Raw genomic sequence first — 72,089 nt, 5'->3', positions numbered from 1 at the left:
TTAATTTTTTTACAATAACAACAACAACAAAACCCTATTTCCATATGTAATGAGGTAAGGGGAGGTAGGGTAGTTGGTTGCCCCCAATGCCAGGTTGAGAGCAACTTCCGTGGAAGACCTCCGGCAGTCAGAAAATTAAAAATAAAGATAAAATGCAATGCATGTATAAATAAATAAATGAATAAATAAATACATAGTAGGACACTCTTCATATGAAGTCTTCGTATGCGCGTCTGTAATGAGAAGTAATCCCTGAAAATAAATCTCTGCGTAAAAATATCTGCATATAGTCAGAAACGTAAGACCCGACTAAATTTAAAAAGAGGAAACATGAAGAGCATGATACACAGAAGTCAACGATAGCAAACTACGAGAAAAGAATTAAGTCAAAAGGGTTAAAACTTAAATTAAGGCAACACTACTCCGCTACCCTAATTCTAAGCCTTCATAAATTCCAATGACAAAAAATGTATAAAAAGTAGAGATCATGTAAATTACTACAAAGACATTAAAAGAAGACAGAGATGATACACCCTATGGATGTGGCCATCACTACTCGGCTACACTGGTCTTAAGTCTCTATACTTTCCTATCAGAAGTCATGTCCTCGGTAAGGACTAAATCCTTCAAAACAGATATCAAACTAAACCCTTCAAAAATTTTAATTTAAACTTCTGAAAATTTTAAAGTTTTAAGTTGCCACCAAACTTTATCACCAAATTCCATTCTAAATATGTTGACTTTCAAAGGTAAGGTGGTATCCAATTGTTCGTTATGGGTTTGTTTAGGGCCACAACATTTCCAAAATACCAAGTTTGCTTTGCAATTTGCATTGTGATGCGGTGACTCACTTGTGATGATGAATTTCTTTTGAGTTCTATTTGAAATTTAATAATATAATTTTGGAAATTGCATAATAAAAACCTTTGTAATGAAGAAGTCAAAAAAATGAATGGACCGGTCAGTATTTCGATAGAAACTGGGCAATGAAAGATCAATCCTATTTTGGAAAGATTGTTGGTGTGACAAGATAGCTCTATGTTACATCTTCCCAAGGTTATACAGCATAGTCTCGTGTAAAGGGGTTGTGGTGGTTGACATTACAAAAAAACTCAAATTTGCATGAGATTATTTGCAGTGTCATGTTTAATAGAAAATTACTAGAAAGGGAGTTGGAAGTTGTAGAAAAGATTAAAATGATGCTGCAAAGGGAATCGATAAGGTTGGAATTATCTGATAGATTTATATGGATTCATGATCAATTAGGTAGGTTCAATGTAAGTAAATTGTCTAACCTTTTGGTGGATACAAATATAGATTTGCCTCTTTTTAATTTTGAAAAAAATCTGGAAATTGAAAGTCCCTCCAAATGTAAGATCCTTTATGTGGATGTTGAAATTGGATATAAATCGAACAAAAGAATTCTTTAAGGGAAGTGGTGTACAAATAAATGTTTTAAGCACTAATTGTTAAATTTAATGTTGATGGAGCTTTAAAGGAGAAGGTGGCTTGGTGTGAGGGTGAATTACGGACAACAAATGGAGAAATAAAAGCTTTCAAGTTTGAAAAATTGTTTAAGTAAATTATATTAGAGTGATAAAAGATGCGAAATAATGTATTTGATTGACACTAGTTCTTTTAGGGTCTATTTGTTTTGTTGTAATTGAATTTTTTTTTTTAATTTTTGGTGTTTGATTTAAGTAAAATGATTGATCAACGTAAAATCAATTACAAATAAAAAAATACGCTAAGTTATGTAAAATGACTTACCATATTTTTTCGACGAGTCATTTTCCCAACCCGTTCACTATTATTCTCAATATATATTAATGTAAATATGTTTAAGGGAAATAATACTTGTTTACATCATTGTAAATAATACCACTTAAATTATTGTCATATTTTGAAAATATGAATAATTTCTGAAAAACTATTAAACAATAGAAAATGATTTATATAATATCATTCAAACGAAACAAACGAGTCGACATATATTTTTTAATGAAACAAACAAACTCTAAACTAGTTTCTGTTTAAGATAAATATATTAGATTAATGTTAAATAAGATAAATTGACGGATATAATTCGAGTCAGAATAATAACACATTGAAAATTATGAAGGTTAATGGAGTAACTTGATAAAACAATGACAACAATTGAGCTCTTGGACCATTGAAGTATCATTATTTATGGGAAACGCTTGACTTCAGAGATGAGTGTAATTTCTGCTTCAACAATTAAGGTATCAGAGACAATGTAACCCTTGGATGGGTCATGAAGAAGCTTCAGCTGCATGAACTGCGGGTAACCCCAGTTAACACTTGTTGCACTGAACCAACGTTCAACTGCTTGCAAATAAGAGAAAACGATGTGTTTTGTTGTTTATTGTATTTTTTTTCTTAAAATATAAAGAAAATAAAAAGGATTTACCTGAAAATTCCATGTGATTATCGTTGATTTGGTTCCTTACTCGTAGCTTGTACTCTGCATATACTTTCCTCTTAGGAGGAAGCTTATCAGCCTCAACCAGCTCTAGGAACACAGACAGACCTTTGCCCTTGAACTTCACATTTCCCTTTGGATACACATTCAATTTCCTGTATGTTATACGTATTAACAGTTTTTCACTGACGATTATACAACGTCGGTACATCAAATATAAATCCGATATACCATTTCGAGTCCCCGATCGTATGAACCGAAGATTCATAATACTTCTTGTCTAGTTTGGAGAACTTTTCCATCTTGAAAATGATGGTATTGTCGTCAGGCTGTTTAACCATGGAAAGGCACTCCCATCTACAATTCCGTTCCATCACGAACACCTCGGCCCCGAATACGCAGCAATCATCGATGAGGTAACCGTTAGCCGTGTCACTAAATGTCTCGATGGAGATCAGTTGAGCGAACCCCCATTCGGTCTTCATCCAATGAAACCTCTTCACTGCCCCATTGGCGTCTACAAAAGTTTAAGCTGATTAAATTTGGACCGACATAAACTTTTATCATTATCGACGATGATGGATAATAATACGTATGATAGTGAAAAGAATAGGGACCTTCGATGGTTAAGTACTTGTCACGAATTTGGTCGAGCACAAATAACCTGAAGCTGACATGGACTTCCCAGGTGAGAGGTAAATTTTCTGTTTCTTCAATCACCAAGTAAAGGGAGATGAACCCACTTCCATTGCTTTTACCGTCTCCGTTTTGATATAACGATAATCTCCTAATTTAAAGAAATAAAAATAAATATTTACGAAAAATTCGAGATTTAATTCGATTGATTAATTCGATATTTTCGCATACCATTTTTTACCAGAAGCTTCAAAAACATCAGAATCATACTTCTCAACGCCTGTCTTGGCCAAGAAAGAGAAGCCTTCTACTTTAAACAAGAAATGAGCTGGTGGGAAGTCTCGCGTAGTTCTTCTGATTCCTACAAAACAACGTTAGGGTCGAGATAAAACTATAAATTTTGTATTAAAAATATGGGTAAATTTTATGTTTAGTATCTTAACTATCACTTTTGTTCTGTTTTGGTCACCCAACTATTATTTTTTTTTCAAAATCTCACCTAATGTTACGTTTTGGTTTCATTTTGATCATCCACCCTTAAAAAATTAATAGAACTGTTGGCTTAACATTTTTAAATTTTTTCGATGATGAGGTTGTATTAACTTATGATGACACTTCAACATCATCGTTAATCATTTAATGGTGGGTGACCAAAATGAAACAAAAAACATAATGTTAGGTATATTTTTTAAAATAATAGTTTGGCGACCAAAACGAAACGAAAATGATAATTGAGGTATTAAACGTATAGTTTATCCTAAAAAGATTTACATTAAATTATTAATTTTTAAAATAAATAAATAAATGAAAGATGAGAACCAAACCAAGTTGTTTGGAGTTATCCTCCATCAGAAAAATAACAATTTTTTTTCTATTTATCTAAATGGAAGATGAAGAAATTGTATATCGTCCAATATATATATATATATATATATATATATATATATATATATATATATATATATATAATATATATATATATATATATATATATATATATATATATATATATATATATATATATATATATATATATATATATATGCTTGTCTTGCAAAACATTAGAAGACTTGTCTTGTAAACTTTGGCAATGGCGATGGATATGCCTTTCGTTGGTTAGGGGGACACGAAATGTTTTGCTGATAACTACGACTGTGTTTGATTCTTACAACATCTGCAAGAAAACCTAAATCCCATATCCAACATTAAACACAACTTGCACAAGTTTCGTAGTACGTGGATCGAGTTTAAATTGGTTGACGTCATCATTGGTATATTATAAATCGGTTGACCTAATTTTATTGGGTCAGATTTTTAAAAAAAATCAAGTTTGAGTTGGGTTAGGTCATGTTTTTTTAGAGGTTAGGTTAGGTCGGTTTGGGTCGAGTTCAGGTTTAGGATAGAAAATATCTGACCCGACCCGAAAAATATAATTTTACCTTATATATTTAAGGATTATTGCAATAACACACTCTATATATATTGTAAACACTCTTTTTCGCCCGGATATTTTATTATTATTATTATTATTATTATTATTAATTATTACTATTATTTTTTTATTACAAGTCTTGCAAGTCTAAATTGGGCCCTATTACAAGGGGTCAATCGACCCAAACAGTAGGCCCAAGCCCATTGAGATTAGGGTTTGTTGAAACCCTAGCTTTTTTAGACTCTTACCGCCGCCTTCGTCACTAGAGCTCCTCCCGTCGTCGCCGCCAGAGCACTCATTGCTGACGACACTGTTGCCGAAGTCATCCAACTGCTACATCTCTTCATCAACAATAAAAAAAAGTGGGAAAGTTAGCAAACCTAAGTCTAACTAGTACCAGAAAATCTGGGACATTAAATGTCCTGATTTTCCCCACTGACCAAATATGAGCCTCACCAAATCTCACCAAAATAAAAATGTGGAAATGTAACATGCAAGGGATATTTTTAAAAGGGGGTTCAGCTAAAAAAACGAAAAAAGAAAAGGAAAGGATAGAACACTAGAATCAACACACAAAAAAGAAGTAAAAAAGAATAAAAGAGTTTTACCTCTCAAGATCTTCGTGTTACCGGAGCCAAGTAAATTTCAAACTAACGAAGGTAGTTTTTGCTTCGGGTTTCTTTTTGTTTTAAGAGAATATTAAGGTTTCGAGTTAGTTTGTTTAAGGTTTTGAAAAAAATGAGGTTTTGGGGGTCACTGGCCCCTCGTCGAGGCCGTTCGGGTGGTGGTCGAAGGGTTTTTTGCAAGGAAAATAAAAAAAAAAAAAAATAGAGAAAGGGGAGAGAGGAAGAGTGAAAACAACATGTAGTTAAAATGGGAGCTAGGTTTTCCCAAAACCTATAGTAGGGTATATATAATACATCCAAAATGACAACAATTATAGAGGTCTTAGGGTTTATGTGTGTAGCGCCTGGTCAAATCACGAGAAGGGTTATCCTGGTTCTAAAAAATTTCATTTCAGTCACTAAATATGAGTTTTCAAGTTTATGTTTTGAACTTTTTATTTTGTTACATTTACATTTTAGTTACCACATGTCTAATGATTACGATTTGGGAGAAATTGATCCCCATGACCATCAGTTCATAAATTAATGCAATTTAGTCCTCGTTTTGAAGCTTTATGTGTTTTGATTTTGTCCCCCTTATTTTATGTGCATTTTATTTTGGAACTTTGTGCATGTTTGCCTCTATTTTACATTCCTTTCATATTTGACTTCTTATTTTGTTATATTTCATTTTAGTCCTGACTATTTATGATTTTGTTACGATTCTGGTGCTCATATTATATGATTTTTTGTTTCATGCCATGATATTTGTTTTATTTATATTTATGACCTAAAATTTACTATTTTTTTATTATTTTTGGCCACTATGCTATACTTCTTTCGTGCATGAATGTGTCCACGTATATATATTACTCCATTCTATATTATTAAGCATATTTTATACATATTATATTATATTTATTTTTATATATTATTATATTACTTTAGCTTTCCACGATACTTAAGATGTTATATGCGCATTATATATATATATATACATACAATGCAACACGTTTTGCACTTTTTATATATATATTAGATTATATGTAATATATATGTATATGTAATATGTTGCGTGTGTATATGTTTACATATTATGGTTTTAATTATTTTTTTGTACTTTTATATAATACATGTATGGATAATGGATCATTTGTTAATTAATTTGGTACATGTTTATAAGTTCTTTTAGAATGTGTAGGTTAGTATGAATGCTTAGTTACATGGCATCATTTTTGCATAATATATGATACCCTCACAAGAATAACTCGATTTAATTTAAATAATTGGTTTAAAGGGTAATACTTTTTTATTTTAAGGTTGTTGCGAAGTGATTGTCTTAACGTATAAGAAAATCGCTTCCGATAATTTTAAAATGAAAGTGTATATTAAGTGAAACCCTAAAAATTGACTACACATAAAATTTAGGAACGAGAGAAAAAGAAATGTTCGTCTATTTAAATTTATTGAGAAAATATCGTTAGAACTTATTAAAGGTCCGATCTCGATGTTTTTAAATAATCGAATATCGTTCTTCTTCTTAAAAGGATTGATAATTCGTATTAAATTAATTTTTATTTTTATCATCATTCATGCATTCAAATTAACAATGAGTTTTAGAATGAAGTAGTAATATTTCTTTATTTATTTTGGAGTAAGAAATGACTATTTTAAGGCATGAGAGATATTTTCTTCTTGATAGGAAATAATTAAATATTATCATTTTTTGTCCTAAAATTTAAGGAATTTGTTTTAAAAAAATCTTAAATTTAATTTGTTTTACTTTATTTTATTGCTATTTACACATTTGAATTTGGAATTAATAATGAACTTTAGAATTAAATTGTAACATTTCTTTATTTCAATTGGAGTATGAATTGACTGCTTTAAGGCATGAGATGTCGTATCTTCTCTATAGGAAATCATTAAATATTATTGTGTCTTGTCATAAAATTCAAAGAATATTAATTGCATGGATTTTGAATTAAATTAAACTTGAATTTATAAGTTTCATTGCAAAGACAACTAATTAATCGACTAGGTATCGATTGTAGGGCGCTGTGGGATTGTTAATCCTTTCCCACGCGTAACCGACTCCCGAACTCAAATTTTGGTAAGTAGATCATAAAATTTTTATTTTAATAAAAATTAACATTTTATTAAAATGATAAATATTTTTGGGTGCCCAATCACACCCTAATCAAATATTGATGGCGATTCCTCGAACCGTTTTTTTACTTTAAAAGGAAACTCCAAATTTATCGAGACTAGATTTTTCTTAAATCACTTAAAAATTAAATTTGTTTTTAAGAAATCGTTTCGATGTATATATATTTCTAATTAAATCCCTATTTTTTATTAAATAAAAATTTTCTAAATATATTATTTCGGGTCGGGTCGGGTTCATATTTTATCTCAAAAAGACGGATTAGGTGAAAGGTGTATATTTTTCGGGTTAGGTAAATGATGTATATTTTTCGGGTTGGGTGGAGAGTGTATAATTTTCGGGTTAGGTTAAATTGACCGGAAACCCAACCCAACCCATGTCCATCCCTATTTAAATGTTAAAATCTTCTCAAGTCGTTAATAAAAGGCATAATGCCAAAATTAGGCCCCAATGTTTAATAAAATGATTATTTGCCCCATATTTTTTTAGAATATTTTGGCCCATAACGTTCATTTTAAGGTAAAACAAGTCCTTAATGTTTGACTGAATAGTCACTTTGATCCTTTTTTTTGAGGTTTTCACTCCTAATGTTTTACTTTAACATAAAAAACCCCAATTTTAGAGCGTTAATCATTTGTTAACTAACGATTTCCATCCACATAAAGCCTTTTTTTACCCCAAAATAAAATGTTAAGGGAATATGCTCTAAAAGAAAATAAAGATCAAAATGACCATTTTGATGGAAGTTGGGAGATTAATTTTAATATTATATGTTAATCAAAATACTTTAACTTAAATCAGAGTAATTCTCTACATATAATAAAACCTGAACACCAACCGTGGCTATAGCCATAGCTTGCATATTGCATACTTCATCATGAACTACATGATCTATCTAAATTTTGGAATTGATTGTTAACTTACATCATCCATGAAATCAGAAAAAAGAAAGAAAGATAATAGTCCTTTTCAAGAGCATTATCATTCACTGAGCTGACAAACTCGGATACTATAATATCATGAAAACCATATTTGGACCTCATACTATTTATAGTATATTGTAATTATAATTCAAGCTATGATAATGACTGAGTTGACAGCAGAATGAATTACAAGTGAAGCTCATATATCATCATATGAATCATCAAAGCACAGTTTGATAAAATTAGATGTAAACCTTAAGAGGCTGCAGAGTTAACTCAGTGTCTTTCATCACCGACAAATTGTAACTCAGAAACTCTTTGTATCGAAAAGGTCTGTATAATAGAGACTCGGCTGCACGGGTAGTTCGGCGGCGCGACGCCTAAAAAACGGCTAATATACGGCGTGACCGGTTAAACAAGTGACCGGTTAAAATTTAGATCGGTTATGTTATATTATTTAACCGGAAATATTATAAAGTACAATAACATACTAGGTAGCGCTTATATAATGTAATAGGTAGCGCTTATATTTACCTATTTTATAAGTAAACCGGTATATTTATACCGATAGCATTGCAAATTTACCTATTACATTATAATATGTTGAAAGTGTCCATACTTTTTATAAAAAGGATCGATATTTTGTTTAAAGTTATGTAATTTATGTTTCAATTTTTTTTAATAGTATTTCATGTTTTCCACCTACAATATTAATTTAATAATTTCATTTGCAAAAAAAATTATTTGATTGTTTTGATATTTTATAAAATAATATTTAGAATTTTTTAATAATAATATATATCGTAACGTAAAAAATAAATCATTAGACGCCTATAATTACTAAATTAATATCTTAAAACTCACTCAAAAGATAGCCTTAAATTAATGTTTTCCACAGTGAAAAAAGTATAGACACTTTTATAAAAAAGATAGATACTTTACAATAACCACTACCTATTACATTATATAAACGATACCTATTACATTATATAAGCGCTACCTATTATCGATACTAATTTATGTTTCAATTTTTTTAATAGTGTTTCATGTTTTCCACCTACAATATTAATTTAATAATTTCATTTACACAAAAAATTATTTGATTGTTTTGATATTTTATAAAATAATATTTAGAATTTAAATTTAACAATAATATATATCGTAACGTAAAAAATAAATCATTAGACGCCTATAATTACTAAATTAATATCTTAAAACTCACTCAAAAGATAACCTTAAATTAATGTTTTCCACAGTGAAAAAAGTATAGACACTTTTATAAAAAGGATAGATACTTTACAATATAACCACTACCTATTACATTATATAAACAATACCTATTACATTATATAATCGCTACCTATTACATCATATTTTTACCTATTATATTGAAAGTGTCCATACTTTTTATAAAAATGATCGATACTTTGTTTAAAGTTATGTAATTTATGTTTCAATTTTTTTAATAGTGTTTCATGTTTTCCACCTACAATATTAATTTAATAATTTCATTTACACAAAAAATTATTTGATTGTTTGATATTTATAAAATAATATTTAGAATTTAAATTTAACAATAATATATATCGTAACGTAAAAAATAAATTATTAGACGCATATAATTACTAAATTAATATCTTAAAACTCACTCAAAAGATAACCTTAAATTAATGTTTTCCACATTGAAAAAAGTATAGACACTTTTATAAAAAGGATATATACTTTACAATATAACCACTACCTATTACATTATATAAACGATACCTATTACATATAAGCGCTATCTATTACATCATATTTTACCTATTATATTGAAAGTGTCCATACTTTTTATAAAAAGATCGATACTTTGTTTAAAGTTATGTAATTTATGTTTCAATTTTTTTTAATAGTGTTTCATGTTTTCCACCTACAATATTAATTTAATAATTTCATTTACACAAAAAATTATTTGATTGTTTTGATATTTTATAAAATAATATTTAGAATTTAAATTTAACAACATTAACCAAAGATAATAATAAATATGTAATATATATGTGTATTGTTTTTAATTTAATAATAATATATACCGTAACGTAAAAAATAAATCATTAGACGCCTATAATTACTAAATTAATATCTTAAAACTCACTCAAAAGATGTATATACCTAAATATGTAGTTATTGTACATACCTAAATTTAATGATAATATATACTTGTAGTTATTGTACATACCTAAATATGTACTGCGAATTTAATGTTGTACCCACCCTTTAACTACCACTACCAATGCCACATCCTATTGAAAGCAGCACGACTGAAACATGTTTTTGAACCTTTGCTTACATCTCCATCAACTCCTGGAGCACTGAACTTGCACAACAAAATTTTTGCCATGGATAATACTGATGTAGACAATGTTAAGCCAACTGAGGAATGCCATGAAGTACATAATGTTGATGAATCTGACAGATTGGTTGGTCAGCTATTCTGTTCACGTGATCAAGCTTGGTACTTTTACAAGGGATTCGTACGGGAACATGGGTTTAGTGCACGTAAGGGAACAACACGGCTTGACGTGGAAGGGAATGTGAAGACACAAGAATTTTGTTGTTCCAAAGAAGGGTTTCGAGTATCAAAAGTCAACACTGTTGATCGTCAACGTGCTCATACGCCAGTCACAAGAACAGGATGTAAGGCTAGAGTCGTAGTTACAGCAACAAATACAAACGATCAGTGGGTTATAAGTAAGTCTGATCAGAAACATAATCATGCATTGTGCACACCTGCTATGACACCATTTATGCGTTCTAATAGAGCTGTAAGTAAGGCTGATATCGATGAGGCAACAACATTGAAAGAGGTCGGTGTTGGCACGTCACAAGTAATGAACTATTTAACGCAGCAGGCAGGGGGCTATCATAATGTTGGATTTACACATAAAGACCTCTACAATGCACTTCAAAGAGGTAAAGCAAAGGAAATCGTCGATGGGGATGTGAATGCGCTTATTGCCTACTTTGATTATAAGAAACATGATGATCCCGGGTTTTTTATGACATACTCGGTAGACGAATCGGGGGCATTGTATAATCTTATTTGGTCGGATTCTACATCGAGATCGGATTACACATGCTTCGGTGATGTAATTGCGTTCGACACAACGTACAAAGATAATTTGTATGGTCGACCAATTATGCCTATTGTTGGTGTCAATCATCACCATAACACAATTGTGTTTGCCACTGCCATAATCGCTGACGAGACGTCTCAATCTTTCGAGTGGGTGCTACAGGATTTTTTAGAAGCCATGATGAATAAATCACCTATTTCCGTTGTAACCGATGGGGATAGGGCAATGCAGAGGGCTATCAAATCTGTTATCCCTTATGCTAAGCACATATTATGTTCTTGGCATCTTTCTCGCAATGCACACGCTAACATTGGTGACCCAAAGTTTACAGCAGCATTCACAAAATGCATGGTTTCCTGGTGGACAACCAAGGAATTTGATATTCAATGGCGTTCGGTTGTTTCAGAATTCAACGTCCAAAAGCATCCATGGGTGATTGAGAAGGGAAATACACGACACTTATGGGCACAAGCATATCTAACCGGTCATTTCTTTGCCAATATTCGCTCAACACAAAGGTGCGAGTCTATGAATGCTTCACTAGCTATTGCACTGTAACACAAGAAGACATAGTTAGATGTTGTTCGTGCAATTGAAGATGGAATTAGTAGAATGCGTATGAACGAGTTGAAAGCGGATTACTTAAGTTCCCATACGAAGCCCTTCCAAATCACAAAACTGGTCGACCTTGAAAGCCATGCCGCTGCGATTTTTACCCGCGAATCTTTTCGTGTGTTCCAAGATGAACTTACACGGGAGTCATTGTACCGGATTGAGGCAGAGATTAAGTCCTTATCAGATGAATGTCAACATTATATTTTGTCAAAGTACACAGAAAAAAATAGGAAATTTGAAATTAGTTTTGATTCTCGTACGAAAACTCTAATTTGCTCCTGCAAAAAATTCGAGACCGTTGGACTTCCGTATCGCCATCAACTTCACATTTTGAAGCAATTGGACTACACATATTTGCCCGGGACTTTGATTCAAAGTAGGTGGACTAATGATGCGAAGGCTTCTGCACCCAGCTATGTTGATTTGAATGTGTCTCCAGAAGTGATGCAAATGGCAAGGTTCGCTGCTCTACGTTCAACGTCAAGTAGGTTATGCTACATTGCATCAAAGACAGACGAGTCTTTCAAAACCGCAAGAGATGAGATGAAAAAACTAATAGAAGAATTAGAAAACTCGTTTGGTTTGAATCATTCAGTCGACCAGAGCATTGTAGTAAACAATGTTCGTGACCCTCAACGAAAACAACGCAAGCGAAAAGAAGTGTCGAAGAACAAGGTCGAGAAGAAAATTAGGCGATGTGGGTACTGCGACGGTGAGGGACATAACAAACTAACATGTCCTCAAGTCAAGCTCAGTTTGAGTACAAGCACACAGCCTACATCAACTGATTTTTTCGAAGACGTAATGGAATGACAACGATCTCCATATATCGTAAGAATCAACATGACTCCTATTGTATGTACATATAAATATTTTGAATGAAGGAAGAAAAACCGCGTTACTTAAAATTACCGACACTTTTTTCAATGGTATCGACACATTTTTCTTCCAATCTGGACATAAAGTACAGACACAATATTAGAAAGTGTCGATATAAGTTGTAGACCTATTTGCTCATAAAACCGGTATATTTATACTGGTTATATTACAAAATTATCTATTACATTATAAATTTGGGTTCCGATGTGAAAATGTCGACACTTTTTTAAATGGTATCGACACATTTTTCTTCCAATCTGGACATTAAGTACCGACACAATATTAGAAAGTGTCGATATAGGTTGTAGACCTATTCGCTCATAAAACCGGTATATTTATACCGGTTATATTACAAAATTATCTATTACATTATAATTCTGGGTTCCGATGTGTAACTGTCGACACGTTTTGACAATGTATCAACACATTTTTCTTCCAATCTGGACATAAAGTACCGACACAATATTAAAAAGTGTTGATATAGGTTGTAGACCTATTCGCTCATAAAACATATATATTTATACCGATAGCATTGCAAATTTACCTATTTTATTATAATATGTTGAAAGTGTCCATACTTTTTATAAAAAGGATCGATATTTTTTTTAAAGTTATGTAATTTATGTTTCAATTTTTTTAACATATATATTACATATTTATTATTATCTTTGGTTAATATTGTTAAATTTAAATTCTAAATATTATTTTATAAAATATCAAAACAATCAAATAATTTTTTGTGCAAATGAAATTATTAAATTAATATCTTAAAACTCACTCAAAAGATAACCTATTACATTATATAAGCGCTACCTATTACATCATATTTTTACCTATTATATTGAAAGCGTCCATACTTTTTATAAAAAGGATCGATACTTCTTTTAAAGTTATGTAATTTATGTTTCAATTTTTTTTAATAGTGTTTCATGTTTTCCACCTACAATATTAATTTAATAATTTCATTTACACAAAAAATTATTTGATTGTTTTGATATTTTATAAAATAATATTTAGAATTTAAATTTAACAATATTAACCAAAGATAATAATAAATATGTAATATATATGTTAAAAAAATTGAAACATAAATTACATAACTTTAAAAAAAGTACAGACACATTTTTCTTCCATTCTGGACATCAAGTACAGACACAATATTAAAAATTGTGAAAACTTTGTTGTGGATATCATCGAAAACAATGCTATAGTCATGTGTTTCGATACATTTGCAAGCAGATTTAAAATACATTAGTATTGATATTTCAATAATCCTCAAATGTATATGTACACATAGAAGCAAATATGGAATAATTAATGAAAATATACACACAATATAATCACACCAAAATATAAATACACAAGAATGTTCAAATAATGTACCGACAAACAAAATTAATCCGATGAAAAAGGGTTATTTCTAACGAAGTCTGGAACATTAGAGGCCTTCAACAAATTTTCCAAATACTCTCGTATGTTTCCGCCTTTTTCTGAGGACATACATAAATAATGTCAATTATCAAACTAATGAGGTGCAATTTTACTAACAATAAACTAAATTCGCATAAGCATGAATAAATTTGTGTCATACCTAGAGCATTGTCGTTCGAATGGGAAGCAGCGTCAAAGGTATGTGGACATATGTAATTGTATTTCTATATAAACACATAAGTTGTTAAAATAATCAATGTCTGAACACCTGTTCAACTGGAAAAACATATTGCATAAATGCAACTTACCGGATTATAAATCATTTTTTCCGCTGAATCATCGACCAAAAGTGTATTTAGCTCGTTAAAATCTGGACACGCGTTCCAAACATCATTGAGATCTTTACAGTAGGTAACAGAATCTTATGTTTTGCATTTTTTTTGATCCTGTTCAGAAACAGTCGAACATAAATATGTAGGAATCATAGACAACGAAAAGTCAGCAAACTGTAATGACATTCATCTTACTCACACGAATAGAAAATGCTCGGAAAATACAGGTAGTTTCTCAAGTACACGGTCGACGTTATGCCTGAGATTGTAATCAAGTTTGAATGTTAACATTCAAATGTATATTAACGATTTTGACTACAGTAATTCAATTGCTTCAAACATGTTCTAACCTCATCTTTGAAGACCAAAGGGCAACAACAAAATTGTCGACACAAAATTGCATAAATTCAAATAATCCTCTTCTGAGGACAACATCTACAACATGAAGAAAATGAGATTAAAGTTCTACGCTTATATGTTAAAATAATGATACCAAAGAATAGAATTAAAACCTGCAGGCGGTCTCGGGATGTAAGCAAGGACACCATTGAGATCAAAAATTAAAAGTTTTCTTGAAGGCGGCGTTGCATACACGATATACTTGTTTGGATCATCATCATCATCATCATCGTCATCATCTTCATCGTCAGCTTCATCGTCATCATCATCGTCATCTTCATCGTCAGCTTCATCTTCATTGACCGCTTGGTTGTTCACATCTGTTAAAAGAAAATAAAATACAGTTCAGAACGTGTAAATGTTAAGAAACATAGATAATGAATTACCTAACTCGTTTGATGTCGTTGACGTAATTCGTTACGCAACATGGAGACTTCATGTTGCAATGATGAAATATCGGATCGCATTCCACTCACAAGGGAATCAATATGCTCCCGAAAATTGACCATGTATTCCATCACGGTCTTAATTGTGACATCCTCTGTAACTGGAGCTTCTTCCATCATTGCGTCTCCACTTGGTTGCTCTTCTTCATGGCAACGGGGTCCATTTCCTCCCTCTCTTGATCTAATCTGACCTCCTTGACACGCTTCCAACCGAGTTTTTCAACAAAATCATATCCCGCTTTTTTAATAAATACCATGTCAATCTTGCGGGTTAATCGAACAGGGGCGTCATGCGAAAAATCAACTTCCTTCTTCTTCAACAGATGGGTGATGACACATCCATATGGTAGTGTAGTTGAAATTGTTGCTCCATTTGTGACCATATATACAATTGTATTAAATATGAGTTTTGCAATGTTTGGAGCCGTTTTGGATTTATACTTTGCTATCCACCAATAATCGTTGTCTCGAAGCGTTGAATGTTTTCCCTCACTAGGCCGGATATACCATGTGAGCATTTTGTGAAACACTCTCGACTCTACATCGAGGTGAATTGGGCTATTTCTAGCAACCCGTTTAATTATAGACCAATCTACACCATTTTCATACACCTAAACCCTCCGCAATAGTTTCTGGAGATATATATATATATCCTTCCCCATGACATGTGTATTAATTCCTATTATATTAGTCTTATTAGGCTCGTGCTGTAAGGAAGCATTGTTGTAGAAGACTCTAACTAGGTTGGGATAATATCTTGGTTCTACACCAAGAAATTCAAGCCAACCCCAAGATGTAAATGTGGATTTAAAACTAAATGCATATTTATCATCGAACAAGAAACCCAGGTCAATGACACGTTCGGGACGAATCTTCCTTACTTTAAAACTCGTCTGCCATCTTTGTTTCTCCATATCGGATCTAAAGTTCAGAGTTTCGAAGGACCTGATTTCCTCAGAAGAATCGTTTGTTACAGAAGGAGGTTGTGGTTGAGAAGAACTGGGTTGAGAAGAGCTTTGAGAAAGACCGCGCTTCTGACGCTGACGTTTTGGAGCCATTTTGGTTGGATGCTATTACAATGGAACACAAACACATTCAGGAAAAAAACTCTAATATAGAAATCAATCAAACCCATAAAATATCGATAAATTTACCTGAATATCTGATCCGCACTTATGATAACGCTAGAAGAAAGAAGAAGAGTTATCTTCTGCCTGCTTGCCTTTATATTTAGGGTTTCTCGATTAAGAGTACTATATATAGTAAACGGTGGAAAAACACTTGATATTTAAATTAATATCGACACAAACTAAAAAAGTGTCGACACATTATTTAGACATATGCTCTCATAAAACTGGTATACTTGTACCGGTTAGATTGAAAAATTACATATTACATTATACTTTTGGGTTTCGATGTTTTTGGGATCGACACTTTTTATATATGGATCGACACTTTATGGTTGCACCCTGTTTTCCATTCATTCTGGACAAAAAATATCGACACAAACTAAAAAAGTGTCGACACATTATTTAGACATATTCTCTCATAAAACCGGTATACTTGTACCGGTTAGATTGAAAAATTACATATTAAATTATACTTTTGGGTTTCGATGTTTTTGGGATCGACACTTTTTATATATGGATCAACACTTTATGGTTGCACCCTGTTTTCCATTCATTCTGGACAATTAATATCGACACAAACTAAAAAAGTGTCGACACATTATTTAGACATATTCTCTCATAAAACCGATATACTTGTACCGGTTAGATTGAAAAATTACATATTACATTATACTTTTGGGTTTCGATGTTTTTGGGATCGACACTTTTTATATATGGATCGACACTTTATGGTTGCACCTTGTTTTCCATTCATTCTGGACAAAAACTATCGACACAAACTAAAAAAGTGTCGACACATTATTTAGACATATTCTCTCATAAAACCGGTATACTTGTATCGGTTAGATTGAAAAATTACATATTACATTATACTTTTGGGTTTCGATGTTTTTGGGATCAACACTTTTTATATATGGATCGACACTTTATGGTTGCACCCTGTTTTCCATTCATTCTGGACAAAAAATATCGACACAAACTAAAAAAGTGTCGACACATTATTTAGACATATTCTCTCATAAAACCGGTATACTTGTACCGGTTAGATTGGAAAATTACATATTACATTATACTTTTGGGTTTCGATGTTTTTGGGATCGACATTTTTTATATATGGTTCGACACTTTATTGTTGCACCCTGTTGGCCATATTGTAAATTTGCCTTTTACTTCAAAGTATCAACATGACCCTTAATGTGTATAAGAAACATGTACAACAACATACTGCTAACTTTTCTCATCTCATTCATAATTATATTCACATACAAAAATATAAATCGTATACAAAATTATAAATCTTATACAAAATTAACCCTACATTTACATCATTGCATCCTTTTGTTATTCTTATGTAATATGGCAGCTTTTGTTATCTCCTGTCTTCGTTTATTTTGATTGTGGCTTACGAGATCGTTTAATATTCGCGATCGATCCCAGTCTCCAACAACCTATATTCAAATTGTCAGAACGTTAAGTATTGTCAACTACAGCATTCAATCTACGACTTTTAACAATGTTACCACAAACGAATTTTTCTATCCACTTACAAAATCACCGGTTGCCCCTGTAGAACCGATCGATTCCATCCACATCATCACATACATGCCGCAATCATGTCTGTTACAAAATTTGAAAACCACACATGTCAATTATGATGAATACTGCATAAATTAAGCTTTCTATTTGTGATAACATCTCATACACATTCAATTGCTTATTCTTCTTATGCTCCACAAATTTGAAATTTTTCAAGGGATACTTTCCTAGAGATCCACAGGATTCAACCCAAATGCATTTCTTATTATAAGAATCTAATATTTTAATCTGCATTAAAATAGAAGAAGTTATGATCCAAAAAAATTATGCATTATAATTTACATAATGTCTTTTCATACATACATACATACATACCAATCTCTTAGCATCATTCACTCTCTGTCTAGCTGCTTCAGTTGTAAACATACTATCATATATTGTTGCAACACGATCTACCATATCCAACACCAACAAATACCAATGTGAATTATGGTAGTTTATTTTGATCATGATCTGCAACAAATTTCACACCCAATTTGACAAAATTCAACATTCTATATCCGAAAACATCATTTGCAATTGGTATGGTGTCTTACCTTCTCACAGTCGGTGAATTTCACATAGTTATTCAGTATGGGACCCCAGAAGCTAGCAATACCCTCAACACTTTCTTTGCTGTTGGCATCCAACGCCTGTTGCTGCAATTACGCAACAAACATTATTAATTTACCGTCTATAACACTACTTATCTCCATTTATTAATTTAACTCACCGCTAAGTGGTTTGGAAGGTAGCCAATCCTCCGGAGTGACTTCTGAGAATCGTAGCATATTGTCCAGGCGAGCAAATCAATAACCTAACAAAATTAATTACACAATCAGAACATATTAAATAAGTTTTAACATTTTCTACTTTCTACTTACCACACCGCCAACCCATTCCGTAGGCTTCAACGTTGCAACGTCGTATACACTAGCGAATTGATTTCCCATTGATATTACAGAATACATGTATGAATCATTAGGATTAATATGTTGTCATGAAATATTTAAATATAACTCACAAAACAATATATTTCACTTACTCCGATTCTAACTCGCTATTCCATAAATAATCACAAATTGCAGCTTCGATGTCATCAATTCCCCTTGGAATATCCGCTTTTTCAACCTACAATTTTGCATACAAATTTTTGTCACAACAACATAATAAAAATCAAATTAAGTTTTCTTTTATTCAACTTACCTTCTGCTTCTTCTTCTGGGGTGCAGGACATTCCGAATCCAAATCTGCTGCTATAACACTCTCCGGTGTATAAATGACATCGACTTCCTTCCTCCTCATTTCTTCCATCTCTTCTTCTTCCTCCTCCCTCTTTTTCTTCATATTTTTTCAGTTCATCGTATTTTTTTTCTACATAGCTCTTCATCTCTTTTATTTCACCCTTCAATTGATCTCCTTCATCCAAGTATTTATCAACCACCCCCTTCACCCCCGTAAGTTCACTCCTCAATTCCACAACCTCCTTCACCACTCCCTCAAATTTTTCACCCGTCACCATCTTAATATCACCCCTTAACACCCCAACTTCTTTCACCACTTCACCTCTCAACACCTCTACTTCTTTCACCACTCCATCTATTTTTCCTTCCACTACCCCCTTATGCCTCTCAAGTGTATCTTCGACTCTCTCAAGTTTCTCTTCGACTCTATCAAGTTTCTCTTCGACTCTTGATTGTCTTTGCATGATTTCAAATTGGATTTTTTTGATATCAGCCAATTCAGACATCAAAATGTCGAAGTTACTCTGTTTTCCCTCACCGTCATCCCCCAATACAACCATCCCTCCTTTCTTCTCCTCTGCCTCCTCTACATCCTTGCCAATAACCTTCAAAATTAAATTACAATATTAAGACATTGATTATATTCTTAATATTATTTAATTACATTTATTACCCTTTCTTGCTTCTTCGCTCTATCCAACTTCAACTTCACCATCACTCTAACCACCTCTTCCATCCCCCATGCACGGATGCATGCCACTCCGGTTCTTTCATAAGCCGGCACTGCCTCACAGCCCGACCAAAAATCGAACAGTGCAACCTGCATTTATAATAAAATTTATATTTTTATAAAAAACACAAAAAGTTATTCAACTCATTTACCTCTAAGATTGCTATGCACCCTTTGAGGTATCTCTGGCTGCCATTTTAAAGGTGATTATTGATTCAATCAATCTCGAATGGATATATTCAGCCCAATTGAATTCACCCTTCAAGCCTTCATCACAAATAAGCTTCATATGTTCTTTGTTCGTTGACGTATTACCCGTTGGACAAAGAAAGATACCGACAAAGTATAATAGAACTCTGGCCTTCAGCTCATCCCCAACGTAAGATCCACTTTTTATTTCCTCTTCAATTTCAGCATATGTCACCTTATGCTTCAAACCATATTTGGAGGCAAGTGCTTTCCAGTCCTTACTCTTACAGACTTCTACAACACTTTTGCCTTCATTTTCTACCCCCAATACGGCTGCAGCACATGGGATCCCGAGAGGAAATGAAAAATCACCATATTTAGCAATACATTGACTGACATCAAATTGCGCCATCAAGGATCGACACAATTCCCTCCGAATAAGTCGATCTCTTACTCCTACCAACGATCCAAACCTATTTCTCCCAGCACATTCAACTGACCCTTCTCCTTAAGGTGTTTAATTAATAAATTCACCCTTTTAATGCTGCATCTTGTCGACACTTCCTACATTTTTAATAATATATAATGTTATAGTTCTTATATATTTTGTATCAACGTATTTACAAGTTTAATGAATACCTTATTTTCATGTGCTTTCCTCCGTTCTTTGTATTCTTTACTATCATTCCTTGACTGTGTGATGTAAGGTTCCTTTTCAGCATTACTCATTGAATTCCATTTGGACCTCACATCTTTTGTCACCTAATATAAAACATAAACGTTTCTTAATCAATACATTAACACTAAATACTACTCAATGTCAATTTCATTTTACATACCGAACCGCTCTGTGTGCCATCTTCCTTCATCCTTTTGCATTCGACCATACTGTCAACATTTAAAATTTGTAATTAATTTAAAGTTTATCGATACTTTAATCCAATTACCATTTCAACAATAATAACAAAAAGACATTGATACTTACTAGAAGTACATATATCCACCCTTTGGTTGCTTTCGAGTCTCGGCCTCAATTTCAAAGTCATCTGCTCCACCAACAATTTTCCAACCCATTGACTCCATTTTTCCTTCATATATCAGTTTACGCAAATCAAATTATTTTGTTACATACACTTTATTCAATATACAAATATAGATAACTACTCTTGTGGTAAAACGGTTTTCTTCAAAAGAATTTGAATGGCCACACCAAAATGTGTCGGCACATTTATACAACCTATAATATTATTTTCTACCTATAATATTTAATAAAAGTATCGACATTTATATTTTTCCTTGAATATCACTTTCTACCTGCAATCGGTCCCAAATGCTTCTTTACTCCAAAACCCCAAACAACACATAAAAACCCTATCGCAATTACTGTAATAATAAAAAATTAGGGTTTCGACAACATACTTTTCGATTCGACTGCAGCAACAAACAAACAAACTTCGCTTTAGAAACGCCTTCTGAAATGCAGCAACAATTACGCTTCGATTTCAAAAACTCGTCCGTTCTATCTATTTTCAGAGGATATTTAGCTTATATTTTCATCGGATATGTTATTTATATTTAATCGATACAAATACAAAAGTGTCGATACTTTTATGTCAGGTGTCGATACTTTCGAAAGGATAATTACATATTTCTTTGAAAGTGTCGATAATTTATTACACGTACTTACGAAAGTATCGACACTTTCAATATATCTGGTATCATTTTACCGGTTTTATCATTTTGATACCGGTTTTATCATATTTTTACCTGTTATATCGTTTTGGATCGATATATTTTTTTAAAGTATCGACACATTATAGGCGCTAAAACTGCTTCTCTTTTAAATTCACAAAGTGTCGATCCTTATATAAAGTATCGACACTTTCAATATATCCGGTAACGTTTTATCGGTTTTATCATTTTGTTACCGGTTTTATCATATTTTTACCTGGTATATCGTTTTGGATCGATACATTTTTTTAAAGTATCGACACTTTATAGGATTTAAAACTGCTTCTCTTTTAAATTCACGAAGTGTCGATCCTTATATTAAAGTGCCGACACTTTAAATGTATCCGGTAGCGCTTTACCGGTTTTATCATTTCTATATCGGTTTTGTCATAGTTTTACCTGTTATATCGTTTTGGATCGACACATTTTTAATTTGGATCGACACGAACCGGTAGCACAATTTTTTAATATTTCTTCATGACTTAGACCTACTTTTATAAGTATGGACACTTTTATAAAAATGATATATACTTTTTTAAAAGTTATGTAATTTATGTTTCAATTTTTTTTAATAGTGTTTCATGTTTTCCACCTACAATATTAATCAAATAATTTCATTTACACAAAAAATTATTTGATTGTTTTGATATTTTATAAAATATTATTTAGAATTTAAATTTAACAATATTAACCAAAGATAATAATAAATATATTTTCACAGTGAAATAAGTATTGACACTTTTATAAAAAGGATATATACTTTACAATATAACAGGTAAAAATATGACAAAATCAGATTCATTATGACAAAACCGGTAAAATTTACTTGATATGTTAAAAGTATGGACACTTTTATAAAAAGGATAGATACTTATCGATAACCAAAGTTTACCGGTTACCAAATTTTTTAATAGTTTTTCATATTTTCTACCTAAAACATTATTAGTTGTCAACATAATAGGTACCGCTAAACCGAATTTTTTAAATACATTTTAATGTATCCGGTAATGCCGTATATTAGCCGTATATTAACCTGCCTTTCCTGAGACAATCCCCGACTGCACTGGTCGGAGATGTCATAGACTCTATGATGCTTTCATTGCAGGAACCGATGAACAATCCGACAGCCGTTATAACAAACTTCGAGGCTGTAGAGTTTAACTTTTCGTACTTTCATTAAGTTGGTGTCATCTGACTTGTCATAAAAATTAGTCAAATATCACCAACAACTAGTTGGTATAGTGAAACGAGGCACTAGGTCCATTAAGCAAGATCAGGGGTTCGAATCCTAACGTTTGCGAATATAGCAAACTGGGTTGGAAGAGTCTCCCTCGCCTCTGTAGTACCCGGTCTGAATTAGTTGGTCAATAGATCGGACGCCAGTGATTAATTAAGAAAATAGTCAAATATCGATACAATATAGATATATATGAATTATTTTTAGGAAGTTAACCTATTATATTGAGTTAATTGCATCATATATATGTCCCCCAATTATGACTCTCATTTCAAATTATTCTCTAAACTTTTGAAATTTTCAATTTTATCCTCAAACTCTGACTCCCGTTTTAAATTAGTCATTAAACTCTTGTACATTCTAATTTCATCCGTAAACTATGAACCTCTTTCTAAATTGGTCCCCAAACATTTGAATATTCCAAGTGCATCCCCAAATTTTTCTAAATATGTAATTAGTTTCAATCATAGTTTAGCCTAGATTTTTTTTCAAACGTATAATAATATAACTTGGCCTAACAATTTTATTAATTAGGAATGTGATTAGTATAGACATATAGATTGGGATGAAATTGGAATGTTAAAAAAGTTTCAAGACCAATTTAGGATGAAGGCCAAAGTTTGAAGATGAAATTGAAATTTTCAAAAGTTAGTGGACTAATTTAGAATCATAGTCATAGTTTAGGGATAAAATTAAAACATTTAAAAATTTAGGGACCAATTTAAAATGAGAATCATACTTTGAGAACATGCAGGGCAATCAACTCTATTATATTTAGTATAATTCATTAATTTGTAAGAAGTAAATTTAACTAAATTCTTATAATCATTAAGAATACAAAGACTGATGGAACTAGAAGAGATGGGTGGGAGAGTTGCTCTGAAAATTTTAAAATTATCATATATTTTAGATTATTTTTATGTATTTCTATTGAAAAGTTATTTTCGTCTCCGAATTTTGTAAATTTGTCCCCTCCTAAAACTTCAGAGGTTCGTTCTCCTAACATAACATCCTACATCTGTCCAAGTACATAATGGACAACTCACGAGTTGCCAAATATTAACCGAATTTTAATTGAGTCAAATTTGAGCAACTCACGAACTACTTAGCCGCGTAGATTGCATATTGCATACTTCATCATGCACTAAAGTATCTAGCTAAGTATTGGAATCGATTGCCAGCTTACATCATCCATGAAATCAGAAGGAAAAAGAATAGATAAGTCATTTTCAAAAGCAGTATTATTTATTAAATTGGCAAACTCACAATTACATACTATATATTATAAAACAAACTGCAATCTGACTCTGCAATTCTTGGACCTCCATCATAACATATACAGTACATTATAATTATAATTATAATTCAAACCATGATCATGATCATCAAAGCACACTTTGATCATTGGTTGGAAACCTTAAAAGGCTGAAGAGTTTACTCAGTGTCCCCCATCATCGAGAATGGTAACTCAGAAACTCTTTGTATCGAAAAGGTCTGTATAATGGCGGCTCGGCTGCACTGGTCAGAGATTTCGCAGGCTGTATTACGCTGTCTTCGCAAGAACTGATGAACAATCCGACAGTCGTTCGAGCAACCTTCGAGTTGGTCACGACGCGATGTTCGACACTCTTCAGCTTGCCGTTGCTCACAATCTGTATGACATGCCATGGATGCTAGAATCATTAGTAATTAATACGCGTTACTTACTAACATATCACATGACTATTTGTTGGTCGCTTTGATGACTTGAAGATAATCGAGGAACGGAACAACGCACCCGTAACTGGAGTCCTACGTTAACCACGAGAGCATTAGGCAGAGGCTGAACACCGATCCATTGTCCATCTTTGAAGACTTGGAGCCCATAGGCACCTCCTTGGAGTAGGATTGTTATGAGATTAGGGTCACAATGCTTAGGTAACCCCAGGGTCATGCTCGGATCCGGGCACGGCGGGTAATGGTTAGCTACTAATAGCAAAGCTTCACTTAGATCGTCCTCAAAGTACCCGGATTCGAGCCCTAAGCCCTCACATAGCAACTCCAAAATCATCAACCCCAGCTTCTTTGCTTCAACCGAAAATGACCATATAACATCTCTGCCAATGAAGGGTTTAATGGATTAATGAAGAAGAAACAAATAGTCGAAGCCATAGTTCTGTAATGTCACCTTATGATTTACCTGTACCGTGTAGGCTTTTGAGGCCAAAGTTCAATGCAGGCCTGATGGCAAGGGTGTTTCAAAACATCACGCCAAAAGTGATATTTTTCAGTTCCATAGTTTATGTTGCTTGTGTAAAGCCTGTACACTTTATTCGGATCCTCCGAATAGAGGCTTTCCTTGTCTTCCATCGGCATCTCAAAGAACTCCACCAAGACTTTCATGGTGTCATTCAATAGTTTCTCAGAAACTCCATGGTTTACAACCTGATTGAAAAGACAAAACTAAGTAAAACATAAGAATATTCCGGAAAAAAAAAGAAGTTTAGTTTTAAGGTTGTCGCATTAACCTGAAAAAACCCGAACTCTTGGGTAGCTCCGAGAACATTTATAATCGTATTGTTTCGATTAATCGAAGCTTCCCCGAGGTTGATAACCGGAATGGTGTCACCTCTAGGAATGGTGAGCTTGCCGGGTCTGGTTTCTGGTGGACAAATATAAGACTGGGGCAAAGCACCATCATTACACCAGCTTGAAACAAGCCGCTCCATTATTTAGTCTTATCTTTCTCAGTACTTATGCTATGAATGTGAAGATTCAAACAAAGTGATATATATATATAGGGTTAGGATCCACTTACACCTAGTGTAAAACTTTAGTTTTAAACCTTTTTAGTATCGTTGGATGAGGGAAAATCAAAGGCTGAGATTAACTCCTTGTTTTTTCCTCGGTAAATATCTTCACATTTCCTACTGTTAATATCAACATTTGATTTCTCCTCATCCAACGATCCTAAAAATGTGTAAAATTAAAAAGTTTTACAAAAATCAGAAGGTGGAATCTGATTCTGCAATAGCTGGATGACAATCCTTAACACATTTCACTGAAGATATTGGTTATATAAATATATGTATATATCCATGATAATGACAGACACTTGATGGTTGAACACATCTATCATCCGGAGCCAGATTGAACCCGTAAGCATAAGATTCGAATCTAAGACTTTACTTAAAGGAAAATTCGAATCTAAGACTTTACTTAAAGATGATAAACTTCATATCATTCGACCCAACGAGTGTTGATTACATGATGGAGACTTGCAGGTAAATGCCATAATTGATTTCCAGCAGCTGTGCAAAGAACAAAATAATAAACTAGTTTGCCAACACAATGATGCTTGATGATGAAAAAATTCAGAAAGAAGTATATGGAATTGAATGAAATTTTAGAATGATCATCAATATGCTCGTAATTGTTTGTTTATACACTGTCACAATGCTAACAATGGCTCATTGGAGCATGTTAACCTTGTAAAATCCGAGTTGAGACGGTCTAGAATCTAACCTCATGATGAATCTATATACGGCAAAAGAATACAGAGTTTCCTTCATTAAACTAAACCCTAGTCCAACAATGGAAACCCATTTGCATTCCCATTCATTTCGATAAATCCAATCTCGGAGCCCTCAAATTTACAGTGGGAGTTTCAGGAGGTCTGCTAAATATATCGTCAAAATGAAGACTTACATCCCCTCTTCCAGCTTCAAGATCGTCCATGTACGTTGAGCAAGATAACCTCCGAGATGGCCTCAAATCAAGGAATTGATCTTCCTCTTCTACACTTCTCTCAGATAAGTTATCATACTGACGGTCAGAAGAATAGCGGTTGAAATCAGGAGGCTCGAGAAAGCTTGTTTCGGGCTGTATACTATGTGAACTGCTTCTGTCCCACCAATGGCTCCTTGCGTCGTGCGGTAGTTCGTTTGTATCATGATGCTGGAGAACACTCTCGTGAAAGAAAGAAGCCGATGTTGAAGCTTCTAGATGTGACTGCAACCGTGACTGATCATTGTAATGGTGTGACCAATAGTCTTCATCTCTTGCTTCATTATGTGTCATGTTGGTTGGCACCCAATAATCTCCATACCGTTGGTCACCTGGTTCAAATGGCCTCGTTACAGCAGTGTCTCCCCTATAACCGGTTGCACAGCGAGTTCGAGAGGTGGTATAATACCAATCAAGAAGATATGGGTGATTCTTTTGTTCAGCATCAGTTACCCATAAAGAACCCAAATTGCGGCCAGTGTCCGGAATATCATGTTGCATTTCCCTTGATAAAAGACCATTTCTATCTCCGTATGCTCTCGGAGGGCTTGCTTGCCACAATCTACCCGGATAATATGCATGTCTAGTTCCCTGAGTTTGCAACTTTTTCTCCCTGAAAGTTCTAATATTCGACAGGAACTGCTTACCCCGAGCATCTGGTTCCCAGGAAGGATAGCTACTTTGGAAACTGCAATCGGAATAAAATTATTCATGACAGAATTATGCTTAGAGGGAAAAATGCAGAAAAGATATTCTGCACAATAAAAGGGTAGATGAAGCACCATAACCAAGATTTATCACAAACATAAACTTTAAAAAGGGAAACTGAACTATCATGTTTCATCAGATGCACATATAAATTAATCTCGAAACTTGTCAGCATTTATCACAGAGAACACAACTGTAAGAGTTCTCGGAGATTTTGGATTTCCCAAACTATTTTCACCAGGCAAATAGCCAAGATGATAGGTGCAGCTTTAGGAAAGAGGACGTATACGAATCGAATTAACCATTGCAATGATCAGACCTCAAGAATGATTTCTCCATTTTCCCTTGGGAACTCCTCTGAGCACGAGGTGCATTGTGTGGAGAGCCATAATTCTCATTGCCATGGTTTGAGAAATCAAAGGCACTAAAACTGCAAAAAGGACAATTGGACACATAATTTCATTTAACGGGACATGATACAGTTGGTAATAAACCGGTCTAACAAAAATCAAAAGAAAAAGAACACCCTTGCCTGCAAGCATGACCGACACCTTCAATGTCCACTGTAAAATCTGCAATGAACTGTAAAACGTCATCCACCCGCTGCAAAATAAACATCATAATCTTTAGTTCAAAAGCTAAGATCTAATGCTAAAGAAAAGTGAAAAAGTGACAAACTGACATCAGAACATTTTCCCGAAAAAAGGAGACGGAAAAGGGAAAACCTTTGGAACAACAAATATAAGCAAGAATGGAGTGAGGAATATCGAGGCCATCTCCTCTAGCAACATCATTCCAGTGTACTGCATCGGAAAATTTTAAAAATGAAAAATTTTAAAGAGAAAAGAATAAAAGGAAAATTTTAAAGAGAAAAGAATAAAGAAACATTTCTCAAACGATATTTTGTTACTTCAAAATCCATATACTTCTGCCGGCTGTATAACTAAATATTTAAATCATAAGAATGTCAGACAACTAGGATTATAGGTAAAATAAATAATAGGGAACTACGGGGGGATTACCTGAAATAGAGTTTCGAACTCTCTCCGGACAGTTTCGGTGTTTTCTCTACCACGCCATCTCTTTGGCATGTAATGTGTGTGTTGGACCACCATAGACATTGCTCCTTCATGATCAAGGACCAAAAGTTCATCTGTAACGGCAGCCCGGCTAATAGCTGTTATGGTTCCAAAAACAGCTGCATACCAAAACAAATTCCGACCAAATATCTACAAGTTTGGAACAAGTAAATGTAATTAACAAAATTGACATATAGAAGAGTTCAAAAGAAAATAGGATAAACTGCAATGGTGGAAGCTCAAAAATATTACTTGACCCTCTAGCAAAGATTCCTCCAGAAAGGCAATGATGATCAAGATAGCAGCAAAGCCACCAGATACAAATGAGATAAACTTTGCTATAATAGAAATAATTGGTGAGGGGAACCGCTTTAAGTACTCAGAAGCATGCACTACACTGCTGTTAATCCGATGCTTGAATAAATGGTCAACCTGTAAGACAAAGACAATTGTGTCATTTCATTTTCACAGTAGGTTCTGAATAACTTTTCTTTATCATGATAAATTTAATCTTTCACACGTAAAATGTGTAACATCAAAGAATTGACACGCTTACGTTTACTACATTAAAGTAATAACAGAAGCTTGTGAGGATATATGGTGGATTAATCCATCTTGACTTGGCAGCACCCAAAACAAAGAGAGAGAAAAAGATTTAGCTTTCAAACGAAACATAGAGAAGGGGGAATGAACATACCTCATTGAATTCCCTAAACATCCACTTCGACAAATTTGACCATCTGCGGGATGAAGCCATGCTTGGATGATTATAAAATTGTTCAGCATGCCTTAAGAAGAGATAAACCAGCATGAATATAACAAGGAATGGAGAGAGAAGCAGCATCACAAGCCCAACAACCATGAGTCTCTTCTTCAATGTTCTAGGATTATAAATGAAGTCCCTTCTAACACAGAAGTTTCTGCACGAAAACAGAGAAGAAAATAAACCCCTAGAATTTAATTGTTTTTTTCTTCTTTTTTGCAAAAAAAAAAAAATAATAGCAAGTAGCATTTGAAACTTGAAATACTTCATATTTATATTTTTCTCCCTAAACATAAAACGAACAATGGACAGTAAAATCTTTCTCTCTATCCTAGGCGTTTTCAAATTTCAAATTTCCACAAGCCCCGGCGTCTCTCCTCCGACATCCACTAGTTGTCCGCCGCCGTCGTCCGCCACCCGCCGCCGCCGTCAGCCATCCTCCGCCACACTCCGACCACCTTTTTGACGCCGTTTTTTCCTGGGAAGATCGCCGGCTCAAGGTGTTTCCTATTCTGGGCTTGGATTTGCGATTAAGACTCTTATTCTACGCAGATCTACAAGCTGCTCACGGCCGTTTTCGCCTCCATCCGTTGAACGTACACTGGACATCGCATCTCCACAGTGCTCAGAGCCTTTTTGCGACCATAACCCATTATCTTAGTATAGAGAATCGTTGCATCTCTCCATGATTTTGCAGTGAGCAGTTTCGGCAAGAACAGACGCTCAGTATTCCAAACCTTCTGCTTTTCTCCACTGCCATCCCAGTCTTCAGACTCAACTATTGGTGGATTTCCTCCGACACTGCCGAGTCAACTTTGAACTCTTGTTCTGGAAATTTTATTTCCAGGGGTGATACGTAGACTCAGTTTACTTCTTCTAGCCGGCAGTCCCGCTTCTCTCTTGTTTCAAGATCTAATCGCCGTTTTTCACCGGTTTACGCCGCCGTCCGTCGCTTCTCCATCGCTGGGTTTTTCACTTCAACAGTCTTTCATCACATGCCGGGTGCTAGAATCCACCCTTCTCTCCAGCAGAGACTTCCAGTCCATGCTCCTCCACCCTCTGCAGCCGCGCTTTCTCCGCCATCTCACCCTTCTAATCATGACGAGGTTCGTACTATCTTCATTATGGGTCTACCTGAAGATGTCAAAGAGAGAGAGCTACAGAATCTAATGAGATGGCTTCCAGGTTATGAAGATTCGCAATTGAGCTTCAAGGGAGAAAAGCCTAAGGGTTTTGCTCTCTTCTCAAATGCAAAATTTGCAGTTGCTGCCAAGGATGCCCTTCAGAAAATGGTTTTTGATGCTAAGTTGAAGTCCCTTTTGCACATTGAGATGGCAAGGAAAATCTTGCTGTTAAAAGAAGAATAGTTACTGATTCTGATGCTTTTGACAAGTATGGACGTTTTCCTGTTCCTCCAGTACTACCATTGCCAAATCCAGCTTCTGTAGCATCTCCTAGTACTCATGTGCCTTTTAAAACTGGGTGTTGAGATGAAAAGTCTGCAGTAGATGGTGTCCACGAGGGAATCGGGTAGTCTACCACAAATGGGTGCAGTAGACAAGTCTGGATGTTACACATTATTTATTGAAAATTTACCAGAGAAGATTCATTGGAAGAGGTTTGAATCTTTATTTTGCTCCCACAGTTGGGTACTTGATGCTTTTATTCCAAATAAAAGAAATTCAAAAGGAGTTCGCTTTGGTTTCATTCGCTTCGTATCAATCGAAGAAGCAAGGAGAGCGATTTCAAAAATGAATGGCTCTCGTATCGACGACAGCAAAATTGGTGTTTCTTATGCTAAATTCAAACCTCGACATTACTATTGGAGAAAGTCCTCGACAGGTGTTCTTCGCAAGTCCGGGATGAAAAATGATTCGAGGAAGAATCATTATAAAGTTGAAGGCGTTATAGATGAAGAAAAACTTCAGGTGTTGAGCAATTGTCTAGTGGGGTGGTGCAAGGAATTTATCAAAATCGGTCATCTCGCTAGACAAATGCATGCAAAGGGCCTCACTGGCTTCTCTTTAACGAGAGCTGCTGGAAATGTGGTTTTAATGATTTTCGAAGACTCTGCTTCATTGAGAAGTGTGAAGAACGATAAATCAAAGACTCTCGCAAAGTGGTTCTCCATAGTCGAAGCTTGGTCAGAGAGTTTGGTAATGGAGTATCGTCGAGTATGGTTAGTTTGCGAGGGTGTTTCTTTTCACGCATGGAATTGGAATACTTTCAAGAACATTGCTGATAAGTAGGGTCATTTACTAGCAATCGACGAAAGTTGTCAGTCATCATCATCCTTTGATTGGGCAAAAATTCAAGTCCTCACAAAGGCTGATGCGAGAATTGATGCAACGTTGGAATTGAAGGTTGGTGACAACTCCTTCAAGATCATGATGCATGAGATAGAGCCTTCATTCAAACCAAACTCTTGGGCTCCTGAAAAAGATGAATCTCATTAGATCTCGTCTCTCCAATTGTGGTTTTGATTTAGTTTATATGGTTGCAGGTGTTGCTTTTCTTTTGTATTATGTTCTGTTGCGTTGTTTTATTCCTATTGATGGAGGTGTAATTAGAAATAGGTGATTCGACTTGAGGATATATGAGGTTAAGGTGTTTGTTGTAATGGTGTATATCACCATAGGAGGATATTCCATGTTGTCTTTTGTATTGGGTATTATTATTAATAAACTTGAGCTACTCTTTTCTTCCTTCCAATGTTCGTTAACATACTTCTTAGTATGTGAACGAATATGAAGGGAGTTTTTAATGAGACCTCCAACTTCTATAAAAAAAAAAGAAGACACAAAAGTTGTGCACCTCTCTCCCTCTTCCGAATTTGTAATGATCAAAAAATGAAGAAACAAATAATTTTATCATTAGTCAGAAAGTAGAAAGTCATGAAACTTGCCTCTGTTGATGGTTTAGCTAGATCTAAAAGTTGGAAACATATCCATCCATGACAGTGATTATCTAAGGAACTACTGTAAATACATAACTGAAAGTCTTAACTGTTAATGTAAGTAAAGTTAAACATACCGGTCAAACATACTCTGCAGTATACACCAATTTAAGGTCCATTCAAGCGTCTTTGTTAGCATTAGGCGATGTCGTGCTCTATAAGGGCCAAATTTGACAGTTGGACCAGCACCTGGGACCCAGGCTGGTAAAGGAAAAGCAAGCACTCCTTTATTAAGCATTCCAATCAAGTAGTTCTCTTTCCGCATCAATCGCATAACCACATCATGCGCAGAAAGATCCTTGACCACACAGAGTTGTTGTGAGCTTTGTAACCAGACAACCTTTTCAAGGATTGTTGCCCACGGCATGGTCTGAATCTCATTATCAGTAACATGGAGACTGCAAAATAAGATACATTTAACAAAATCATTAAACATTTATAAGATGCTAAATGCTCTATCCCAACAAAAAATTAAAGCTTCTGGTGTATCTTGTAACTATGGATACTTACCTGTTATAATAGAAATGTCTTATTCCAAGGGTATCCTTTAATTGTGCAAAAAACCTCAAAAACAGAATATCCAATAGATGGAAAATAGCCCCAAGTATCCAACAATAATAACTTTTGAAAGTGTTAAAGGGGTTAATGGGTGCTGGTGAAGAGCTTCCTTAGCAAGATCACATGGCTTAGTTCCAGACTCGACTGCATTCATCCCACACTTAGCATTGCGGAGACCGTTCCAATCAACAAATAATAGGAAGAACCCTGAGAAACATATAGTAAAGCCCAGGCTCAAAAGTTCAACAATCCATTTAATAACCATGCACCAAAGCCCTTTCTCACAGTAGTAGCTATAGAGCCGTTCAAAGAACAAGTCCAAGTCAGCAATTGGTTCCACATTCCGAGTCTCGCCATTCAGAAGCACCGAAGGACTATCACTACCTGGACTCGGAGGAACTCTTCCATAGTCAGACAACTCAATCTCAGAAGGTACATCGCCTAGTAAGCCTGTCGTCAAAGAGGATTCGCGATCCCATCTCCACTTAAATATGCCAAGAGAATTTCCAGGCTTTAGTCCCCTGAACGTCATTTGTAAATCTTGATGGCAGGGAAAAGATGCCAGTCCATTCCCACAAATACGAAAACGTTTAGGCAAGGTTCTGCAGATAAGAAGAAAAGTAAGCAAATTCCCTTTATATGATGAATGTATGCACGCACTAGCAGGAACAGAACGATGCAAAAATAGAAGCAAAACTGAAACAAAGCAACCTTATGGACTGCACAAAACATGACATCGATATCGTTCTGAAACAATGAATAAACAATACATGAAATAAACACATCATAAAATAAATACCTGCAAACCATAACTTGGGGGAAAAAAACCACAAACCTTTTTCTTCAATGAACCAGCAGGCAACAAGCTTCAACAATTTGAACCTAGAAACTTAAATTGCAGATTCTTTCAACAGAAATAGCAGCAACCATATGCAAATTCATACACTATAAACCATGAAACATTATTAATAATATATATGGAAGAAAAACATCAAACGATATTAAATTTGAACAAAAGGACTAGGAGAATTTAAGAGAACCAAAGGCTCCAATGTCAACAAACTACTTAAAAAGCAACATTATCCCAAATACTATCCTCAAAACACTCCCAAAAAGGAAAGAAAACTAAAAGAACTAGCTGAAACAAATAACATGCCAAGATTACCCATTTAATACAATAAACAAGAAAAGAAGAAAGTTGAAGAATTTACCTCCTACCCACCGACGAGCAGCTCCCAATGTCAGCGATAAGAATGAGCAAATAGTCAAAACGGCGAATTTAGCCAATACCCAGTAAGAACAATAGGGCAAAAACCAACAAGTAGATGAAGAGCCCAAAGCATTGGTTGTTTGTGCAGCAGAAAAAAGGAAGGGCTTTTCATATTATTTTGTTGATGGCAGAACTTTTTATTCGACTCAGAAACTTCGCCTTTAAGATATTTTTAAATTATCTTTCTTTTTTATATAAATTAAATTTATAATCATAGCTCATGAAAATATGGAATATAAGGTAAATAATTTGATCAATCGATCAAATATATATTATAAATAAAATTTAAGTTGTAATTTTTAAAAATTTGTACATACTTTTATAAAATATTTTTTTAAAAAGCAAATGTATATTTTTTTATAAAATAAAATTACATAAAATTATAAAACAGATATATTTAAATTGGCATAGGGGATGTATGAAATTCAAGTTGTAATTTGTTTTCAGTTCATGATCGATGAGAGTGTTGTAATTTAAACGGCCGGTGAAAACCAGATGTCAGATGTCGACCGAAAAAATAAGACCAGATGTCGCATGAGGCCTCTTCCCCAACAAATTTGGAACTAACTTGTGTTTTGTTGGGCTTCTCGTAACTTCATTTTGGGTTAATACTTGCTCTGAGCTTCTTCTTTTTTGGGTGCATTTTGTGTTAGTTTATTTGCGATTTCAAAAGTGTAAATAAATAAAGTATTCGAAAAATTATTTGAGAAAAAATTGTATATGTTTGTTTATATTTATTTATATTTTTGATTTTTTATTATATAATTAAATTTATTTAATTTAATAGAATTATATTTGATACACTATCAGTTCGTGAAATTTGATGGTATTATTGCCAAAACTTGTTGGTATTAAATAAGTAAGACTCGGTGGGAATACTTATCTTCGAGAGGAGTGTTTAAGGAATCAAATAGGTTTTGATGTCTATAAACGATTCACCTTGTCTAGTTTGAGTAGAGTCGCAGTCATGAAGAATCGAATGTTGTCTGATGTCGATAGATTTTATCTTCATGAGAAAATAGTGCACGTATAAATAAAGGTAAGGTGATTTCATTAAGGTTACTTTTTCTTTTTCTATCTCATTCGAGATATTTTATAATAACTCTTAATGCGTATGTCAAATATTGGGCAATGATGATCATTTGTAAGTTAGCAGGCTAAGTAGATACAGACATGTGGCAATATATTTAGCTCTGATAGATAACATGAATCTGTTATAAGTGATATCAACTAATCCTGACTTCCTGAGAAATATATTTGATATCTTTCTCTCTTAATCCACTCTCAAAAGCTTCCCTTTGAAAAGTTTGCATTTATAATTATACATTTTGTGATTAAATTGTTGTTTGTTGTACCTGTATTTTTAAGGGAAATTTTGGGTTGTAGTTGATCATCTACTATAATGAATGAATAATGAAAATGGAAATGAACAAGCGCATGTCTTACAAAGTCCAGTATAGTGGAGCACCCTGTGCTTAGGAAGGTTTTTTTTTCCTGTCTCTTTAAATACAACACAAAACTCTCCTTTCAAAAAAAAAAAAAAAATAACTAAGGGTTTCTAATTCTTTTTGCATATAAAATTGTTAATTTTCCACCCTTTCTTCTATCTCTCGTTTATTCATTCAATTTTAAATTAAATTTAATTATATTTTTTTCTCTTTTTAATTCTCATTTTTTAATTTATCAAATATCATTCACCTCATATTTATCAAAAAAAAATATCATACAACTTTTATTTTTCTCTAACATCAATTTAATGGTAAAATAATATACAATTCTTCCTTATTTTATTTATTTTTCAAAATCAAGTTTCATACTATACTCACATTCAATTTATTTATTTATTTATTCTCTCTAAGTTGTGTTTAAAGTGTTTTCTTAACAAAACAATTAAACCTTTTTGAGCAAATTTAATTATTTTTATATGGTTTATTAATATAATATTAAATTAATTCTTCGAAGTTGTGGAGTATACTTTCCTTCTATAAGAATTTATTTTTAAATTTTTGCTTAAAATTCTGAAAGTATTTAAAAGGGTTCTGATGCGTTATGTCATTGATACAAGTGTATATTATAGGTCAATTTTTGTACTCAGACCAACGGACACTTTACGCGCTTGGAGGTGGGAATAGGGATGGGCATCGGGTTGAGTCTTGTTTTGATCAATTCGATTCAACTCAATAAAAATACATTCTCCACTCAAAACTCGACTTGATCCAGGTTTAGGGTGGTTTATTTCACCCATCATTTGAGATAAAATTTGAGTCGTCTCATACATTTTCAGGATTTAGGTCATCATAGAACGAAAGTATATTCTATTACTTTAAACAATTAGTTTAATATTACATTAATAAATTTTAGAAAAATGATTAAATTAGGGGCCTAAGTTATAAAAGTAAAAGATTGGATTAGAAGAATTGGGAGCGTAAGTTATGAAAGTAAAAGGTTGAATTAGAAAAATTGGGGGCCTCAATTGTAAAGCTAAAAAGTGAGATTAAAAAAATTAGGGGCTTAATTATAAAGGTAGAAAATGAGATTAAAAAATTATGGACCTCAATTATAAAGGTAAAAAGTGAGATTGAAAAAATTAAGGGCCTCAATTATAAATATAAAAAGTGATATTAAAAAAAATTAGAGACTTCAATTATAAAGGTAAAAGGCGAGATCGAAAAAAATTATGGGTTTCAATTATAAAGGTAGAAAGTGAAATTGAAAAAAATTAGGGGCCTCAAAAGGTAAAAAGTGAGATTAAAAAAATTAGGGCCTTCAATTTTAAAACTAGAAAGTAAAAATTAAAAAAATAGGGGTCTCAATTATAAAGGTAAAAAAAAATTAGGGGTCTCAATTATAAAGGTAAAAAGTGATAATAAAAAAATAGCAGCTTCAATCATAAAGGTAGAAAGTGATATTGAAAAAATTAGAGGCATCAACTATAAAAAGTAAAAAATGAGATGAAAAAAGTTAGGGGCCTCAATTATAAAGGTAAAAAATGGAATAACAAAATTAAGGGTTTCAATTATAAATGTAAAAAGTAAGATTAAAAAAAATTAGAGGTATCAATTATAAAGGTAAATAGTGAGATTACAAAAATTAAGGGTCTCAATTGTAAAGATAAAAAAAATTTAAAAATAAAAAGTATGGTTGAAAAATTAGAGACCCTATAAACAAATGAGACCCTGAGCAATCATTTTCCCTGCAACCCATAATAACCGGCTTTGTCTGACATGGCTCGACCAAAATAATATATATATATATTTATATATTTAATTTTATTTAATAAAATAATGATCTAATTAAAAAATAATATAAAGAGTAATATTATTATAATTATCTTTAAATATATAAGATATAATTATATTACTCTTTTAGATTGAATCATATGTTTTTACCATAAATTTGAATTCAATCTAAATTGAACTAATTTTTTTTAAAAGAAAGTTAGATCTTGTTAAATCGAAACTCGTCAAGTCTCGTGCATACCACTTGGTGAGAATAGATGTCCATCGAGTAGTAAACCCCTCTTGCCTCATTCCCCCACAACTGGTCCTTTGCCTTTAGAATCAGACCAATGTCCCGCAAGACCATAGCTAAACTTAACCATTTATCCATAGAGGCAACACCTCTCCGGCAACCTCAAACTCTAACTCAAAACATCCAAGCAATAGCCCCATCAAATAAACCAATGTTCCCATTTAAACCAACTAGAGAGATTATATGCCACCATGATCAAAACAAATGTAAACCAGGACTGTTTCTTATCAAACCAATTCGTCACTGCATGTTCCTCTTTTCGCCGCATGGATTACGCAATCCTAGCCTTTACCCAAATGCAGAAACCCAATGTTTTTGTCTACAATGCGTTGATCAAGGGCCTTGTTCATTGTCACCGTCCTTTTGCAGCTTTAGATTATTACAAACATATGCTCGGAGCTGGAGTTTGGCCCACCAGTTTCACGTTTTCTTCGCTGGTTAAGGCTTGTTGCTTGGTTTCTGAATTTGGGTTCGGAGAAAGTGTTCATGGCCATGTTTGGAAACATGGGTTTACCTCACATGTCTTTGTTCAAACCGCTTTGATTGATTTTTACGGTAGTGTTGGGAAAATTTTTGAATCGAAAAGGGTGTTCGATGAAATGCCTGAAAGAGATGTTTTCGCATGGACGGCGATGATTTCGGGTTTCTTGAAGGCCGGGGATTTGGGTTCTTCGAGGAGATTGTTTGATGAAACGCCTGAAAGGAGTACCGCGACATGGAACGCTATGATCGACGGGTATGCGAGAGTAGGGGATGTTGATTCAGCCGAGTTATTATTTAATCAAATCCCTGTAAAGGACACGATTTCTTGGACAACGATGATCAACTGTTATTCTCAGAACAAGCAATTCGGAGAAGCATTAGCTCTTTTCGAGGAAATGAGGCGATATAAGGTTAGCCCAGATGAAGTTACCATGGCAAGTATTTTTTCGGCCTGTGCTCATCTTGGGGCACTCAATACTGGAAAAGAAATACATAATTATTTAATGCAAAATTCATTCGATCTCGATGTCTATATAGGATCCGCATTAATCGATATGTATGCGAAATGTGGGAGCTTAGAGAGGTCGCTTTTGGTGTTCTTTAAATTAAGAGAGAAAAACCTGTTCTGTTGGAATTCGGTAATCGAAGGGCTTGCAGTTCATGGCTATGCCGAAGAAGCACTGGCAATGTTTGACAGGATGGAGAGGCAGCGGGTCAAACCAAACGGGGTTACTTTTGTTAGCGTTATTAGTGCCTGCACTCATGCAGGACTAGTCGAAGCAGGCCGTCAGAGGTTTTTAAGCATGACTCGTGATTATTCGATCCCCCCTGGAGTCGAACACTTTGGATGTATGATTGATCTATTGAGCAAAGCCGGGTTGCTCAAGGATGCTCTCTTCTTAATACGGAGCATGAAGTCTGAACCGAATTCTGTTATTTGGGGTGCATTGTTAGGTGGGTGTAAGCTTCACAAGAATATGGAAATTGCTCATGTTGCTGTGGATGAACTGATGGTTTTAGAGCCGTACAATAGTGGCTATTACACTCTTTTAGTTAACATGTATGCAGAGGTTAATCGATGGGGCCAGGTTGCAAAGATCAGGCAAAGGATGAGAGAATTAGGTGTAGAGAAGCAATGTCCTGGGTCTAGTTGGATTGAAATGGATAACGAAGTTCATCAGTTTGCCGCTTCTGATAAGTCCCACCCTGCTTCAAACGAGATCTACTCGATTCTCGCCGAATTAGACGTCCAACTGAAGTTAGCTGGCTTTGTTCCTGCACTAGGGTCTTTGATATAGAAGTTTAATCTTCATAAGAAGAAATGGCATCTAAAACCAACCGGAGGTCGTGCAAGCTCGAGCCCGGGGCAAGTCTCTGGATAGAGCTCCGGCGAAGCAAAAGCAAGCAAGCAAGAATTCGATGTAGTTGGCAGGCTAGCGCAATGGTAAACTCATGAAAGTCTCTTGATCCATGCTTTTATTATGCAGCTGAAATGGGCTAAAAAATTAAAAATATATATTATTATTTTTACCTCGAATTTAACTTGATTTTTATTTATACAAATCTAAACTTGTTCATCCTGCACAAAGTTTAATTTATATATTTACATCTAATTATTTTAAACGTCAAATGTCTTTCTAATTCTATTTCACTAAATTTTTACAAAATTGAATTAAGTAAATATTATAAAATCTTATAAAAAATAAAATTTAAAAAATATGAAATTAAAATTTATTTTACAAATTATGAGGAAACTATATAACTTTAAAATATATAAAAAATAATTATAAGAGGAGATTTTAGTGAATATAACATGATAGAAGGAAGTAAATTTCACTTAAACTTGATATCACAAAAAAAAATCTTCCTACTCATCAATCTATGTAAGATATAGTTCTATAAAGTCAAGGTATATATGGGTTCTATGTGTTTGATTTTTTATAACACTCCCAATATTTATTTATTTTTTATTTTTTCAAGGAATAACAAATTCATCTCTACAAAATAAAAATAAAATAAAACTTACATTATAATTAACATGTATGAATTGAACAGTATAATTATACTACTAAATAAAACTCAAACGGGAATTCGCCTCTAAATTCAATGAATCGTTTAATAATAACATTTTCAATCACTCTTATTAATATATATATATATATATATATTAATTTATTTTTTTGTATATATGCATATTTTAAATTTGAAACTTAAAATAATTAAAAAAAATTAAATATGCTCCTAAATTTAAAAAAAAACTAATTTGACATTCGAATTCAATAAAAAAATAAACTTAAAAAAACTAATATGACATTCGAACTCAATAAAAAAAATTAATTTAGCCTACCTATCATGTCACCAGTCATCATGAACCATCACATAAACATCGTGAAATGCCATATAAACATCATAATGATCAACGATGGAAACTGTTGGCCAAAAGATCGCATTAAGTTCGCCTACTAAGTTTGAGGACTACTTTTAAGTGTAAAAATAGTTTGAGAATCACTTTAATATTTTTTTTAAAAAAATAAAAAGACCTCAATTATCTTTTTCCCAACTATTATTTATTAATTTGATTCTTGTATCATCATTTTTATACTTATTATCCTATAAAAATTTTTGGTTAAAAAACTAATATGGTCGAATGATATATAATAATAAAAAAAACATTAAACGTTCTAAAAGAAGATGGAAAATTCAAATAAAATTTGAAAGGAATTTTAAAAAACTAAAAATACAAAAAAAATTCACATTTGTATTTTGATTTTTTTAATGTTTACTTTGTTAATGATTCGTTGATTTTTTATTTTGAAAAATAAACATAAACATTTAGATTTTTTTTATAGTCTTAAGGTTTTCTCATATATATTTTAATTTTTATTATATTTATTATGAAATATCATTTTTCTTTCTAAAAAACAATAATGAATAAAACGATATACAAAATGATGTTACAAAGACTAGACTAAGAAAACAATAATATAAATGTTAAAGTAATAATTTAGATATAATACAAGAGTTAAAAGAGATATTAAGTCAATATATAGTTGTTTCAATAATAAAAGATAATGAAGTTCTAAACAAATAGTAGTTTATAATCACCCCAAATTATTTTAAAAAATATCGAAGTAAAATAATAACATTTTGATAAAAGAAGATAAAACTCGTAGAAGAAAATTCAATATATTTAAAAAAAAAGTTTTTAGAACATATACAAATAGTCGTCCGACTATAGAGCGTTGTTTTATTGAGTCTATGATTATTAAAAGTTACAAAATGATCCTGACTATGACTATATGGTGTTGCTTTGTTGAGTCCCTAAACTATTCATATGTTCTAAACTTATCATTTTTCATTAAAAAATTAACCATCGTCTGAATTTGACGTTAACCTATTGATTGATATATGATAAAATTATAGTTTAATGATGTCTACTGACACCATTGTTTCTTTCAAGCATTAGCTCGACGATATATTGTTTCAAGTATTGACTCAAACATGAAGAGTCGATCCATAAAATACAGTTTAAATGGTTCTATGATCGGATTTTATCATATCTTAGTTAATATGTTAACATCCAACTCAGACGATCGTTAAATTTTTAACGAAAAAGGACGGGTTTGGAACATATGAATAGTCAGTGGACATTTTTTTACTTTTAATAGTCAAGAGACTCAACAAAATAATACCCTTAAGAGATCATTTTATAACTTTTAATAGTTGAAAGACCATTTATGAATTTTCCCGTTGAAAATTTTTAAAACGGTTTTCTAGAACTTCCCATTTGAGTCATGATATAGTTGGAGTCTAATTACAGATTAAGGTAAAATTGGAAACAAAAACGTTTTTTTCCCGTCTTCTTCTCTTCACGAACGCGGGAGTTAAGTCAAAACCATCCCGGAATTTGCTCCCATTGTTGTTTAAACTCCAAATCAAAACCCTATTCCAATCCCTAAATTTAGATAGCTATATATGTAGCAATACTTTCTTATGTTCATTAACAATATCTTTTTGTAATTTGGTGGCTAAAATGCAAAGGAGGGCTGCCTTTCATAGATATTATGCCATCCTTCTTTTTTCTATAAGTTTCCAAGGTTATGGGCAACGTGTTCTCTGTTGGACTATTGCTAATGAATTGGAACTACTTGATTAACCTGTTCTTTTTGTCAGTCAACCACATTCAAGTTCCTTTCATCAAGACTACTGAAATATGATAATGTACTACTAGTTACAAATGCCGCTAACCTACTCTGCGGATTTGTATGTTTGATTCTGCGATGCTTGCTTTTGTTGTAAATAAAAACTCTATTATTGAATTTCAGTGACATGGAGAGCTCAAATGTTATTCTTACCGGTGGACATGGAGGTCTGAAGTTTTGGGACATACGGTAACCTTGATAGCTTGTTCTAATTTAAGTTTGATCGTTTTGTATCATTATCTTTGAACTTTTTGTTGTCATGTTTCCTATGCATTCATCTCAGTGGAATTCAGATGCTTGGTGTCTTTATACTGTTTCTTAAGATTGAACTCTTTGACTAGTTTGAAAGTTTAATTAAACTTTAACATCTTAAAGATGCCATATTGCATTGTCATATATCAATAGCGTAGACTAACAGATTATGTTTACTATTTAATTTACTATTATATATTTCATTTTCTTTAAGATTCTTTCCATAAACTTCCATGATTTAGTGAAGCTTACAGAGTCATAGGAGGTTCAGCTGCAGTTACAGTTCTTATTGACCGAGAAGTCAAACTAATTTTTATTTCTTTCACCACTAGTGAATGGAGTTTGCTCGATTCTCTTCAAAGTTTCCCCTAATTCATTTTTACACCACAAATTAGAGCAATGACTGTTGTATATATATATATATATATATATATATATATATATATATATATTATTTTGGATCATTTATGTAGCTATTGTTGGGTGGATGATAAATAAATAGGCATGCCCGGTGTTGTCAAGGGTGCAACACTCATTTTAGGTGATTTGCATGAGGCTTTAGGCCAAAAATATGCCTTTGCTTGAGTGAAGTAATGCGTGATATAGCATGTTTATGCATATAAGGCTAAGATATATAACTATGATAATGAACTCTAAATAGTTATCTCGTTTAGCTACAAAACATGCAAAATTTTGTTTCTTTATTGGTCAAATGCATAATTTCCATAAGGCTTATAATTCCATCTTTGTTGTTGAATACTCTAATATTGAGAAGTATATTGTCCCCTTTTTTGCTAGAGAAGGTACAATGAATGGGAGTTTTTTTTTTTTGGGTGAGATTATTTTCGCCTATCGACTGGGAAAAAAACCCTATCTAAGTGCACTGGATTTGTGCCTTGCCTGATAGGGCTTGAGGCACTTTTGTTGTCTGGTGCTAAGGCGCAACACTTGGAGCATGCCTTGACAACAATGGGCATTTGTATTGCATTTTATGCATATTTAGTTGATGAATGAAACTAGCAATTAAGATGAGAAATAGTATACATCAATCTAATGCATAACTTGATCTATACACGTGCTTGACTTTCTTAGGTTGATCTAGCATAAATAGGAACTTGCAAATTTTTGCATATTCTAGAATTTAAGTTCAGTTGGCACCAGAGTAATTTCCTATTTTCCTTTTAAGTTCTGAGTCATTCAAACTCTGAACTTGGAACTTGTAAATGAATTGTAGTTCTCTAGGATTTCGTTTGGGACACATTTGCATACGTTAACTGTTAAATTGGTTTCCATTGTTGTTTTAAGAGCAGGGATCCTGAATTGTGGGTTACTTTCAACTAGATGGTACTTAAATCGTATTCTCTTGGTATGGTGTGTTGTGTGTATGTATATTTATGGTTGTTGCATTGAGTATTTTACTCTTAAGAATTTTTCCCGTTCAAGATGCTATGGTAGCATGACTACATGTTCCTTAAGAGCTCTAGTTTGATGATTGTTTGCAGTGATCCATTTCTTCCATTGTGGGATGTCCATCCAGCATCAAAGTTCATATATAGCCTGGACTGGGTGCCAGAACCAAGGAAAGTTGTGCATGATGGCTTTCCTATTGTTTTCATGGTAGTTGATGGTCTTCTCTTCGACTAGAATTGAATCAAAATTTTATGTCTGTAGATGCGTTATGATATCCTTCGATGATGGAACAATGAGACTGCTCAACTTAGTTACTGCATGTGATGTTCCTGTTTCTGGAGAACCTTTTGGGGCATATAAGCAACCAGGAGGTCCAGGACTGCACCTTTATAATTGTTCATCCTTTGCTATCTGGAGTGTACAAGTGTCGCGACTAACAGGTATTTTAGGGAGTGATTCTCTTACATCATTACATTTTTCTTTAACAATTGCTGTGGATCTTATATGCTTGTCAGTAACTCAAATTGAAAAGGAAAAAAAATTGCAGAAAACCGGTAAACTTTTTAAAGCACAAGATACACTAGCAAAAGATCATATAAAAGTTAGCGAAGTCAACGAGTGTATGGTTAACACTGTTTGATTAGAAACGTGTTAAAAATTGTGTAGGCATTGGGCAGAAAGAAAATTTACTTCAACCTAGAAGGTAGATTACGTATAACACGGGCTCTACATTCTTTAGATTAAGTTGTCTGCAAACATAAAACCAGTCTACATGTGACAAACCTATTTATTATTTCTTTACTTCGTGATATTAATTATTGATACAATATTTTTCTGTAATATTACATGCCTACTTAGATAGTTATAAATTCTCTATTTATTTTTGTCTTTGCATCAATGTTGTCAAGGGCGCAAGATGTATGTGAGTTTTTGTATAATATACACACACGCCCACACTCACACAAAGCTTAAGATATATAATAAATTCTAAATTGGAGTCTAGTTTATCTACAAAACATGCAATCTTTTTATTGGTCAATAAGCATGATTTCCTTATGGTCAATGTTCGTTGTTGAATGCTCAAATATCATGACGAGTTTTATATTATCCTTTTCTTACTATCAAAAGGAAGAAAAAAGGTGAAAAGTGAAAGAAATTAAAGAGAAATAAATTGTCTTTTGAGTGGGATGGTATATCTTACTGGTGTGGTGAATATTATCCTTTTCTTACTAGTAAGAATCTAAACATATATCAAATAAATTTCGTATTAGCAAAAGATATATTATATAATAATTTGTCATTAAAGATATATCTTTAATAGCTACATTTCATATATCTTTACTGGTAAATATATCAAATAAATTTAGATTAAGGTGGGATGATGAATAACTTGTTTCTCAAACTGTCATTTCCAAATTTAGATTGACTGATGAATACAAATTTTAGGCATGGTTGCATATTGTGGTGCTGATGGTACTGCTACGTGCTTTCAGGTGAGTTACTTTACCTTTATTTTCAATGCTTTCCATAATTTCCCTCGAAGGACTTTGTTTCTGAAGCATAAATATTTTTCTTCTTTTCTTTCTTTCTCCAAGTAGAATTGTCTTGGAGACTGGTCAAGAATAATTCATGAGTTGTTATTACTTCTGCATTTCTCATGCAATTCATGTTTACTTCTACTTCCTATGGTACAGAGCCTTAGCCCTTAGTGTAAAGTTATTCGAGTCCTTTCATTGATGCCATATCATGAAATTCTGTGATGCCTCTACTTGAAATTTCCTATAAAATAAAATTTAAATCCGCTTGTAAATTCGTAAGCTGCTTCTTCGAGTTAGTTTTTGTCTCCATTGATACTATTGTTCTTATAACCAGCTAACATCACAAGCAGTGGGGAAAAGATTTTCACGAAATCGAACCCCGCATTTTGTATGTGGATCCTTGATGGAGGAGGATTCCGCTGTAATAGTTAACACCCCCTTACCAGATATTCCTTTGCCATTGAAGAAGCCAAGTATTGATTGTGGGGAGGGCCAAAGATCCATGCGTACCTTCTTAACCAAGTCAAACCCAGGCAAAAATGATAAGGATAGTAAGGCAAAAGTTCCAACTTCTAATAAACAAACTTCAGGTAGGCTTTCACAACTGGGTTGCCAATTATGTATTCCAAGTTCCTTTTTTAACAGCCAACAACTTGTTCAATCTGTTGCAGTCATTAGCGAAAGCAACGATCCTGGCACGGAATCTGAACCTGAGGAAACATTGGCAGCTCTGAAACACAAAATCAAGCAAAAATCTATAAGTGTCAACAAGAAGAAAGCCAACGATGATAAAGTATTGTCACTAAATACCAAAAAAGCAACAAATAAAGGGAAAGAAGAAACTGGAAAAGAAGTTGAAAGCAAAATTGAGACATTTCCTCCCAAGATTGTGGCAATGCATAGAGTTAGATGGAACATGAACAAGGGTAGTGAGAGATGGTTGTGCTATGGTGGAGCAGCCGGGATTGTTCGATGTCAAGAGATTAGATAGGAATTGTTAAAACAACATTATGAGCTTCAACAGGTTGTTAATATTTGCTTAAAAAGCCATTCTAGTCTTAATAATCTCAATCAATTGTTAATTGCTATTACGATGTGTTCAACTTCAACCATTATGCCTAATTTCAAGTTTCAATGTTCAGTCATGTTTTACTTTCGACAAACAAAACATGATAACCTAAGACAGCATTAACACTATTCTCATTAACTAAAACGTGATTATTTCACGTTCAATAAGATGAAGTTAATCGATGGGGTCAGGTTGGTTTCAGATGGAGAACGAAATTCATCAATTTGCTGCATCTGTTAAGTTCCACCTAGCATCAGATGAGATCTACTTGATTCTAGCTGGCTATTTACCTGAACTTGGTTCTTTATTATAGAAGTTTAGTCTTCATAAGAGGAAATGGCATCTAAAACCGACCACAGATTGTGAAAGTTAATGCTCCATGGGCATTTATGATTTGATGCTTTGCAAGGAAAGGCTATGGTAGAGCTCTTGAAACTGGTAATAAGGTTATTTCCTTTTTGTTAATTAATACTTATTTTTTTTTGGTTTTTCGTGGCATACAGGACGACTAAATGCAGCATCTCTATAAAAGCTGAGGAATGAAATTCTTCTAACAGAATGGTAAGCATGCGATTTCTTTCTAAATGAACATAAAATTTCCTTCTGAAGTTCAATTATGAGATTTGAAACGGAACAAGCATGTGAAATAAGTTCTTCAAAGCATTTTGAGTATCAGAAACGCTACAAAGTACTCAGCCCAATTTAGCATTGATGATTTAAGTGTTCTTTTTGTTGTCATTTTGATGATTTAAAGAACAATATCATTTTTTGTGAATTGTAGTGTCATAGCTTAGCGGGATGAGATGCTAAATCCCTTAAGAAATATTGAGTGGTTGATTTTTGATGTTGTAAATAAAACAAACTGGATCAAGAGGGTTGCCCTAATAATAGATCTTTACAGTATCTAGTTCGGACTACTCAATTAAAAGGTCAGATACCGTTAGTTATATAAAAAAGATAAATGCTTGTAGTGTGTTTTAGCTCTTAACTAATGCCTTATATTGAATAAATCCTGCATTATCTTTTGGTATGTAAATCTTTTTATTCCCCTTTCTTTATCTTTTCCTTTTTCATTTGTTATGTTATGTAAAGCTTATAAATCATATTGCTCTCTTCAATAAAATGAAGCCTTATAAAGGACCTAAATCTGTTAATCTCATTTTCTACCATGTTCTAAATTGTGCAAAATTAAAAGTTTTACACTGTGTAAGTAGATTATAACCGTGTGTGTATATATATATGTATATATATCAAATTAACTGATGATGACATATTTCCCCACCATCATCGACCTTAACAAAAAGGAAAGGTACGACTATGCAAGAATCGACCGGGGCAAGGCTAACACTAGGGTGGTCTGTCTTAGTAGGGTTGTAAAAAGTTGATTAGACTTGTAAAACTGACTGAAATCGACTTGAGTCAAAATTGTTTGTGACCGGGTGGAAATCATTCGAAACTGATTCGAGTTTGAACTGGCATTGACTTGAGTTGGACTTGGAAATTGTAGATTTGAAACCGACCTGCACCCGATCTGAGAATGACTTGAACCCAAATTGAACCGATAATATGATAATTGAACCCAACCTATATCATACCGATATGAACTTGAACTGGAGATTAACTTGGTAAATAATTGGTATTACCCGACCTGTTATCAACCTGACATGTTATGAAATTGGCTTGAAATTGTCTCAACTTGTAAATGATCTGACTTGTTATTGAACTGATCTGATATTTATCGGACTTATAAGTAATAAGTTAAAATTGATGCGATTATGTTATTTTAAATTTATGATAAACTTGTGATAATTAAATTAATAAGTTTACTTTTTGAAATTTAAAATAAATTGTTAGTTATGATAACTAAATTAATATTCTATGTTAATTATAATCCTTATATTATAAAATTTAATTATAATCTTTAAAATAATTTTATTATATAATTTAGTTATTGAACATGATTTTGTTAGATTATATAAAGTTTATTAAAATATTTATAAATCTATTTTATTTTTATGTGAAAAATTGATTAATACTTTAAATATAATTAACTTAAAATTTTAATATATCAATCCTGCATGAATAGTATCGATACTGTTCACGTAATACTGATACCAAAAGTAAGAGAAGTATCGATACTCTTAAGGTAGTATAGATACTACCAATTGTTTTTCAACTTGCTCAAATTTCAGAATGCAAAATAGGTACCGATACTCAAAGGAGTATCAATACTACTTTACAAAGTAGTATCGATACCATGATCATAGTATCGATACTGGTCAGGCCCAACGTCTAGTTTATTTAAATAATATAAAGGAAATACCAATACTTATTAAAGGATTACCGATACTCTCTATCTTGAACAATTTTATTTTGCAGAAAAATGATCTCTAACGGCTAGAAACTGGCAAAAACTCATTCCAACGTATAAAAACAAATTAAGGACACATGAGGAAGGGTTAAAACACCTATCCAAGCAATCAAACACAAGAGAAGAGCTTTTAATTCCTATTTTCCTTTATCTTGTAAATAGTAGTATTTTTGTAAGCTTAATTTTGTAAACACCTACTTTGTGAGGTTTTCTTGTTTACATTTCTTTTCCGTTTGTAAAAGGATTTTGGTTATAGTTTAGCCAAGTGAAAAACTATGGAGTGTAAATGTTATCTCTTTGCCCTAAAAAAAGAAGGAACAAATTAGTGAATTTGTTAGAAAATCCTAAGTGAGGAGCTTAGGAAGTGGATGTAGACTTGGATAAGAACTTAAACCACTATAAATCTTTGTGCAACAATTTTCTCATCCTTAAATCTCCTTAATCACTAATTTTTTTCTTCAAATCCACTTCAACCCCTCTTGGCTAATTAACCGATTGTTCATTTGAGATTCATCATAAATCCCAACAATTGGTATCCGAGCTTGACTTATTAGAAGGTTTAACAACCTTGAGATGATCCTTGAAGAAGCTCTACCGATTCTAGACGCAATAGAGAAGATGGCTTCTACCTAAAGACTCTCAACCAATCAACAAAGCACCTTATTCCAAATGAGCAAATTATGCCTATTGAAAGAATATGATGATGTTCTTCATTCAAGCCAACAATCTAGGGGCTTGGAACTAAATCATTAAAGGACACTCCGTTCCAACTGATGAGATGGATGATTGAAGTGATGGAGAGAAGAAAAAGTTCTAACTCAATACAAAGGCTATGCACATTCTATTTTGTGCATTAGGCCCGGATGAATATAGAAGAGTCTCCTCTTGTTCTGATGCTAAGGAGATTTGGGACAAGCTCCAAGTCACTCATGAAAGAAATAATGAAGTAAGGGAAACCAAAATCGATCTTTTCAATTATAACTATGAAAATTTCAAGATGAACCCGAATGAAGACATCAAAGCTTTGACAGATAGATTTTCCATGATTGTTAACGGTCTCAAGGGACTTGGAGAAGTTATCCCTAATGAGAAGCTTGTGAGGAAGATGATTTATTCTCTTCCAAAGTCTTGGCAATCGAAGAAGACGACAATCATTAAAGCTAAGAACCCAAATACTTTCACTCTTGATGAGCTTATTGGTTCTCTTCTCACTCATGATTTGATGGTAAAGGAAGAATAAAAAGATGAAGAAAAGAAAAAGAAGAAGAATGAGGTAAGCATTACCTTCAAATCCACCAATGAGAGCAATCAAGACTCAAGTGAAGAAGTGGATAAAGATGATGAAGAAGAAGAATAGATGGTCAAGCTCTTTAAAAGATTCAAGAGATTCATGACTTCTAAGGAAGTAAAACATTAATCGAGCAAAAAAAAAAAGAGTCCTCCGGCGTGCTTCAATTGACAAAGAATGAGGCATGTCAAGTATGATTGTCCCCTCCTAATGAATAAATGATCAAGTAAAAAGAAGGCATTTGTGGCAACATGGAGTGATGAAGATGACTCCAATAATGAAGATGAAGTAGCCAGCCTTTGCCTCATGGCCATCGAAGAAGATTCAATGGTATCTTCTAACTAAAATGAATTGAATTCATATTCTTTTGATGAGTTACAAGATTCTTATAATGAGTTGTATTTGGAATTTGAGACCATGAATTCTAAATATAAGAAATTATTTTCAAATTTTAAAGTTGAAAATGATTTGATTTTGAAAGCAAAAGTTGATTTTGAAAAATAGAATGAAACTTTGAAAAATGATTTAGAGCTTTCAAAAATCAAAATTAATGATTTGGAAAAATAAAAATTTTGATTTGAAAGTTAAACATAAAAGCTTAACAAAATAAAAAAAATTAATTTCTAAAAACAATTAATTATGTTTGAAAATGGAAAAATGCTGACATTGACATTTTCATGGTCATTTGGAACATATTTGTCCTTTAAAGAAAGGAAAACGATTTAAAATTAAACAAACATGGGTTCCAAAAAGGAACAAGGGGCATTGAAACTAACGTCTAAGGATCCAAAGCAATTTGGATACAAAAATCCAATTAAATGTCTCTTGTAAGTATGTGGGAGCAATGGTAATGAAAATGAAGATGTTCAATTGCTCTAGCCACACTTGAAAAGGAATAGGTAACCTCTAAGCTTAATGCTTGTCTTGATTAATTGGTTGCTCATTTAGTTTTAAGCATGCATGAGCTTTGATTTTAAATAATTTTATGTTTTTTATCTCATGTATATTAAAAGGAATTATGATGAACATTTTCTAAAGTTTTGATGATTTTTCATAAATGTTTGTTCATAATAATGAATTTTGGTCAAAATTGGTTTTAAGTGCAAATGATATCTCTCTAACAATTGATATAAATTTTTCAAATGCTTTGTTTTATAAATTTTAATATTTGACCTTAGTTTAAATTTTCATGCATGTGGTTTATTGCAAATGATATCTCTCTAACAATTTATATTAATTTTTCGAATGCATATCATTTTTGGATAACTTCACATGCACTTGAATACAACATTTGGTATTGCATAAAATATACTAGACTTGGATATATTGAATTTCATGTGCTACTAACATGTTTGTTCATCTTTGTTAAAATATACTCCCATTGTTATATTTAAACTTAAAAATTGAATTATTTTTGATATAATAAAAAGGGGGGAGAAGTATGAGTTTGAAAAATTCAATTTCTCAATGAAAAATAAGGAGCTTGAATATTTTTCAAAATATGTCTTTTTTTCATTAAATGTTTTATTAAGGGGGAGTTTTACCAAAAACAAATTTTCAAATGTTTTGTTATATAAAAAATGGGGAGATTGTTGAACCATGATTTATAATATTTTGATAGAACAAATTAAGGCAAAATGTTTTTGGACTTAATTGAATTTGTTCAAAAATTTTCAAAAATAATTCAAAGTCCATTAAACTAGAATTTGAGCACAAAATGCTTTTCTGGGTAAGTAGTACCGATACTATTCTTACAATATCGATCATGCATGAATAGTACAAATATTGTTCACGTAGTATCAATACCAAAGGTAAGAGAAGTATCAATAATCTTAAGGTAGTATCGATACTACCAGTTGTTTTTCAACTTGCTCAAATTCTAGAATGCAAAATAGGTACCGATACTCAAAGGAGTACCGATACTACTTTACAAAGTAATATCAATACCATGATCATAGTATCGATACTGGTCAGGCCCAACGACTAGTAACGACTAGTTTATTTAAATAATATAAAGGAAGTATTGATACTCATTAAAGGAGCACCGGTACTCCATGTCATTGGCAGTTTTATTTTTGCAAAAAAATTATCCCTAACGGCTAGGATCGACCACAAACTCATTCCAACATATAAAACAAGTTAATGACACTTGAAGAAGGTTTAGAACACCTATCCAAATAATCAAACACAAGAGAATATCTCCTATCCAAATAATCAAACACAAGAGAATATCTTTTAATTCCTATTTTCCTTTCTCTTGTAAATAGTAGTGTTTTTGTAAGCTTAATTTTGTAAATACCTACATTGTGAGGTTTTCTTGTTTACATTTTTTTCCTTTTGTAAAGGGCTTTTGGTTATAGTTTAGCCAAGTGAAAAACTAGGGAGTGTAAAGGTTATCTATTTGTCCTAAAAAAAGAATCAATAAACTTAATAATTTCACGTAATTTAATAACATAAGAATCAATTATCTTCAAACCTTTTTAAACTATCAAGTTCAAAATGTGGGCAACACACCTTATATGAAAGTAATTACCATTGCATGGAAGACGAGAAATGACATTCAAGTAATCTCTAAGTCGCATAACCATTTTATCATTTGCAAAAGCATTGCCAAGAGTTATGGTAAAAGCTTTTATTTCAAGACCCCACTCACATATCATTTTTTCACAAACTTAAAAATTGACTCACCATAATTGGTGGAGGGAAACGGCAAAAATTCAGTATTTTAGACTAAAATTTCCAATTATTGTAAACATAATGTGCAATGAGATCAAAATAAGAACATGAAGTGCAGACATACCATCCATTACGTGTAAAACAAATACGACTTGAAACAGAATGCATTGAACCAAGTAGATATTTTTTATGTTTTCATGCTCTAACATGCAATACTTAATAACAATATACCTTAAAATATCATTCACATTAGAATTAAGATAATAATGCAAAACCCTAAGTTTTTCATGCTCAACCATACTCAAAGCATAACCATGACACAAAATAGCCTCATCAAACAATTCAAAGTATTTATTTTGATAAAAAGAACTTACCATACCAGGATTAACAAAAATATAATCCTTATAAGCTTTACATTTATCAATATGTATGTTAGGGTTAGATGTACCAATATAAAAATAAGCTTTATACTTTTTTTTGCAATACTTACACTCGGAATAAACACCACCATCGGTAGACTTGATGAAAGTATAATGGTCCCAAACAAGAGAAGTTCTTCTCCCAAACTCGGATGAACATGTAGCCTTCCTCTTAGAGGAAACATTAAGATCAATTGCTTTAGACAGTTGATCATTTGAATCCCCCTATAAAAAATAAAAGATATTAGTAAATAGAAAAATCATAAATTGAAAGAAAATAAAAACATATATTTGACCTCTTTTAGAATGTTGTTGTTCATTCTAATTTGCTTGTAAGTCTTCTACAAAATATAAAAAAATTATTAGTGTAGAAATAACAATTAAAAACAAAAAATAAAAAAATGCTATTTACTTGGAAAGTTCAACTTGTAAGGCAAACTATCCATCGAACCCTAAAAAAAGAAAGGTTTCGAATAGGGAAGATTCTCGGTTAGAGAAGAAGATGAACAATGATGGGTTTCGAGGTTTTGGAGAACAGAAGAAAAAGAAGTGGGTCTCGATTAAAGAAAAGGATGAACATTGTTTGCCTGTTTGTGATTTGAGATTTTGGGGAACAGAAGAAGAAGAAAGGGAAAGGGAAGAGTCTCGATTAGAGAGGGGGAATAAGAGATAAATAATGTTTGGGATTTGAGATTATGGGAAATAGAAAAAGGGGAAGAAGAAGAGTCTCATTTAAAGAAGAGGAATAGGAGATGAAAAATGTTTGGGATTTAAGATTTAGGGTTAGGGAAAAAATGAACAATGCTTGAGTTTGGGGTTTTGATATTTAAAAATAGGTTAGGAAAAATGTTTGGTGTTTGTAAGGATCAAACGTGGGTTTTGGGGATGAATAAAAGATGAACAAAGTTTGAATTTTGGCTGAGTTTGATCGAGTAAAATAAATGAGGTGAGTAGTTTTTATGTTTTCAAGAATCAAAAAGGGGAAAAGCGGAAGAACATGTGAAGAAAAATATGAATATGTTGATTTTTGATCTAAAAAAGTTGGGTCAAGGTTTTTGGTGTTTGTAAGGATCAAATGAGGATTTTAGGGATGAACAAAGATGAAAAAATGAGTGTTTGATTGATACTGTTAGAAACAAATTTATGGGATTTTGGTGTTTGTGGCCAGATTTCTAGAGAAAATACAGAGAATTTTGAGAGATTCAGATTGTAGAAAGAAATAACAAATTGATAAAATGAAAAAAATTGATAAAATTTATGAAAATAAAAAAATTAGGCTATACATACTGCTTAAATTTGGGCCTTTAGGAACGCGTGTCCCCGAAAAAAACTTTAATATGGATTGTAGCCCTTTCCCCTAGTTTTTAATTAATGAAATTTAGTCTAATAATATGTATTATTTTAAGCTTTACATTTTTAATTCTTTCAATTTGATCCTATGTATTTTATAATTTATTTATATATACTTTAATAATTTATATTTATATATATTTAATACTTTAATACTTTTTATATATATACTTCAATACTTCAATTTATTAATGTATTTATATATATATATATATTTAATAATTTATATTAATATATTTATACATATATATACTTATACTTTATACTTTTATATATATATATATATATATATAATATGTTTTATACTTATACTTTATACTTTATATATATAAGTACACACACGCATACACACACACATATATACTTTTCGGTTGAATATGCATTTTGATATAACATTAAATTGTAAAATTGATTTTGGACTTAATTGAATTTGTCAAAAATTTATCAAAAATAATTCAAAGTCCAAATTAACTTCAAAAATATGTTTTAAATGTTTTCCAACTAAGTCAAACCTTTTCAAAAATATACTCGATCGTTTCATGCTTTAAAGTTATGTTTTCAAGCTTTTTTTTGGCTTAAAGGATCAATCTCTTTGAGCAAAGGATTGCTTCCATTATAAAGGAGCGATCTCTTGGATTCCAGAAAGTTTGGGATCAATCCCTTCACAAAAGGATCGATCGCTCGTTGAAAAAGATTAATCCCTTTCTTGCAACAGTCAAATTATTTGAAAAATGATTAATCTCTTTCACAAAAGGATCAATCTCTTATGCATTAAATGTTATTTTTTATTGTAGGTAACGACTATAATGATCCCCAACGACTAGAATTGATAGAGAAGGTATAAATTGAAGGTTAAAGCATCCTAAGGTCAACAAAAACCATATTGAACAAATATATCAACATCAAAGAAGTCCTTTGTGCTTAATTTCTCAATATTTTCATTGTAACACACTTGTAAGCTTTATTGTTTAATTTGCTCAAGTGTGATTTGGGTGAGAGCTTTTCATTTGCAAACACATTTGCCTTGTGAGGATTTCATTTGTTTGCTAAATTTGTAATTACTCTTTGGGAGAGTGTGCATTCAAGGTTTTGGGGTATAAACCTTGAAGGGTTTGTAAGGTTACACCTTATCCTTAAAGGTAAGCAAATCTATTGGATTTAAGAAATTCTTAGTGTGGAAGCTAAGGTAGTAGTGGATGTAGACTTAGTTGATAACTCGAACCACTCTAAATCATTGTGTAAAAATTTTCTTTTTCGATTTCTTCCACCAAATTCTTTGAAAAGCCAATTCACCCCCTTTTGGTGTATTTCGATTGATTTATAAAGCTAACAATTGATAGCAATGCCTGACTCATTCAAAGGTCTAACAACCTCTTGAAACGATCCTTAAAGAGTTCTTGTAGTTTCTACATCAACTGCAAAAGATGGCTCCAACATCCGACTCTACTCTCAATCGATAAACAAGCCACCTTATTTCGATGGTGCAAATTATGCCTATTGGAGGAATAGGATAATGCTCTTTATTCAAGCCAATGATCTAGGAGCTTGGAACTCTATTATGAAGGGGTTCTTTACTCCAACCAATGAGATGGATGTTTGGAGTGATGAAGAGAAGAAAAAGTTCCAACTCAATGCAAAGGTAATGCACATTCTATTTTGTGCATTATGCCTGGATGAATATGGAAGAGTTTACTCTTGTTTAAATGCTAAGGATATATGTGACAAGCTAAAATTCACTCATTAAGGAACCGATAAAGTAAGAGAAACCAAAATCAGTCTTCTCAACGATAGCTATGAGAATTTCAAGATGAAACTGGACGAAGCCATCAAAGCTATGACAGATAGATTTTCCATGATTGTCTACAGTTTCAAGGGATTTGAAGAAGTCATCCCTAATGAAAAACTTATAAGGAAGATAATTTACTCTCTTCCAAAATCTTGGCAATCGAAGAAGGCGACAATTATCGAAACTAAGAACCTAAAGTCTCTCACTCTTAATGAGCTTATTGATTCTCTTATCAGTCATGAGTTAATGGTAAAGGAGGAAGAACAAGAAGAAGATGAAGAAAAGAAAAACAAGAAGAAGAAGATGTTGACATTGTTTTTAAGTCCACCAATGAAGATGAAGAAGACTCCAGTGAAGAGGTGGATGAAGATGAAGAGATAGCCAAATTTTTTCATGAAATCCAAGAAAGTCATGTCTTCAAAAAGGAAAGATGTGAAGCATAAAGCAAAGAAAGAAAAATATCCCATCATATGCCACAATTGTCAAAAACTGGGACATGTGAAGTATTATTATCCCCAATTAAAGAAAAAGGGGATCAAACAAGCCAAAGAAGAAGGCTTTTGTTGCTACTTAGAGTAATGAACACATCCCCGATGATGAAGATGATGAAGTAGCCAACCTTTGCCTATGGCCATCCAAGAATATTCAATGGTAACTTCTAACTCTAGTGAATTAAATTCTTATTCTTTTAATGAGTTACAAGTTATTTATAATGAATTGAATTTGGAATTTGATACCATAAATTCCAAATATAAGAAATTAATTTCTAAACTCAAAAATGAAAATGGTTTTCTTTTAAAAGCAAAATTGGATTTTGAAAAACCAAAATTAAAGATTTTGAAAAAGAAAGATTTGATTTAAAAATTAAGCTTGAAAGCTTAATTAAAGAAACAAAGTCATTTTAAACAATTCATCAAAGTCAATAATGGAAAAATGTTCACATTACCATTATCATGGTCATAATTCTAATACTTGTCCTATAAAGAAAATAAAATTCTATAAAATAAGACAAGTATGGGTTTCCAAGGGAACTAGAGGCATTGAAACTAACAATCAAGGACCTAAAGTAATTTGAGTACCAAAACTCAAGTAAGTGTCTCTTGTAGGTAGGTGTGTTGGAGCAATGATGAGCAATGTCAAGCTATTTGGAAGCTTTAGACACACTAAGGAATGACACTTAAAGAAAGGCAGACTTGACAAATCAACCTTGATTCAAGTGGTAAAATGTTTCAATTTCATGCTTTTATGTGATTTTATATGCTTATATACATGATTGAGTGTCTCGACATTATTATATATTTCAATAAGTTAAGGGGAGTTATTATTGCATGAATTGCACATTTATGGCCTAATATGCTTATGTTGATAATTGTGTTTACCTTAAATTTGCAATATTTGATTTTTGTTGTGAAATCATGTTCTCCTTGCTTTATAATGATCATATGTGTTGTTTTTGAGAATATGATATTTAAATGTAGCAAAATTGAAAAATATGCATGTTTAGGATCTTTAGAGCCATTGTATGTTTATGTGACTTGATTTAGACCTTATTTGTGCAAATTACGGACTAAATTGATCAATAATAAAAAATTTGCATAATTTGTTGTTTCAAGTTGACTTTCATGCACATTGAGTATATTTTAAGTCATTAAAATTAATTTTCAATCAGTAATATGACTTAGGTTTCATCATATTCACGTGTTATCCAATTTGGTCCTTGGAGTAAAAATGCAATTTTCCAGAAAAAGATCGATCCCTTTTCTAAAAGGATCTATCCCTTTAGGCTAAAATTGTCTGGAAGGGCTATTTTAAGTCTATTTGGGCACATATTAACATTTTTATTCCCCATTTCAAACTGGAACACTCTAAAACGCTCCAAATCAAAATTTTCATTAAAAAATCTGCAATTCAATCGATTCTAAAGGGCTTTTATGCTTTTTCTTCCATAATCCATCATTTCAACGCATAATTCTTTATTTTTGGAGAATCAACACAATTTGGTAAGAATTTTTCAAAACCCTAGCTTTTTCAAATTTTCAAATTCGAAAAAATTAGGTTGAATTAGGTGGGTTGAGAACAATTATTCATTGCAAATATCTTTGTTTTGTTGCATGAGGCATTACCCATTGTCTTTTTTTTCTTTCAAAAACCTAAACTTTTATCTTACACCATAAGGCGTTTGATAAAATTCCCCATCCAAAATCACCTCCCAATACCATTCAGTCATACCCATATTTTAGCCTCAAAATTGGTTTTAATTCTTCCAAAAATACTTTTTAGCATCCTTAACACATATTCTTTTGCCTAAACTCATATTTTCTTCAAAAAATCTTTCAAAATGAAAAAAAGAAAAACCATGGCTTCAAAGGGACAATCTTTAAGTAACCCTCAAGTTGCTTCTTGGATTGATTAATGTTTCAAAAATTCCAAAGCTCGTGAGCAATATGACTTATTTTTCATATATCGCCTAATTAAAGAAACTCGAAAAATCGACTTTGGATTTTAAAACAATTTGAGCTTTCCATATGAACAAAACTTGAAGGACTTGAAACTTTATAATTTTCTAAACTTTAATTGTCCTTTATATTCATCTTTGGTTCGAGCATTTTATTCTAACGCTCGTGTGTCATCCACTTCTCATGATGGCACATTTTATCAGACCATTGTTTCTCATCTTATGGGTCAAACCATCACCATCAACACTGACTTTATTGACCAATCTTTTGATCTTTATCTTACCAGTGATGATAATGAAAAAGGCATTTTCCTTCAAATATGCGTTTTTGAAATAATAGAGCAACTCTTTTTCTCCCTTCATGACTTCTTACTTCATCTCATCATTACTCATTGCATTTGTACTTTTGGCTCAAAGTTCTCTACCATTCAAGAGAGCGACTATTGGTGGATACATTGCATTAAGATCCATCTCGCTAGCATGATCTTTCAAGACATTGTGAGCGTGATAAAGCCAAAGGCTTGACCAAAGATTGTGTATGAGATTCACCTTTTCCATTTATTCTAGCTTCTTAATGTTATCACTTCTTATGAGCCTGACACTTTCCCTTCCAATGAGAAGACCATTGGCTGCAACACTATGGCAAAGATCGGCTATATAGAGGAGCCCAAGGGATCCATACGTTGGATTTGTAGTCTCCATGGAGAGAAAAAGAATGACGATGATCATGATGGACATGAGAATATGGATGATGCTCATGATGACGATGATGGAGATGAGCTTGAGAGAGCAGCTCATGTAGACCTGGCACCTCCCGTGACTTTTTTTTTGTTGAGATTTTGAGGAGAGGATGCTTCAGTCTATTGGATCTCTTCGAGCAAACATTGATGCACATTTTGATGAGCTTGTGACTTGTCAGGATGCTATAGAGCCTCGTATGATAGAGGAGGTTCGAGCGGTTCAACTCAAACTTGAAGAATTTTCTTTCCTTCATTCTTTATATTCATAGATAGTCCATGCATATAATTTCATATCATACATTAAAATTTGCTACATTTATGTTGTTTGGACCTTTTACTCTTTATTAAGTATTTGAATGTTTTTATTTGGATATTTGTGACTTTGGTACTTTATATTTTGTATGGACTTATATATTTATGTTAAAGTACCTTGATCCTTCAAATATTAATTCTTTAATTTTTATTTATTTGTTTCTAGCTTTATTTTCATTACGTTATCTCCTTTGTTATATGATACTAACATTATTAAATTTTTTTTATATAACAAAAATGGGGAGAAGTAAGTTGTTGAAAAGATTTTTATTTCGATATAACAAATTAAGTTTAAATGAATTTTAAGATTTTACAAATGATTTTCTAAGTATATTCGATTTAATTACTCGAATATCAAATTATTACTCCAAGTCTTTCAAGATCAAATTCAAACCTTACTAAATGTGTAAAATTGTGTTTTATACTTAAACAATTTTTGAAACAATTTTCACAAAGTATTTTGAACCAAAATCAAGCCTAAAATCAATTTTTTCAAAGTGATGCACCGATGCACCAGTCCATGCATCGATGCACCATGGAATAAATTGAACATCGAATGCATTTCATGCATCGATGCACATACCATGCATCGATGCATTGAGGATTTTATGAAAACATCGAATGCATTTGATGCACCAGCCATGCATCGATGCACTCTGGCTATTTTGAAACATCGAATGCACTTGAAGCATCGATGCACTCTTAGTGCACCGATGCACTAAGGGTCCAATGGTCAAAATATTTGAATTTTACACTGATGCACCGATGCACCATGGGTATACATCAATGCACTGACGCTCCCAACTGATTTTATTAATTGTTTTCACACTTAAACGACTATATTGACTCCACTAAGCATCCCCAACGTTCAGAATCATTTAAAGGTGTATTTAAACAAGCTTAGAAGCCATTGATCAATAACAAGAAAACAACAATCAACAAGAATCAAGAGAGAATAAAAAAGAAAGCATCAAACCTCAAGTTTGAGCATTTCAAGCCTATTTTTCATTCAATATTCATTTTGCTTTCAAGAACACTACTTGTACTCAATTGTATTCATTTTTGAGTGTTCTTCTCTTTGCTCTAGAATTGTGCAAACAATCTACCTTTTGAGGATTTCCTTGTAAGTTTGCAAATTTGTAATCTTCTCTTTGAGAAAGAGTGTTCTCAAGAATTGGGGTATATTCTTGAGGGAATTGTAAGGTTATCTCTTTGGCCTCAAAAGAAAGAAAAAATTAGTAAATTTGTTGGAAAATCTTTAGTGTGGATAGCTAAGGTAGTGGATGTAGACTTTGATTGAAAAAGTCGAACCACTCTAAATCGCTGTGCAATTACTTTCAATTTTCTATAAAAGCTTCCACCAAAAGTTTAATTGCCAATTCACCCCCTCTTGGCCGATTCTGTCGATCGATTAACTCAATAATTGATATCATAGCCTCACTCATTTGAAGGTTTAATTACCTCTTGAGTCAATTCGGGAAGAGTTACATCGATTTTCAAGTCATCAATGGCCTTTACTTCAAATGTCGACTCCGGTCTCGATTCAATGCCCGTCAACAAGCCTCCTTTCTTCAATGGAGATAACTATTCCTATTGGAAGAATAAGATGATGTATTTCATTCAAGCAAGTGATATGGGAGCATGGAATGTTGTAGAAGATGGATATATCAAGCCTCTCACTCATCAAAGATTGTGGAGTGAAGGAGAGACAAGAATGTTCCAGCTCAACTCCAAAGCAATCCATATCATGTTTTGTGCTCTTGGACCATATGAATATGGAAGAGTTTCATCTTGTACAACCGCCAAAGAAATAAGGGATAAACTACAAGTCACTCATGAAGGCACCGACGAGGTAAAAGAATCTAAAATTAGTCTTCTAACACATAGCTATGAAAATTTCAGGATGAAACCAAATGAAGATATCAAAGCTATGACGGATAGATTCTCAACGATTGTTAATGGTCTCAAATCATATGGAGAGATCATTCCAAACGAAAAGCTTGTGAGGAAGTTAGTTTACTCACTTCCAAAATCATGGCAATCCAAGAAGACGGCAATCATCGAGGCTAAGAACCTAAAGTCCTTAACTCTTGAAGAGCTAATCAGTTCCCTCCTCACTCATGAAATGATTCTTGAAGATGAGGTGAACCTCGATAAGATTGACGAGACACCAAAAGAGAAGGAGAAGAAGAAAAACATTAGAGTTGCTCTCAAATCCACAAAAGATGAGAGTGATTCGGATGAAGATGACGATGATGAGGAAATGGCATTGTTTGCCAAACGGTTTAGAAAAATGATGAGACCTTACCGAGGAAGAAAATTCAAACGAAATGAAGGCCTAAAAAATAAACCAAAAGAGAAGGACCCTATCATTTTCTATGAATGCAAAAAGCCGGGGCATGTCAAATATGATTGCCCACAATTGAAAAGAAAGGGTCAATCAAAAATTAAGCAGAAGGCTCATGTGGCTACATAGAGCGATGAAGAGGGTTCTGATGAAGAGGAACAAGAAGTAGTAAACTTGTTCTTGATGGCATTCAGGGAAGATTCTAAGGTAACCTCTAACTCATCTGAATTTGATGATTTATCTTATGATGAACTATTAGAGGAATATAATGGGTTGGCTTTGGATTATGAGAAATTGTTTTTAAAATATAAAAATGATGTTTCAAAATTGAAAAATGAAAATAGACTCATATCCAAAACCAACAACGATCTTGAAAGTAAAATCAAAGATTTGCAAATCAAACTAGAATAGTTTGAAAAGAAAAATTTGGATTTGCAAATTTTACTTTCAAAGGTCAATAATGATCATCAAAAGAAAATTGATGATCTTAAAGCTTCTTTTGATAAAGTTGGAACAAAACATTTTGAAAGTGGAGAAAATTCAAAATCCAACTTTGTTAGAAAAAGTTTTAAAAACTACAATCATAGAGGTCCCCGAAGAACCTCTAATGGAAAAATCGTTAGAAGTATATGGGTTCCTAAAGGACTCATTACTACTAAAGATAAAGATATCCTACACAAATGGATACCTAAGGGGACTAGGATTTTGGAAACTAATGAATGGACCCAAGAGAATTTGGGTACCAAAAATTAGAAATTAATCTATGTTTGTAGGAAAAGGAGTATTGCTACAAGGCACGGGAAACAAATTCAAACTCATGGTACCTTGATAGTGGATGCTCATGACACATGACCGGAGAAAAAAACCGGTTCATAGAGCTTAACGCCAAAAATAGAGGAGAAGTGATTTTTGGTGATAATTCAAAAGGTAACATCGAAGGTATATGTACTATAGGTAATACCTCTTCCATACAAATTAAAAATGTTTTATATGTGAATGGATTAAAGCATAATCTCTTAAGTATTAGTCAATTATGTGATAAAGGATTCAATGTCATGTTTGAAACTAATGGTTGTAAAGTTATTGACATTGCATCTAATCGAATTATGCTTGTTGGTCATAGAATAAGAAACATATACATGGTGCATTTAGTCTCTATTGATATGACTAATTTATGCCTAGTTGCTAAGGATGAGCATGATATTTGGTTATGGCATAGGAGACTAGGACATGCTAGTATGAGTGTTTTACAACGGCTAATTCAAGGAAATTTAGTTCGAGGGTTGCCTGAGCTTAAATTTGATAATGATAAAATCTGTGATGCTTGTGCTAAAGGAAAACAAAAGCGAATTTCTTTTAAATCCATTAATGATGTATCAACTAGTAGAGTATTATAATTGATCCATATAGATCTTTTTAGGCCAACTAGAACTACTAGCTTGGGTGGAAAACAATATGCATTTGTCTTGGTAGATGACTATTCTAGATATAATTGGGTTCTATTCTTAATTACTAAAGATGAAGCATTAGAAAAATTCATCACGTTTTCAAAAGTAATCCAAAACGAAAAAGGTTACTCTATAACTAGTGTTAGGAGTGATCATGGAACTGAATTTGAAAATCTTGGATTTACTGATTTTTGTAATTCTAATGGTATTAGTCATAATTTTTCAGCACCTAGAACCCCTCAACAAAATGGAGTTGTTGAGAGGAAAAATCAAATTTTAGAAGAAATGGCTAGAACCATGCTCTGTGAAAACAATTTACCAAAATATTTTTGGGCGGAAGCCACAAATACCGCTTGTTATGTTGTAAATCGAGTAATGAGTAGGCCAATCTTAAAGAAAACTCCAAATCAAGCAAAGAAAATATGGCATCTTCATCAATCAAGCTAAGTACGTCAAAGACATGCTCAAGAAGTTTGGACTGGAAAACCGCATGACACTTCAATGAGCTCATCAACAAAGCTTGGCATAGATGAAGGAGGTAAATGTGTGGATGTTAAATTATATAGGTCAATGATTGGTTCTTTGTTTTATCTAACTGCAAGTAGACCGGACATTATGTTTAGTGTTTGCTTATGTGCTAGATTTCAATCATGCCCTAAGGAATCACATTTACTAGCTGTTAAGAGAATCTTTAGATACCTTAAGGACACTCCTAATTTAGGACTTTGGTATCCTAGAGACTCTAGTTTTAGCTTGCATGCCTTCTTTGATGCGGATTATGGAGGATGCAAATTAGATAGGAAAATCACCTCTGGTACTTGCCAATTACTTGGAAATATGCTAATCTCTTAGTTTTCAAAGAAACAAAATTATGTTGCATTATCTACCACTGAAGCGGAATATATTTCAGCTGGTAGTTGTTGTGCACAAGTTTTATGGACGAAACAACAACTTTTTGATTATGGAATTAAAGTAGGTACTATTCTTATCAAGTGTGACAATACTAGTGCTATTTGTCTCACTAAAATTTTCATCCAATACTCTAGAACTAAGCATATTGAAATAAGACATCACTTCATTAGAGACCATGTCGCTAAGGAAGATGTAGTTCTAGAATTGTTGATACTTTGCATCAATTAGTGGATATCTTTACAAAACCTTTAGATAAAGAGAGATTTTGGACACTTAGGAGAGAATTAGGTTTAACTAGCCTATCTTCACTTAGTGTTTAAAATAATTTTAACATTTTTAAGAATAAATGAAAAATGCTTATAATAGTAATGTTTGATTGCATTCTTGCTATTAGTTAGGGGCAGTTTATGTTCTTTGGTGAAAATTAATTTTATGTTCAAATGTAGTTTAAGGATTAAAATTGATTAATTGAACATGATTAATTTCAATATATGAGTTGCCAGTACCACTAGAGCTAATTAATTTAGCATTTTGAGTGTTTAAAACGGATTTTTGACATTTTTGTGCTTAATGCATTGATACACCTAATAATGCATCGATGCATCCTTGAATGTGCATCGATACACCATGAAGGTGCACCGATGCATGCCTTGAATGTGAATCGATGCACAAGGTCATGAATCGATGTATCCGTCAGGTTTTGGGGTTTAAAAGGCTTATTTTCTTATTTGTCTCAAACCCTAAAACTACACCCTCTCTAGCCGTACACCTCTCTTCCTCTCTAAATCCTCCATTTGCTCAAAATCAACAAAAATTTGTCGGAATCTTCAAGCTTTTCATCTCTATATCCTGCTACTATCAATAAATCGTGCAACACAATATCTCATTCTCTTCAATCCAAAATTTTCAAGGTATTTTTCTAAACACTTCTAGTTTATCATATTTTGATCTTAGGATTAGTTCTAGGATGAACATTATATCGGGCATTGATTGTTTGATGATTTCAAACTAGATTTTACAACCAATTTCATCAAAAGCTCACAAATTTTCAAAGAATTTTTGAATTTTCGAAATAAAAAATAAAAAAATTATCGAAAATTTGAATTTAATTTTTAAATTTGATGTTTTTGTTTTAATTATGTTGTTTTCATGAAAAACTATACATATTATAAATTTTCAAACATTGTTTTATAAATAGTTTTTCAAAACTATGCCCATTAGGATTTGATTTAGAGAACCTTGAATTATTGAGGACTCAATTGAGTTTTGGGATTGATTAAATTGCATACATGTGTTTCAATTTGTAGGTGTTATATTCCTTTTTCGATTCCTAAACCATGTCTAATCCCAAACGCCCTAGAACGTCATCGAGTCGTTCTCGTTCAAACCAACCTCCAAATCTCGTTCCTCCTCCACCTAATAGTCTAATAGGATCTTGTTTTAATATGTCTGAACGTCATAGAAACAAATTGTACTCTAGGTACAAAAATTATTTCCAATCCTATAGAATCCGGGAAGAGCGTATTCCTTCTCTTCAAGCCATGATTGATATTGACTTCGAATACCTTCCGATTCTTAAAACTTGGAAGTTTGATAAATTATTTCACCTCAAACCTATCGTTTATCAACAGTTAGTCCGCATCTTCTACTCCAATGCGGTATGCATTCAAAACCAAACTCAATGTGGGACTATAGTCATTAGATCCTATCTTTTAGGCCAATATATTAATATTGACCCCGAGACTATAGCTTTCTGTTTTGGGTTAGATGATGATGGGTTATATAATGAGAATGAAAATGAGGAATATCCCTATGTTCCAAACTCTAGTGTTAATACTCTACGATCTCATCACGATCGTGTTCTTCATTTGATGATCTCTTGGTGGTTTAGACCATCCAGAGGTAGGTACTCCACTCTTCGTACTAGGGATTTATGGTGGATGCACTGTATTAAGAATAAGATCAAAATAAATTTGCCCCACATTATATTAACTCACCTAGTGGACATCATAAACATTGTTCCTTCAAAACATGTCGAAACATTGATTTATGGATGTCTTCTTAGTAACCTTTTTATCAAACTCGGTCTAAACGTCTCTCTCGACAATCCTATCCCTCTCTAAAATCAAATCAATCTCACCTCATTGAAGAAAGCGGATTGGAAACAAGATGAGGAAACCGGTCTTTGGGTATTTCAACCCGGTAATCAAACTTCGGGAGCTAGTTCTTCACGAGCTGCTCCTAGATCTTCTCGTGCTCCTCCTCCTCTGGCACCGGCTGCTGATGATGATCTCGAGTTTCAACAACTTATGCAAGATATTGACGATCATGTACCAGACGATGAGCCTGCACCGGAACCAGCACGACAAGATGATCAAACGCCACCCTATATCCGATCTTTCTTAGATTCGTTTGATCTGAGGTTTGTCTCCATGGAGTCTCAGATTACTGAGTTTCAGCGGGAGATGCGTGAACGTATGGACGCTCTCACTCTTGAAGTTCGAGCTCATTTTCCTCCTCCTCCGGTCCTCCGATAGAGTAGATCTATCCTTGTTATGCTTTCTTGATTTTAAAACTTGGATTGATTTTGATGTTTCTGAATTGTTTATTTATGATCCTTAAATGTTTGATTTTGTTAGGAGTTATGATTTGGATGCTTGGTTGATTTAACTTATTATATATTTGGTTTGATTTTAACTTTATTATTTTGAGCTTAATGTTTCTTAATTTTTGCATCATATTAGTTCATTATGACCAATTATGCCATTTCACATTTGATTATGAATATTGATTATGAAGCTAATGGCTAATCTCTCTTTTGATCTTTGATCTTAGCAGCTTAATCTATATATATATATATATATATATATATATATATATATATATATATATATATATATATATATATATATATATATATATATATATATATATATATATAGCAAAACCTTGTTTAACTCGCTTTTTAAGTCTTTTTGATTTAACAAAAAGGGGGAGAAATGTTAAAGTGTTAAAATGTTTTAAAGGGGAGAAGTGTTATAGTAAGGGGGAGTAATTTTTCAAAACTGATTTCAAATTTTTAGAAAATCTTAAAATAACACAAATGTTTTGTTATATCAAAAAGGGGGAGATTGTTGAAAACATTTTGATGTTTCAATATAAAAAATTAAATTTAAATTAATTTTAAGATTTTACAAATGATTTTCTAAGTGTATTCGATTTAGTTAATCGAATATCAAATTATTACTCCAAGTCTTTCGAGATCAATTTCAAACCTTACTAAAAGTGTAAAATTGTGTTTTATACTTAATATATTTTAAAACAATTTTCACAAAGTATTTTGAACCAAAATCAAGCCTAAAATCAATTTTTCATAGTGATGCACCAATTAATGCATCGATGCACCATGAAATAAATTGAACATCGAATGCATTTCATGCATCGATGCACTGAGGATTTTATGAAAACATCGAATGCATTTGATGCATCGATGCACAGGCCATGCATCGATGCACTCTGGCTATTTTGAAACATCGAATGCACTTGATGCATCGATGCACTCTTAGTGCACCGATGCACTAAGGGTCCAACGGTCAAAATATTTGAATTTTCACTTGATGCACCGATGCACCATGGATATGCATCGATGCACTGAAGCTCCCAACTGAATTTATTAATTGTTTCACATTTAAACGGCTCTATTGACTCCACTAAGTATCCCCAACGTTCAGAATCATTTGAAGTAGTATTTAAACAAGTTCTGAAGCCATTGATCAACAACAATCAAGAAGAAATCATAGAGAAACAAGAGAGAAAGCATCAAACATCAAGTTTGTGCAACTCAAGCCAAATTTCCTTTCAATATTCATTTTGCTTTCAAGAACACAATTTGTGCTCATTTGTAATCATCTTTGAGTGTTCTTATCTTGTTCTAGAATTGTGCAAACATATTTCCTTGTGAGGTTTTCCTTGTAAGTTTGTAAATTTGTGTATTTCTCTTTGAAAAAGAGTGTGCTCAAGAATTGGGGTATAATTCTTGAGGGAGTTGTAAGGTTACTCTTTGTCCTCAAAAGAAAGAACAAATTAGTGAATTTGTTGGAAAATCCTTAGTGTGGATAGCTAAGGTAGTGGACGTAGACTTTGGTTGAGAAAGTTGAACCACTCTAAATCGTTGTGCAACTTCTTTCAATTTTCTGCAAAAGCTTACACCAATTTTTTAATTGCCAATTCACCCCCCTCTTGGCCGATTCCGTCTATCGATCAACTCAACATTTTTTAAGGGTATGTTTTCAAATCCATTGAAGGTAAGTAATTTGGATCAAAATTTTACCTTTTAATTTAACCTGCAATTTTCTTAATTAAAGACAACTAGAAATTAATTAGTGCCGAAAGGGCAATTCAAGGGTGCTAACCCTTCCTTGACTGTAACCGACTCCCGAATATGACATATCGCTGGTAAGATATAGATCAGGTAAGAAATCAATGTATCCGATCAACCCATTTTTTTTAAATAAATGATCGGTGGTGACTCTAACCATTCAATTCAAGTCGAAGCCCAATTCCGGACCCACTTGAAAGACGGTTCCGACATAGAGTAAAAGGAGGGGGCTTGGATCTTTTCAGTTTAGGTTCTATTTCGGCCGGTCACTGCTAGAGGTGATCGGCGATGAGGAAACATCGATTTACGGCGTACTTTCAGTGGCCTTGAGTTCTATGTCTCTTCGATCGGTAGAAATAGAGAGTTTAGAAGATGAGGGGATTTTGTCTCCATTTAGTCTTGGTTTGGGGCTATTCAACCACCACGAGCAGTGGATTGGACATGAGTGGCCCACCAAATCTTGGTGGCCTACGAGTTGGTCATTCATTCCTTTGGTTGGCTGTCATCGTTCATGTTTGAGGAAGGAGAGTGTTTTTTGAGAGAGAGAGAAAAAAGAGGCTTTAGGTTTTTTTTATGTTTGGGTTAGATTTTAACCAAAATTAGTAAATTTTAGCCATTATAGTAAACTTTTAGGTCCTCAAACATTTGCCGCTGATTTACACTTTAGCCACCAAATTCTCTCTTTTTAATTTATTTTGATTTTGGCATATTGATTTCTTTTTTTATTTTGGTCACTTATTGTCCTTTTCTTTTATTTTGATTTGGTCTCACTATTTTATTTTATTTCAATTTGGTCACCACTTTTAATTTGTTATTACTACTAACACTTGAATATTTAATATGATCTTGTGGTGACCCGCCATGGGGTATGATCTACATTATTATGGTCCAAGTAAAATTTTAACTGCTAACTTACTAATTTATTAACTACTAACTTATAAAATATTTGAATTAATCTATGACATCACAATGACCCGCCCTAGGGTATGTTTCGCATTATTTATGGTTTGGGTAACAATTAAAAATTAACCCATAACTTCTAATTTTATTCGATTGATTTATTTTCCGTTATTTACATTTCTTCCCTTTAAATTTCTGTTATTTTAATTTATACCTTTACTTTTCAACATTTACATTTTAGTCCTTTAAATTCTAATTTTTGAATTTTCTGCAATTTCTTAATTTAAATTTAAATTTCTTTTTTCTTTTATTTTGGACCTTTATTTGATGAATTTTAATTCAACCTTGCATTTTAATTTATTTCAATTTAGTCCCTTTATATTTATTATTTGCTTTTAATTTTGTCTTTAATTTCAATTTCTTTACATTTTAGTCTTAGAATTTTAGATTTTAAATTAAACCTTTTGATTTAGATTTTTAATATTTTAGTCCTAATCTAGATTACTTAGATTTTAGGTTTATTCCCTTAATTTAGGGGAGTTTTTAATTTGGTCCTTGCTTTTGCTTAAGGTTCCTTTTTAAATATTCAAATCAAATAACTAATTAAAACTGACTAGGTTAATAATTAAAGCCTCCATTTTAGGCTTAATTTCAAACTTAGTCCTTAATTTAGTAAAATTTTTGATTTGGTCCTCGCTTTTGCTCAAGGTTCCATTTTGACTATTCGTCTTGAGAATTTATTAAAAATGATTTGGATTAATATTAGGGCCTACATTTTTAGGTTTAATCCTTAGGTTCTTTAAATTTCATAATTTGACACTTTAGGTTAGAGATTTGCATAATTAGCTTCAATAACAAATTGTTTGATTGCATTTCGTTTTCAAAAATAAGGTAACGTTCATTTATTAAAGGATTAGTAGTGTATCTCCTGCTTTTTTCCGGTGCTGACCGCAATTGATTCTCGAAGTTAATCAACATCCTTTTTAAAATCTCACATCATGATTTTTAAAATTGATAAGGCAATGTTCATTTGTTGGGATTAATAACGAAGCTTCTGCTTTTGCTTGGGGGTGGTTGTTATTGGTATTGGTAACTCGATATCATTTTTTAAATATGCATACATAGTGGGTTTTAAATTAAATAAAAGTTCAAACTCAAAATTTTCGATTTTCAAATATAGATTAATCAACTAGGTATCAATTTTGGGCTTTGTGGGGGTGCTAATCGTTCCCTATGCATAACTGACTCCCGAATCCGATTTCTGATTTCGCATACCAAAACTTGGTATTTTTTATAAAATAAAATGTTTTATTAAATTTACCTGATTTTAGGTGTTCAATCTCTCCTTAAAAATGATTGGTGGTGATTCCTATCTTTTCATAAATTTGTTTTATTTTCCATAATGTCATATCGGTCTTCCCACCAAAAATCAATTACTACAATCCGATACAAAAAAGTAAAAGAAAAGTAAGGAATACATGCGATCAACAACTAGCACTAAGGCTGATGTTGTCTCCTGTAAAGTAAAAAAGGAAAATAAGAAGAAAGTAGTCGGTGATCCTATAGAACTTTTTTAGGGTTAAAAAATTAACAAACAACCCTTATAAGAAAACTTTGCCTTCAAGATTATGATAACGTGATAACTTTTAATAGTTTAAGATGATTATAAAATAATATTTTTTCATAAATATTTTAGTCATTGACAATACATACTCGTAAATACAGTTGCTTGAGGGAGAACGTTACTACCGGTAACCACTTAAATCTATATAATTTTTGTTGTTTGATATTTAAAAGTTTTACAAAATTTTAAAGCTCAACATCTACGGACCTGATTTAATTAGGTCTACTATAGTATTATTA

General features: G+C 32.7%; 5 protein-coding genes and 1 pseudogene across 5 annotated transcripts; 2 read left to right on the top strand and 4 right to left on the bottom strand.

Moving 5' to 3' along the window:
* Positions 1–2,186: 2,186 nt before the first annotated feature.
* Positions 2,187–3,444, bottom strand: LOC120165440 (probable inactive serine/threonine-protein kinase fnkC; the record flags this gene model as incomplete). The annotated part of the gene is made up of 5 exons (XM_039174958.1): positions 2,187–2,346; positions 2,432–2,598; positions 2,675–2,960; positions 3,061–3,230; positions 3,311–3,444. Coding segments are annotated over 5 exons (915 nt in total), but the record flags the coding sequence as incomplete, so codon positions are not given.
* Positions 3,445–24,615: 21,171 nt separating this feature from the next.
* Positions 24,616–25,572, bottom strand: LOC120165291 (2'-deoxymugineic-acid 2'-dioxygenase-like). Its single transcript, XM_039174845.1, has 2 exons — positions 25,038–25,572; positions 24,616–24,912 (listed from the first exon to the last, which is right to left on the bottom strand). The coding sequence occupies exons 1-2, from the start codon at positions 25,308–25,310 to the stop codon at positions 24,712–24,714; spliced, it is 474 nt and encodes a 157-aa protein (XP_039030776.1). The 5' UTR covers positions 25,311–25,572; the 3' UTR covers positions 24,616–24,711.
* On the bottom strand, positions 25,436–25,968 carry LOC120165439 (protein DOWNY MILDEW RESISTANCE 6-like). Its single transcript, XM_039174957.1, has 2 exons — positions 25,768–25,968; positions 25,436–25,684 (listed from the first exon to the last, which is right to left on the bottom strand). Exons 1-2 carry the CDS (start codon positions 25,966–25,968, stop codon positions 25,436–25,438), a joined length of 450 nt encoding a protein of 149 aa, XP_039030888.1.
* Positions 25,969–26,643: 675 nt separating this feature from the next.
* Positions 26,644–34,466, bottom strand: LOC120165289 (annotated as a pseudogene).
* Positions 34,467–37,862: 3,396 nt separating this feature from the next.
* Positions 37,863–47,220, top strand: LOC120165290 (pentatricopeptide repeat-containing protein At1g06143-like). Its single transcript, XM_039174844.1, is given in 3 exon segments — positions 37,863–38,026; positions 38,028–39,673; positions 47,161–47,220. Coding segments are annotated over 2 exon segments (1,743 nt in total). The 5' UTR covers positions 37,863–37,927; the 3' UTR covers positions 39,672–39,673; positions 47,161–47,220.
* LOC120165438 lies at positions 42,703–46,766 on the top strand. The gene is made up of 6 exons (XM_039174956.1): positions 42,703–42,764; positions 44,330–44,416; positions 44,499–44,677; positions 45,684–45,730; positions 46,110–46,365; positions 46,447–46,766. The coding sequence occupies exons 1-6, from the start codon at positions 42,703–42,705 to the stop codon at positions 46,764–46,766; spliced, it is 951 nt and encodes a 316-aa protein (XP_039030887.1).
* Positions 47,221–72,089: the final 24,869 nt, after the last annotated feature.

This window comes from Hibiscus syriacus, unplaced genomic scaffold (assembly GCF_006381635.1).
Source record: "Hibiscus syriacus cultivar Baekdansim isolate YM2019G1 unplaced genomic scaffold, ASM638163v2 tig00111582_pilon, whole genome shotgun sequence".
Classification (NCBI taxonomy): domain Eukaryota; kingdom Viridiplantae; phylum Streptophyta; class Magnoliopsida; order Malvales; family Malvaceae; genus Hibiscus; species Hibiscus syriacus.
This window is presented reverse-complemented; position numbering and strand designations above follow the sequence as displayed.

Coding starts and splice junctions, on each gene's coding strand:
- LOC120165291 (XM_039174845.1), bottom strand. CDS start 25,310: ATGATTTTGGAGTTGCTATGTGAGGGCTTAGGGCTCGAATCCGGGTAC. Junction 24,913..25,037: donor ACGTAGGACTCCAGTTACGG/GTGCGTTGTTCC, acceptor CATGTCATACAG/ATTGTGAGCAACGGCAAGCT.
- LOC120165439 (XM_039174957.1), bottom strand. CDS start 25,968: ATGGAGCGGCTTGTTTCAAGCTGGTGTAATGATGGTGCTTTGCCCCAG. Junction 25,685..25,767: donor AAGAGTTCGGGTTTTTTCAG/GTTAATGCGACA, acceptor CTTTTCAATCAG/GTTGTAAACCATGGAGTTTC.
- LOC120165438 (XM_039174956.1), top strand. CDS start 42,703: ATGGAGAGCTCAAATGTTATTCTTACCGGTGGACATGGAGGTCTGAAG. Junction 42,765..44,329: donor CTGAAGTTTTGGGACATACG/GTAACCTTGATA, acceptor GATTGTTTGCAG/TGATCCATTTCTTCCATTGT. Junction 45,731..46,109: donor GTACTGCTACGTGCTTTCAG/GTGAGTTACTTT, acceptor TCTTATAACCAG/CTAACATCACAAGCAGTGGG.